At 35.1% G+C, this 72,089-nt stretch overlaps 1 long non-coding RNA gene across 1 annotated transcript; it reads left to right on the plus strand.

Moving 5' to 3' along the window:
• The first annotated feature begins 9,035 nt into the window (after positions 1-9,035).
• LOC119700756 lies at positions 9,036-42,162 on the plus strand. Its single transcript, XR_005256873.1, has 4 exons — positions 9,036-9,193; positions 14,625-14,675; positions 40,861-40,959; positions 41,869-42,162. It is a non-coding gene; the product is annotated as an uncharacterized LOC119700756 (long non-coding RNA).
• The last annotated feature ends 29,927 nt before the right edge of the window (positions 42,163-72,089 follow it).

Below are 72,089 nucleotides of genomic sequence, written 5' to 3' on the forward strand. Positions count from 1 at the left end.
ATTCTAATCAAGGGATAGCAGAACCTCACCATTCTGTCAGCTGCAAATAAGAATTTTTCCAGGGAAAATGACCATTGAAGACATATCTTAGAAAGATGATGTTGAGGCAGAGCTCTCAAAATGGTGGTAAAGGAGCTTTATGAATTTATTAGCAAATAGAACTAAGCTTATCATGGCTCTTGGCATGGCTACAAGAATTTTTGAGCAATGAGAGCCATTTGTACCGTACTGATTGCGGCATTACGGAGCAGGGTGTGAGGCTTGCTCATGCCAGCTGAAACTCCTATTGTGGAGTCACTTGAAGAGAGCAAAACACTAATTTGGTTCACTTTCCAGCGTTGCATTTAATAATTTCTGCAAATATGGTTTTTTCTACTATAAATAACTTTCACTTTCTTTCTCCCTATACTGCCAGCTGTTTACAGTACAAAAAGAAGCTTGCGGGTGCAGGGGGTGTGTGGATTTTGTTTTATACAAATGTGGTCTTGCTTTCTTCAGAGAAAATTCAGTAAAAATTACATCACATAACTTAGTGGCAGCATGCAGAAACTTGCTAGAACTGCAAGAGTACTGAAAGACCACAGAGTAATGCATGTTGCTAAGAAATTTCATCAATCTTTTTTGAGAGAGTTCAGTAACAAAGAACAGAAACTAGCTTAGCATGAAGAACATATAAATAATACTAAAATTATTTCCCTAACTTTTTGCATGCTTTGCTTATTATAGCTATTGCAGAGATTCAACAAAATGGTTATTTGATTTGTTTTAATTCCAAAGAAGTGAAACCTGGTGTAACTAGAACATGAAAATTAGTAAACACAACAGATTTCAATACAATTTTGCTATTAACCAGTCACAAAGTTTTTCTTCCTCTCAGAAGAGACAACATTCAAATTGTTGAGTGAGCACAGCAGAGAGTATGAAAAATACTTTCTTTTCATTGATCTATTGTTTATCATTACAATGACAACACAAGGAAAACTGAGAAAGGTCTCCACCAGTTCCATAAAAAAGAGATCAAAAAAACTATGGAAAGGAAAATCTGAAAATTACATCAGAAATCCCATTACAGTTTAAAAAGAAAAGTTGTAAATATAAGTGTTGATTTATGTGACTTTTCAGATTGTCCTGGCTGTAACCAACTCTTCCTCTGTCATTCCCCAGCATGTTTATGGTAGATGGAAAGCAAAGAAGGCACTTTTTACAAGCTGCTAGTTATAAACTTAGTTACAATTTCGGGTTTGAAAAATTTTGCTCGAAATGTTGAAAAATTGGGAGAATTTTCTCATCATGAATTCCTAACAGCTGAGGATAACAGTACCCTTGGCTGTACAGGTGTAAATACGCAACTCATGGGAAGCCACTCGAAGTGCTGCATTGGTCATGAATCACTTTGTTGTTGCTTGTACAAAGCAAAGCTTTGCAGAGTCCCCAGGCAGGTGCAAAGGAGAGCTACTTTATTATAAAGACCAGGCCTTTTTAAGCAGTTAGTCCATTGTCAGTTACATTCCATTTAAGTATTACAAATATAGTTCAACCAACCACCATAAACCACAGTGCAAGCATGCAATGATTACATAGCTTGTTTTTCTACCTCCAATTCAGCTGAGTCACTTTGCCATAGTCCTTTAAAGCTTAGTCAAAGTAGCAGGCCTGAGCCGGATTTTACAAGGGTAACAAGCCCTTATTTTATAAGGTTTTACTTGTATGCAACAGTTGCTGTTATAGATTTTGAATACTCAAGAAGGGCCTGATCTTCCTTCAACTCGGCCCCTCAGAGAGACCAATTTGTAAATAAGACTGCAGGCAGAAGTGACTAGTGAGCTGTGCTGAGGCAAGTATACTTGTCTGCCACATTTGAAGTGCAGATGCAGGAAAACAAAACTTTTTCACAATCTGTTTCTTTGCCTAGGCTTTGAGGTATCATATATCATCCTCTGATGTTGCGGAAAGCACAAAACTATTAGGACATTTTCATTTCACCAAATGGTGAGCTGAAAGATAGCAAAAGGAACATGAAGCCCCCGTCAAACCTACCCTATCCTGTGGTAATTAGTCTGGGAGATGTGGTGCAGAAATGTAATTTTTCCAGTGAAAAATGTAGAAGCAGTGGCCTGCGGCAGCCATCCTGGCCTTAACAAGAGCCCTGTGTAGAAGAGTAACTTGTCACACTTATCTTAACTTTGATAAAAACTCTCTGTTCACTTGGGAAAGGTGCATACCAGAGGAATGACTGCAGCCATAAACACCACGAGTGAATGTTTTCCCTTTGCCTACCAGAAATCTGGGGGGGTGGCGTGTTAGAGTGAATGGCTGATAAGGGCAGTTTGGTGGTGTCGCTCTTTTGTCTTTCCTTCTGCGCATTCCCAAGACTTCCTTTAAATTTTCCCATAGTAAAAACATAAATACTGGAGTGTGTGTAATAAAGATAGATCCTCCTGGAAGAAGCAGTGGTCTCTGTTTTTTCCCAAGTGGCTGCAAAAACTATGCAAAAATCTGCAGTTTCGTAAGTATTTTCAAATTTTCATAAATGAAGCGCAGCTAAGAACTCATGTATTTTGCCTGAAAAGGAATCAGTTTCTAAACACCCAAATATATTCTGCCCAAATACCTTTGATCCTTCTATATCACTATTCTGCACAAATAAACTGCTATTTGTTAAGGTCTACCATGTAAAATATTGTGACCTCATAAAAGTCAAATATGATGCTCTTCGACAAACTTTCCAAAGGAAGCAATAGTGTGATAAACAGATATCTCTTGAATAAGACAACACAACTTGAAAAAATAGAATCTAAACATGTTTAGAATATTTTCATAATTTAAGAGCTTCTTCCCCTGATGACTTTAACACTGCGATAGTTGCAAAATCAGAGGGTGATGGTGAAAGGTAATTAGTCCTGTTTTTGTTTTTTTTTTTCTTTTGAACACATTTTCCGTAATGGTAAGCATAAGCTTCAATGGTACATTTTTCAAGGTCTGTAGGGGCCATCTAATTCCTCTGTGACTATCTACTCATTCACTGACCATACTGTTAGTGTTCAACACTGGCTACAGTCACAGAAAGCTTCTTGTTACAGTCTTAGGGCATTAGGACTAAACAAACCAAACACTTTAAATCCCTGCAATACTAATTTAACTGATGCTCTCAGAAGATTTAATGTCACTCTGAGCTACAGAAACCCACTATTGACAAGTGAGAGACAATCTCACTCACACAGCCTTGATACAGCTAATTATTCTGCTGTCTTATCATAGGATATTGGCACAGAAACTCATCACAGCTACTATTATGTGCAGAAAAATATAAGACAAATAAAATCAATGTTATGTAACAAGCAAAGATAAGAAATGTCACAAACATAGCCCTTCACAAATGATTATGTATTCAGCTCAAGGGATTCACAGTAACCTGTAAAACCTGAAACAAATTTCATAATTTTGAAAATATTAATACAAGGATGATTACTGAAGTGGGGAAAAACAGGGAATGCAAGGAAATAGTGTAAAAGTACATATTATTATTCATAAAGGGTAAATTGAAAAGTGTATTTACATTTCAAGCTAATAAATAAATTACATAACTTTGGAAAACAACTGTAAAATCAATGTGCAAACAACAAAATAAACACAAGTAGTTCATTAAGTCAATAAGACAGGGATCATCTGTAGAATGAACGATTGCAGTAGGCAAATTTTAAGCAGAAACTGAGCAATCAAAACCCAAACTTTCAGGTGACTTGTCACATTCACAAGCCTGTGTAAGCGCCAAAAAAAGTATGTACATGGAGATTGTTACTGTCTGTCTAAGCCAAAGAGTAGGAAACTAGGAAAGAAGGTTATTCTGGACTAGTCAGAGGCAACCATTTCCAGCTAGGAGAATTACAAAATATCCAGTATGTAAAAAAATGTGTTTGACCCTGAATTCAAGTGGTTAAAATTCTAAGACAATGGTGCTAAACTGCTTGGCTTGAAGTAAATAAATTAACTTCAAGGAGGAGTGAAAGTTGGATCAATTGTTCTAATTTACATCAATTAACTACTGTTTGGACAAGAAAGTGTTATTTTACATTATACAGTGGTGTGTCACTGCTCTGGAAACAAAGGTCTTGAATGACTACTGCGACTCAAATTCCAGCTAGTTTCTTGAGAGCCTGTACAATTCTAGACCATAATGATAATTTAAGAGGACATGCATTAGAGATTAAAGGTTCAGAAAGTTAAAATTATTCTTCAGTAGCAATTTTGTTACAGAGAAGAGTTTTCACCCTCTTCCCCTCACCATCCTTTCTGGATCAGTATCAGAAGAAACTCGAAATTGAAATCTTGGTGTCTTGTGCCACAGATCTGCTTGTTCCTGAAGCATCCACCTTTCTTGCAATAAGAGCAGCAATAAATAAGAAAATAAACTGTCAGATTTTTTCTCACATTTTATATATGGTTAATTTGTATGCAAGTTTTATGCAGTCTGAGCCCCTTGCCGTATATATTTTTATGAAAAATGCAAAATACTGCAAGTACCACAATTTTATATTATTCACAACTCTATATTAACCATATTAACAATGTATCTGTGAATCATAGCATATGAGTGAAAAGTCCAGGCAATGTCCAGACAGAAGGATAGATATCAGAGCCTTCAGATTGAATGCATTTTAATAGCTACTACTAATTAAATTCTATGTCTTCTGCAACTCCATTATAATCACTTTCTGAGTGGAGATAGGTTGCTGAAGAGTGTGATGATTCTGTATCCCTTGCTTTTTAACAATTTTATTTTTGTGGTCTAGTAGTGCTTGATGTGTAGAGTTAATACTAATACAAATAAATACATATTTTCATCTCAAATAACTGAAGATAATGTTAAGAGACAATGCCCTGGTGAGTAAAGGAGTGTGATGAGTACCTTCCAGGAGGATAGCTACATCCAGTAAAAGGGCAAATGGAGATAAAGCGGTGGTAAGCATGCCAGCAGCTTACCATTGCTGCTGCCCCTACTACTGCACAGAAAGAGTTGACTTCAGCCTTGTGGAGGGGCTGAAAGGGGAGAAAGTGTCAGGAGGGAAATGCACACAGAAAAAAGGGTTTCTGTGTAATCCATCACATGTTTGAAATTACTTGTAGTTTTTCTGCAATGGAGTAAACTGAAGCTTGGTTATAGAACTCAATACCAGAAGCATCAGTCTTCAAAATGCAGTAAATTCCTTCATAAGTGTCATCAAGAAAGGTCAGGAACATGCTGATGTTATAGGAAAGCCTGGATTATTTGCTTCTGATCTTGAACAGATGTAAATAGAAGCAGCTACAGCAAAGTTATTCTATAATTAGATTTCATGCTGGTTTGAAAGTTGCCGGTTATAGATCTTCTAATAGCAGATAATGCCACAGTTTTAAGCTGTTCATTTGGATTTTCTGCTACTTTAATGAAAAAAATTATTATTATTTCAAGTTATGTGGGCTGTGTCACATCATCATTTTTGTGCCAGGCAACTGGAATATCTCTTCTGGCTCAATCTTTTGTAATGATGAGACTTTTCTTAAAGATTCTTGTTTGCAAGACAAACATCTTCTGTCTGTACTGTCTGATTTGAAAGTTTCTATCCAAACCTGTGGCAATTCTAAGAGTAAGGAATCTGTCCCTATCACCTTTTTTAACTGGTGGTAAGGCACTTCAGACTAACAAAGACAAGTAGATGTCTGGATTGCTCCCTCACATGACTGGGGCTGATAGTTTGGCCAACTAGTGAAATGTCAAATTAATATTCTATTTAAGCTAGGTTTCAAAAAGACTAACCTAGAATTTTTGCTTTCTAAAAGCCATTCAGACAATGGAGTCTGCCTGAAATATAAAGCTATAATTTCAGTTCTAAATTAAGAAAACATGTATAGAGTATCAGTTGTCCCCAAGTCTCAATATACAGAATACTGGTTTGTAGCTTGTAGGTCTATTGATCAACAAGAATCTTGAGCCTGAGATCTGCAGGGAAAAATATTGTCACCTGCTTTTTCATCCTGTGATTTTCAAGGACTTTGAAAGCAATTGTAAAATCCACAATTATTCCATCACCTCTCATTCTGAAAAGACTGAAATGCTGGAACAGGAGGGACACATAATTTGGAAATATACTCACTTCAGTCAGAAGTAGAAAAAGTTCCACGAGGCCATTGGAGACTTCAAATGCTATAGAAATTGTGCTAGGTTTCACTGAGATTTACCAAATTATTTTAAATTTTTAATTTCTATATAACAATATGGAAAATCAAATAAAATCTAAATGGAAAATTAGGGAAAAGGCAAAATGAATTCTAGATCAGATACCTCTTTACTCTCTAAGAACAAAAAGTTCTTTTTTTTTCTTTTCTTTCTTCTTCCTTCTTACTTGCATGGAGACTATGCAGTGAAACCACATTCCTCAACTTCTTCCTGTACCGCCCTTCACACAAAAACATCTTTTTCACCTTCATCAAAGGGCAGAACTTGTCCTAAACAAGAACAAAGAACAAGGGAGAAGTTTTATCAGATAAAATTGGATGCAGATATTATTCCTGCAGTTTCTGCCAATGGGTAGTTGGCTCCAGCACCACCCTCCTGAATGAAGGTAGGTACCTTCCTTCACTTTGTCAAATAATGAAACAAATATGATTGTAAAAATTCTATGATTTGCTTATGGTTTTTTTGTATAAACGTATCCTAATTCCCTGACTAGTTGTTCCTGCATTGCAGCCTGTTGCCCTTCCTTCTCACAAGTTCTTAATTCATTTCCTATAACATTAAGAAATACTTTGTAATTTAAACCATGGAAATTGCATATGTTGATTCCCATGAGGTAACTTAGTCCCTTATATAATTTTCCTTCTCATACATAATTTAACTTACATGTTATTTGAAAATATTTTGGGACACCCTTGATTGCACAGTGTTTACTGAGCAATATTCACATATTTTTCAGGTATCTGGCACCCTAGTCCTTTCAGAAGCAGAAGAAACTATTTGAGTGTACACTTTGCTGAAGAGCTGAGAGCAGGTTTTCTCTGAAAAACTTGATTAATAAGATGCCTGTTTGATTCTCTGTAGGACACAAGTTCTTGGTAGCTGTCAGAAGCAGGATAATACAGCTTGGATATTAGAACTCTTACACTTCTAATCATTATGGCAATAGGAATCATATATCTTCTGTCTTGCAAAGCGTAACTCTGACACGTATTGATGTTTCAAGCTTAATGTCCTGTATTGTTTAAAGCCAAATCTCTACTGACACTCTGAGGGTACCAAATTTGTAGCTTGTAGTATACAGGGAATGTTTAAAATACTTTTGAAAGTCCTTGGCTAACAAATATTACTTATTGTATTAGAGTCATAGACCTGACTGACTCACAGACACCCTTTTATTTGCCTTATATATTTCTCATCCTTCTCATATTGAAATCCATTTTGAAGTGAAAGATGTTTATCTGTCTTAAAAGTTATTGAGGCTGCCATAAGCGTGGGTAAGATGTGCAGTACTATTTTTTAGCCCAAAGTTACCAAAAGCCCAATACTCAGAGGCAGCTCAGGTTGTGATTTTCGTCCATCTTTCCCTTTTTCAGCTTGATTTAGGTATAAGTTTGTTGCTGCACTAGGTGCACCAGCACTGATGTGTACAAGTCATTCTCTGCACTGATATACTCCTAGCTGTCTTTTTGGCGACATTAGGAATTCATCAAGAATGACAGCCCAGGTTCAGGCACAAGAAATCTGTTTTCATTCATCATGTGGTTGAACTAGCTACTCTTTGATTACTCTCAACACTTTCAAAAGGCCATCTAACTTTTAAAAAATTAATTCATCTTTTTACGTACTTGGGAAACATCCTGAGTTGGAGTCAGGATCTGCATGGGCCCCAAACACAAGTTTCAGAACTTACTGTCCCTTTACTCAGTGACACAGCTTACAAAAAAACCGCAGCACTAAAGGACTCATGAGTCAGTTCCTGGATTCCTGCAGTTTATAACCCAATGTTAAGGTAAAAAAGGGAATATTGATTTCCCTTCAGGCTAATATACTGGAGTACAGGTAAAAGAAGTTCAGTAATGTCTGTGTATCAAGTCAGCCACCCTTGCTAAGGGAACAGCAGCCTCCAGCACAGAAACAAATAAACAAGTAGCTTCTGCTTAGTGAAAGAAGCATCATAAACATAAACATCCAGAAATTATGTCATGTCAGATAGTTCATCCATTCCTTCTATGTATGCAATTACACATGTTTAACCATTAAGATGGGCAGATGTCTCTTTAGTCCAGATGGTACTATCGTGCCACCTAAGTTGCTGACATGTACCTAATTTTCTTCCAGCTGGTGTCTTAGTGCAAATAGACTTGAACAATTTCAAGGACTTGCACTGACATATTGGAATAAAGGAAAACCAAGAAAACAGACAAAAAAACAAAACAATTTGAATTCATAGAAGTATTTCCATGGCTTAAAATGCCTCTAATGGCTATATTTTTCATTACAAATACAAAATGTTGAAACATATGACGTATGTCAACAAACCTGAATGAGTTTTACATGAAAATATACATGAAAGTGTTCTGTAAGACTGTTAGGGAATGCAAGATCTTCAAGAAAAGCTCATCTGCTAATGCCAAGGTGCCATATAAGAGTGTGTGAGAAATAAAACTTCAGTGTCTGGGGAACTTCATTCTGTAAAATCTACCAAGTGCAAATCTTTGTTTAGACTTTGGGCAATATTTATTTTAAAATACATTCTATGCTGCAGTTTTTAATATATTAAAAAGTTCATTTCTCAGAAGAACTACACACCTCCTATAAAATGCACTTTAAGAAATTTCAGTTTTTAAGATTCTTTTGTTATTTGAGTTAAATCAGTGTCTTAGTTTGAACTGGGAAAGAGTTAATTTTCTTCTCAGTAGCTGGGTACAGTTTTGGATTCAGTGTGAGAATGATGTTGGTAACACACTGATGTTTGGTTGTTACCAAGCAGTGCTTACCCCAAGTCAGGGACTTTTCAGTGTCCCAGGCTCTGCCAGTGAGGAAGTGCACAGGAAGCTGTGAGGGAGCATGGCCAGGACAGCTGACCTGAACTGGCCAAAGGGATATTCCATACCATGAAATGTCATGCTGAGGACGTGGGGAGGGTCCCAGGAGCTGCCAGTGACAGCTCAGGATGGGCTGGGCATTGGTCAGCAGCTGGTAAGTAATTTTACTGAGCATTGATTTTCTTCCTTGGGATTTATTCCTGTCTCTCTCTCCCCTTTTCATTACTGTTATTATTACTATTATTATTGTTACTATTATTATTATATATTACTTTATTTCAGTTATAAAACTGTTCTTATTTCAACCCACAGGTTTTAACTTTTTCTCTGACTCTCCATCCCACTAGGAAGGGGAAGAGTAAATGAACAACTGTTGTATTTAGTTTCCCACTGGGGTTAAACTCATAAAATACAGGAGAATTAATTTACCTTATGAAAAAATAGAATATGGTTTTCTGAGTCTATTAAAGTATTTTTTCAGTAGAAGCAAGCATTAGTAAGCATTCAGCATGAACCACACTCTATGATACAGATATTGTCTTACTTCCCTATAGTGCTTTATTTTAAAGGATTTTTTCAATAAATCTCATGTTCTATATTGGAACCATACACACACCTCCATACAGGTGCATATAGGTGCATAAGTGCATCTGCTCACTCAGAGGTGATAGTCTATTTGTGTAGGTCTGAAAGAAAATCTTGTTATTTATTTTAATAAATCTTTAGCAAAATCATCATTGTGAAAAATCTCTTTTACTATTTCCAGGTCAGGCTTCATTAGCACAACACAAGTAACTGCCTTTAGATTGCCATTGTTTACATGCCATTGAAATTAGAAGTAAGATGATAGATTTATCTCACAGTCAAGTCTCTAAAACTTCTGCAGAAAAATTATACCTTGGAGAAGATTTTGAAAGACACTTTTCCCTCAGTTTGTTATAACATGCAGAAGCTCACACTATTCAGTGTTATTCACTGAAAGTTCATACACTTAGGGAAGCAGACTGCTTGGTTCAGGCAGATTAATCAGATTTGTTACCCAGAATAGAATTATCCATAAATAATTCTTATAATAAGAGAAGAAATGATAATCCACAGCTGGTGCAGAGGCGTGCTCACAGTGGGCCCAGTCACTGCATGGGGCTGCCAGACCCAGTGTGATCACAGTGATAAAGCAGAACAGGACACACTGCTCTGCCTCTTGTTGGTAAGGGGAACACATCACCAGTGTGGGTCTAAGGGGAATCTAAGAATTAATTGTTATTGCTATTTTTGCTTTAACAATTTAGAAGTCCAAATTGTGTAATACTAACATTCCTAGTCCAAACTAAAACTCCTAGTCCACAGAATAGATGTGTTAATAATACAGGTAAATTTATTACACAAAACCACCGTTCTACTGACACCTATATTGGCCTTCCAGATGAGCCCCTGAATCCTAAGAACAAATATTTAATTTTCCAGGAAAAGAGAATGTGGCATAGGGGCCATTGCCATTGTGCTTACTTTGGAGTAAGCACTATCATGTCATGACTCTCATGACATGCATTAGATCAATGATACAATTTTTCTCAAAGCTGGGCATAAGTGTTATTATTTTCCTTAATTTTTTTTAATGCATTGCTTTCTTTTCATTGCTTCACAGTTGAAGCTTGAAAGATGCCCCCCAGCATCCCCCAGCCCCTGTTACCCCAGGGGTCTGTTGTTTTTTGCCCAGTGGTTCCCTGGGATTCTTAGGGCTTTGCCATAGACAGTTCCCATTGCTGAAGCTAAAAAAGGTCAGGCAGCAGTTACTGACTGCTAAACCAAGCTACAGCCAGTTTGGTCCAAGACAAGTGCAGCCTCGTGCTAAGGCTCTGCACTGCCTTTGCACAGTAATGGAACAAATTTAACATACTCTCCAGCCCACCGACTGTTCTCTTTTCACAGAAAAAGAATTCTACTCAATAATTTCAGTACTGATGTTACTGGCCATGGAGATCTTGAGCAATTTAAGGATGATTACAGGGCTCTGGGGGTTAAGGCAGCGAGCACAGGGAGTCAGACTGTGGTCTCCCCAACCCTGCCAGTCACTGGGAAAAAGATGGCCATGGGCACGTCCTGCAATTTAACACCTATATGTATAGCTTTTGTTTCAGACAGAGCCCTGAATTTCAGGACTACAAGACCCTCCAGAAACAAAGACAACCAATGTACTCTTTACACTGACCTTGAATATCAAGTTCTGCCCTCATGCCTCTCAGACCTTTAGTGTCAGGATGTGGGGGAAGGAAGTACTAACAGCAGCAGAGGAATATCAAAGGTAGCAACCACTCGAGTCAGTTTGACATACTGAAGTTGACACTGGGACGCATGCACCTGTGATTGCTAAGGGATGTTTTAATGAGAGGCCACTCCCTGTTATCTTCTCACAGGTCACAGTGATCAGGAAGTTCCCTATTGCAGTGGGAAAAAAAAAAAAGTCATTTACATCTTAAAGAACCCAAGAGGGAAGATCCAGGGAACAAAAAGCCGATTAAGCCTCATTTAGAAAAAGCAACATACGTGCAGGAAGACAGAAGAACACTCATGGATTTACCAAGAAAATAAAAGAATCATTTGCTTTTGTGAGGGTCAAAAATAATTAAAAATGAGAAAGGAGAGCACACCCCATCATGGGGAGGTGTCTACAATGGTCGAGGCTTGATGAGTCAAATGACCCCCTCACTAGGAATGTGGAGATTGATGCAAAGAAATGTTTGATACACTTTGCTGCTTGATGCACTTAGAAAAACAGAGCACACAGCTGGGCACATTCAGACCCCATTTTAAAAGGCAGTTTGCCTAGACAGTGATTTGTGCAATATAGAACACCTCATTTTTGACAGTAATGTTGCTGTCGTGGGATTGTTACCTGCAGAAACACAGTAAATATTTCTAAATCCCAAATAAGCCTAGTTTTTGAGTTGTGAGTCTCACTTTAGGAAGCCTTAGATGGGCAGCAGAATGGCAGGCTTAGATGTCCCAAGACACAGCCTGTTTACAATCATTTAATTCCTTGCTACATCCCAGTGTTGGTGTCACAGTCTACCGAACACAGAAGAAATATGAGCGAGATTCAACATCCTAGTGTTTTCAACAGCAGATTATCATGTCCTATTTGTTTTCTCATTAGCAAATTAAAGGGAGAGATAATAAAAGTGATATTAGCCACACTGACTGAGCTGCTCAGTTCTTGTTCCTTCCTAGAAAGAAATATGTGGATCTTGGTGAATGAGATTGCAGAGGAGGATTGATTGCAGTTTATGAGGGATAAGGTTGTCTGAAGGGAACACATCTATTTGTGTGTCCCCAGCTCCCTGCTGCTGATGTTGCTTTTGTTTTTCTATGAATGCTTAAACTTAAATGTTGCAGAAAGGTTTCTTCCATAATGTCATTAGTGAAGTCAAAGCAAGTCTGTGTTCTTATGACTCCCAGTCCTGTGCTTTAAACAAACTTAGATCTACTGTATCACTTTATAATCTGATTTATAAACATTTTTATAGCTCTGAAAATGCCTAGCCCTAAGAATGATTTCTAAAAAGACAAATTGCATAATGATAGGGTACACATATAAATATTGTGTCCCTTGTTTAAATTTCACAAAACAAATACATTAAAGCAAGTTCTGGCAGGCAACCTAAGGCTTTGAACTATCTGAATTGTTTCAGTGTGGCTCTTTTTATAAGGAACACTTATTTCCCCAGATGATTGGAGAACATAGAAGAAGAATGTTAAGTATTTAACTTGCTAAGTTTAAAATAGCTCTAATCAGTGAGCTATTTATTACTTCAAATATTTTCTGGAAGGAAAAAGAATAAGGCTAAAACTTACTGCTGCACTTAATGGAACTGAAAATAAATTATGGTGTGATAAGACCTTGCTATATGCACAATTTTGAAGGTGTCTGAGAAGGCATTCCTCTGTTTTCTCACTAAGGCTGCATTTTAATCAAACCGAGCCTGTAGTTCTCTTTAAATAATATATATGCAAATACGTAGAAATGTCACTGTTCAGATATTACGTACATGGATTAAACTTTCTATTTGCATCTAATTTTAGCCACTTTGCAAATAATCTTTCAGACTGCAAGATTCTAGGGGCAGTGTGGGTTTTGCATTCGGAGAGAACTACAGAACATTAATTAGTAAATTGCTGTCTTTTACTCTGTATCAACCCTTTTCCCTGTGTGGGATTTCAATGGCAAAAAATTATAATGCCCTGTACTGAATGAGGCCAGTATTTTTGTTTATTATTATTCATGTTATTATTACCAAGGTATCAACAATGGTCATAGCCAAAAAAAAGGTAATTAATGCATACTTCTGAAATTTTATGGGAAGAAAATAAGTACATTATAAAGACAGAAAATTAATTTTTACTGAATAATTAAAAAATAAATTTATATGACAAGTTGGTTTTTTTAAATTTTTTTTAAATTTCTTTTCTGCATGTTTGTGTTATCAGTGTCACTGAACAAAGTCAAGCTGTCGGCACAACAATAAAGCACGTGGAAGTCTAACTGGGATTTTTTACACCAAGTGCAAAATTGAATCTTTCAGCTAACTTACTCTGGTCATATCATGAAGTGGACTTGACCAGGAATTACTTTCTGAAGACACACAATACTAATCTTAATAATAAGAGAGAGAAAAGTACTGTTTGCTTGGAAGAATATTGTAGCAAAGTTGTTGAGAGATTGTGAATTGCTAAATCATGAATTGAAATTTCTGATTTTATTTCTTCATTCTCTGCAAAGAGAAGCGAGTCATGTAGAGCCCTGCCTGGTATCAAGGCAATGGACCTACAGCTGATATGCTTCTACAAATTTGTTACATGACATCCCTGTTAAAATCTTAAATGGCAAGCATTTTGGTGTGTAAGTGGAGTTCAGCATTAAAGAAGCAACTCTTGATAATCCAGAGAATTTACAGCTGAGAAATTGATGAAAAATTATATTACAGATGTTATATCATTCAAGAGTGAGAAATTGTTTTAAAAAAATCATAATTTTGTTCTCTGTGGACACTGAAAGCCCTCATTTCAAGCATTTTCACATTTATTGGAAATAGAAACATCTTTCTCCTCTATCTACCAGGCAGCTAAGACATTTTGGACATAGAAGTTTATGGAAAAGATTGTTAATGCGCAGCGCATCTACTTTATGGAAGCTATTCTATCATTGTACAAATCTATAGGTAAATACTACAAAGGAAAAACACATGCTCATTGAAACTGCATATATGTACATAAGGTATAATTCTTGTAGCAGTTTCATTCCTTCCAAAATTCGGATTCTAGGTCCAAATTCGAAAGGTAATTTTCAAAATTAAATTTCATATTTAAATTAATATATTCAAGAAGCCATTGAAAAGTCATGCTGAAATAGTTTTTGAATTTTCTAAAATCTTTGAAAATTAGGAATTGCCTATGAAAGAACACTAATACTCTGGGCTCAACATTTTTGCTTTTAAGAGGGGAAAAATAATTTTTAAAAAGGACATTGATTTGACATCTGCAAAGCACAAAGAAGCAAATTAACCATTTTTTGGAATATTTTCTTTCAGAAACAGAGCAATGAATTGAAAGAGCAAGTTGCTCATCTTCATTTTTTAGTGGTATGTTTCTTTTATTCTTCTATATTATGCTGTTTCGTTTTCTGTATTTATTTATTTACTTACTATCATGCAGAATGCAATTTTTTGGCTCTAATACATCTCTTGCATATTGTCTTTATTAATTGGTTTACCTCCTGCTTCTGCAACAACCAGCCTTATTAGACAACCAAGCAGTGGAATGTCCTCTGGCCCATGAATTAAAGACTCTCTTTTCAGACTTTCAAACTGGGCACCAGGTACCAGGTATACCTCTTCCTCTAGTGGTATCTTGGCTAGGACAGTCTGTATGTATTGAGTTACAGAATATCACACACCCACAAAAAATTTATAAGCTAATAAGTAGCCAAATGATGATCAGGGTGTATATTTTCTATTCAGAAGCATTTCACACTGTTCTAATTGCTCGTATACAGGATATTAGCTATTATGTATCAATAGAGATCAACATTTCCATGAAGCTGATGACAGAATTAATATTCCCTATTGTCCTTGTAAGGACAACCCTTTACTAAGTTGTCATGCAGTCAATTTACTGCCTATACAAGGATAAAGAATAAAAGCTGTAACTAGCACATTATTCACCTAGTTTAAAATGACAGATAAACTGTATAGTGAAGTATCTTTTCCTCTTAGTGGATTATAAGAAATCTTGAAATTTTAAACTCAGATTTTCCAAACATCTATGACAATATCATGTGAATCTTCTAATCAGAGTTTCACATAATAAAGTCCCAGCTTGGAAAACCTGCCACTGAGTCTCTATGCGCTGCTATTTCTCCCAGGAATACTCTGTCAAGTTCACCTCTCTTTTCATATGGTCCCAGCCAGCTCTCCACATCAAGCCCAAAACCAACAGGGGCAGTGGGAGCCACAGGCTCTTAACTCCTGTCCTGCCAGCCAGGGCAGCCCTCCCCTTGCTTCAGTTCAGACCTACAGCAGCCTGATCATCAGGACTAGGTGCTGCAAAAACCAGCTTGGGCAGGACTTATTCAGAATAATACACAAAGCAGTGCACATGCCCAGCCTTTTGGAAGGCATTAAATGCTAATCTAAAGAAGCTGAATTCATGCCTTAGCACAGCTCTCAACGTGCACGTCTGGGTCTGTCACGCACTTAGGAGGAGTGACTGCATAAGGATATGACAAATCATCCACAGACAGTGTGTTTGCTCTTATCTGTGCAGACAGAGGGGAGAGGTTTTCAAAGTGTTTCTGCTGCATTACATTTCTTAAGAAATGCACATGCTGCTATGTTTTTTACAGCAATTGATATTTTACATTCAGCCTAGAGACATGCTTGCTAGCTCACTTAAACTCCAGGTCTTTCCAAACATGCAGGGAATGGACCACCCTGCAGTTAACTCTCATATATTTGTTCTGAAACCAGCTGTGACAAGCTTTAGATCCTGAATGTACATTTACCCTGACAGCTGTCCTAAGGTGTTCAAGTGTGTAGATATGCTCTAATATCTGTTTCTTACAGCACATCATGTGGTAACTAGTAGTCAGCAAATCCTTCTCTTCCTTAGTCCAGATCCTGGTTATTGTAATTCACTTAGAGTTTAAACTGTTACATATTCTGAGTGTAATATACACCAGATGTACCTCACAGGTGAATCTATTTTATTTGAGATAAACCAAATACATCAAAGTCCCATGTCACAACATTTACTTCACCTCAGCAAATAAAATATCCAGGACATAAAAGCCTTAAGCTTTAATTTTTTTGATGTATATAGGCGAATCACTTCTAAGAGAAGTGGGCTTTTTTGGGGGGGGCTTTTTGATGATCTCAAAATTTTTACTAGGACAATTAGTTTTTAACACTGCAATTTTTCACTCGTAGGAAAATAACTTGCACTTCTTTCTGCAAGCATCTGTTTGTTTCCAAGATTATACTTTTGTTTATTCAGCAATCATGCTCTACGGAAAACTCCTGACTGAAATTAAAACCATCCAGAACTTCACAATATCTATTGGATATTTGCTCCCATGTGTTCTTTCTGTGAGCAGTAAGCATGAAAAACATGCCTAACCTCTCCTTTGGAGTCAAATGTAAGTAAAGAGGAACTAAACAGAAAGGAAAACACCATAAGGACAATTTGTAGAGCTAGAAAATGACAAAACCTGAATTTATTCATCTGTGTTTCAAAGGAAGAGGCAAGGCTTCTGGACTACTTACTTGGTAAACTCCATGATTTTGGGTAGCATTAAATACATTCCCCTTCTATGGTAAAAAGAGAAAGATAAAAGGTTGGATGGGGTTTCGAGCTACATTGTTTAGTGGCTGGTATCCCTGTCCATGGCAGGGAGGGGTTAGAACTAGATATCTTTATCTTTACCCTTCAAATCCAAACTATTCTAAGATTCTCTGATATCAGAGACAAAGTTGACCCTCAATAGTCACTATATTACATTCAAATAATTAAAATCTAATACTTTATATAATGGATACTCTATAAATTCAAGTATAACATTCAGCTATTTTACCATATAAATTAGCTCTATTTTATAATCCCTTATGAGACAGAACTTCTCATAAGTTCCAATTAGAACTTCTAATTAAAAGCACCTCATTCATATTTCACTTACAACAACAAAAGTACTGTAAAATAAGCTTCATGTCACTTTCTTGTTAATGTGATCCAGGTACTGCCAGACAAGAAAAAGATGCAGAACATGAAAACAGCAGTATTAAAGTATTAAAGAAAGAATTTCATCCTAAACTCATAGCACTTTTATTCTGCTTTGATTCTCTTTTGGCTTGTGGAGAAAAATATGGGAATATATGTAAAGCCACAAACACAAGATTTTTAAAATTATTTCTTCCAAATTGTTGGCACTGACAAGAAGATAAAAGAACATAGATAACTATATCAGTAGAATTCATATAACACAGGTATACATTGTCACTTTTCTTCTATTCTTAAATAAGGGGTAGTATACAGCTCCACTTTTCCCAGGAGCAGTATAAGTAATAGAAGTTATCTGTTATTGCTTTGTTCCCAAAGAAGATTACTCCACTTATGCGCCCACCTATATCAACGCAGAGATGTACAATATGCTGCATTTTTCAACTCTTCTCAATTTACTACCTGCACATCTATACGGGAAAAACAGTAATTCATGGGAGTTTGTTCCATTTTTGAAAAATAATATAAACCTGGAGGTGTCCTGCATTTCCTCTGTATTGTTTATGATGAGAATGAGGAAGGTGATAAAAACCCTGAAAAATTTGTGATCATTCATCCATACCTGAAGCAGAAAATGAGCATGATTCAGAGAATTTAAACTGCATATTTTACTTCTATTTTCATGGATGATACATTTTGCACGCTCCTGCTTCCTGTTTGGTATGGATCTTACAGTCTTATAAATTGCTTTCAACTACATGGTAAGGTCCCGGTATTAGATACAATATATGGAATAGAATACATCCTCCTCTGTTTCTGACACAGAACAGAATTATACTTCATTTCATGTCTCATTTTAATGAATTCTTCATGAATTCTCTGTTATTTCATTTTTAGAACAGTATAGTAACTTCTTTCTTTAATTCAATTAAGTTCCTTTGAATAATTTATTCATATATGTGTAAGTAGATATAGTTCTGAGACTTACTAAAGTCACTAACTATTTAGCCCATTTTCATTGTATCCTTTTTAAAAATATTTTTCATTTCTGCTTTGCAGCCACAGGGCAACATTTCATGATATGACATTTCTTCTTTCATTTAATTTATTCTTCATTTTGTCACATTTTCCCACATCACAGAGTTCATTTTGAGAAAGTACCAATTTCACTATAGGATTTAATTTCTCTCTGATGAAAGGCAGGCAAGTAATCACAGAATCACAGACTATTCTGGAAAGGACCCACAAGGATCATTTAGTCCAACACATGTGGAAATGGTCCATACTGGGATCAAACCCACGACCTTGACATTAGTGCAGCAATGGAGTTGGACTGCACGTATAAAATAGTACATAATAGCACCCTTTCATTAAAATCTTATTAAATTATTCTAGACTATATAGAATATCACTTAATGCCATCAATTTATGTAAAAACAGAAAAGCTATGAACTAGTTAATTTTCTGTTTCTGTGAAAATAAAATGATTTGATATTCTAGTTATTAAAACAAAAATACTTTTCTTAGCTGTTTATGTTAAAAAACAAGTTCAACCTTGAGTAATTTCCAATTGATAAAAGAAGTACATGATGTTCCTTTTCAAATGTACAGAAGCATATTAAATAATAATTGTTCTAGTCCAAACAATCTACATGGTTGTCAGGACAATTGTAAACCAGAATAACAATAGCCATTATTTATCAATGTTAAATGTTTCCTATAAATTTTCATACATTTATGAGACAAAGACTTCTTCACTTAGACAGTGAGAATATGATAATAAAGCATACATGTTATTTCTAGAAAGATATGTAGAAAAAGATTTAGGCACCTTTCTGTATGACTAATAATACAGCACATAGATACCACCAGTCAAGTGAAATTGCAAAGAATCATGTACATGTAGTAGAAATTATGAAAGAAAAGAAGGGAGAATATCTATAATTATTTTCTAATCACTGTGTTTGTGTTGTGAAAGTCGCAAGCATATTATATTTCTGTATTTCTTAAGGAGTTAAAGACCAGTTGGCGTTAAAGTGCCTGAAGTCATTAAGGGCTTCCATCATTTATTATTCTTCAGGAAATGCCCGCAGTTGTCATCATTACTATTTAAATTATACAATAACTGATATTATTAAAAGCTCTTGTACATACAGCTCTAGACCTGCCCAGAATTCTCTAAATCTCTTATCTCCTGTGCAATTTACTCAATAATCAGAGTGCAGCTAGCCAGTATAATGAAGCAGTTCCTTCACCAAGCTCTTGGGATGGGATGGCTTAACATCAGTAAGGAAAATTGCTGGTGTGAAACCTTCTATTGGGGTAGGTTATGACAATTCTATTGTTTATTTGTCAGGATTATTCAGCCTTTTTACAATAGTTAATAATCCACACTGTAGCTGCAAATATGAAATAATTCAGCAGAGATTCAAAACATTTAAAATAGAAAGAATAGGAAACACTGCAATTAGTGATAAAAATCCCATTTTTCTCTTGTCAAAAACATCAAAACAATTAGATATTCACGTGTCTTTCTGAACAATAGTGACAAGCAAAAAGAAAGGGAAAAGGTTATTTATTAATTTTCAGCTTAAATAGAAAAATATAAAACAATGATAAAAATAGAAAATTACAGAAATACTCTACAGTAGAAATACTGGTAGCACTAGAAAAATGTGTTGGAGAAGTTAGTATTTGTCCCTTTGCACTTTAGACAGCCCTCATGGAAGTTACTTACAAAGGTAAAGGAAAACTCCAATCTATAGAAATAGAATTTGATCCTATACAAATCAGCCAAAAATATGGCATTTGCTAAAAGAGTGCTTTCTTTTCTAGTATAGTTTTATTTGTCCCATTTAATTCCATGACCACTGTACAATTCCTATTAAAATCTAGAGGCTGGTTCAGACAACAGGTATTTAGTGCAGCAGGAATATTCCATAAAGATAGGACTAAGACATTTTTTCTGCAAAAGTAAATTCTTGTTGCTCCAACATTAATTTTTAGGTTATAAATGTAGTTGAAAATCACTGGCATTTTAAAATTTATTTTAATAGCTGCAAAATCAAGCCTTAAATCCGTAAGGTTGATAGCTGCTCTGTAACCAATGCAGAGGCGTCCACCTTTTTATTTCCATTGCTGCTTTCCATAATTCAGGAGGGAAAAAAACCAAAGAAAACTCTCAGAAATATTATTCCCATCTTCCCTGAAACTTTATAAAACTGTATAATAACATGTCTTAAAATTAATGATGTTTGAAGGGAAAAATTGAAAGAAGTTATGAAGCTTGATCAACCAGGATATTTAAGACATTTTTACTTGGGGCATAACATATTTTACTTAAAGAACAGTCCTATTGCACCACAGTAATAGCAACTGAATCTTTTCAATAGATCCCTGATCTGTGTTTCCAAGTTATTGCAATCCAACTTGTTCTACCTGGCTGACATGAAAAGGTATTTCCCTGGAGGTATCAGCAGAGCTGCCAGTGCTGCAGCCCCAGCGGCAGGTGGAAGTTGAATCCCAGGTCCACAATCCATGTTCCAAGTTCATTTGTCCCAGCTCTTTTATTGCCTGGATGCATCAGGCTGAAGGAAAAAAATTAGGCATGCCCAGCTAGGACACCACCCAAAAGGAGTTCGTTTGGCCTACATTTACCCTGAGAAGGGTAAGGGTGCTGGAGAGGTAGCTTTTCCACCTTTCTACTCCTTTCTATTTCTGAGAAGCAGAGGTTTTTCTTTGGTTTTTCAGCAGAGGCATATGGCACCTCCCCTGATACAGCTTGGTGGCAAATCACAATTCAGGCATAAGAGATGGTCTCAGAGGCTTGTGCTGTGCTATAATTTCATAATATCAATGGACTTTTCCTCTATAGTCTACCTCAACAAGTGTCACTGTGGTCTTATTTCTGTGCTTTCTGGAGGAAGTCCAAAGCATTCATTTTAAAATATTGCTTTGTTTTGCTCTAAAGCATTGGGCAGTTACGCACAAATGGATATTCTAGAGAGTTAAGTGATAACAGATGTATAAACCACTACTTAGCTTCTGTCTAAGTTTCTGAAGAATTAAAAGGCTATATTCAGATGAATTTGCATCATTTTCCTTTGTATATTTCAATCTCTAGAAATACCAAATTTTGAGACACATCTTAGATGACATTAACCAGTGCAGAAAAAAAATCTACATGAAGAATTTTACATGTTGGACCACACATAGTAATCATTTGCCTTTACACTGTGAGGATAGAGTATCTAATGTGTATTATGTGCATACCTCCCTGAAAAATTCTTGAGTACCCATATCAAATGGTAATACTTTAAAAAGTAGAACCTCTCGGTGTGTTGGCTGCTGTATTGTCTTATCTTTTTGAAGAGTCTCTCTGGTGAATATCTAAAACTTGCTGTGCATAGATACAGTGAAATGTCACTAGGCAATGTCACTAGGTATTTTGATTGAGTATTTTAAGTTCTGTTAAACTCTGCATATTGTACCTTCATGCTTTTCTAATTTTAAAACCATTCTTTTGATAGATTTTCCTATTCCTATAATGGCATAGCATTTACATGACTCTCAAAATCAAGCTTTGTTCTTTGTTTAGCTCCCTGTTAAGAAAGCAGTATTGAATTTTTTTTTTCCTAAGACCAAGACAGGTTTCAGGTTTGAATGACTATAAACTTCTTCCTTTTTTAATCTTCTCTTTCATGCTTTTGTTTGTTTGAGGTATTAAGAAAATCCAATTCAAGATTTCTTGTAAAAGGAAATAGCAGCTTTCTTGTTCTTAAAAGCTTTATCAAAGCCTGAACCATTTCTTGTTTCCTGACCAGATAAACAAGAGAAATTTATATACTTTTTCCTGGTACAGACTTAATGTAGATAAGCATATCAATAACACTCTAAACAAAATTTTTAGTATCTTCTGTGACTGATACATGTTTTTCAAACTGGTCCATCATCCTCTCTTTTCATTACTTAATTTTGGAATGAAAACAGGAGGCATTGAAATATTGGAGCTCCTTCCCCTCTTTCAGTTCTTTCTCAGCCTTTGATTATTTCAACTTGAATTTTAACACTTGCTCCTTCCTCTTTTTGATAGATCACTTCTACATCACAAAAACAACCATAATGGCCCTCTATCTTAATTTTAGTTTTCCCCTGCCTTTTCTAAAACAAAGAAAATACAAGTAAACAAAAAAAGAAAAAAAACCTGCAAAAAAACCCAAGCTGAATAAACTACTGAGTTCCAAAGATAAGCTTGCACCTCCACAAATTTGTAAATTTAACATTTAAAAAATCAGTTCTTTAAAGTAATAAATGTTTACTGGGGTTTTTTATTATTTATTTGCACCTGCAACTTTTCAAGCACAATTACTCCTGGATACAAACATCACAGCCTAACAACTAGGCTTCAAACTCAGGAGGCTTGTCAGGACTTGTTTGAAATGCTGGCACATAATATCTTCTCCTTTCATAATGGTTGCTTTGCAGCAGATAAAATTGTTAATTCATTACTTTGTAAAGAAATTCAAAGTACTCAGAATGTAAGAAGTGCCCTAAAAAATAAATTCTCTTCTGATCTTTTCTATTTCTTTTCTATTCTGTTTTAGCCTATCCACTTGATATTGATCTGTCTGAAAAGATCATAATTTCAAAGGATTTCAAGTTTTGCACCATATTGTGCAAAACGTAATGTTTGTGGAAACTGTAGTGTCACAATTCAGTCATTCTGGAAGTGTATTAAATCATTATATAATTTTTTTTCCTTTGGCAGATGCTTTATTTTCTATAACATCAGATGTTTTAAAAATGTACTCTGGGTGGGGGAAAAATAATTTCTTGTACTTCAAATGCATACAGTTCTGTGATATTGATATAAGGCAATATGAACTGATGCTTCTGCCAAACAAATATTTTAGTCATAATGCTTCTGGTTATGCTCTTTTGCTTTGCCTTGAAAGGAAGACATCAAACATACCTACTGTTCAGAATGTAATGTGCTTTGCACTCTGGAGACATTATTTTAGTTTTAGCACAGAAATAGCTAAAAAGAGTTTAAAAATTTCAAACTATTTTGGTAAATACTAAAGCATATATACATATTCCACCACAAAATACAAAAAAAATTATCAAGCAAGCTGCAAAAATCCAGCAGGAGGCATTCTGAAAAATTAAAATGTAAAAACTATCCCTTTGTCAACCTAAGTTGCTATGTTGCTTAATAAAAGCAGGTAACTATTTTAGCTGGTCATGAAAGACGTAAATTTTTATTGTGAAGACTACAAGTGCTTATGGACTTCTTTTTAAAAATTGAAAAGGTACAGCTGACACCAATAATTGCAAGAACCTGAAGAGAATATTTTATATTGCTGCTGTATTGTACAGGTTGAAAGTAATGAAGACATCAATCTTGCAAATGTGGATCTGTTTCCCAAGGCCACTGTCACCAGCATTAGTCTAAATTTATTACAGCACTCACTGGTGCGTCAGTTACTCTTTTTTATCAACCTGAGTTCTTCCCTTCTAAGGGAATGGAGCTGATCTGCAGCAATCAAGAGAAGTGTTATTTTATGCAATCAAAACCACAGGATTATTTGACACAGTCTTGTGATGAACAACACCTTTTAATAAGTCAATTACTTTATATGGAAATAAACACTGCAAGTGAAACTCACACAAGGAACTTCAACATTCTGTTCTAGTGAGTTTCTTAGAGGGTGGGATGGTTGTGAGTATACTTTTAGCTCGGAATTTTTTATTGCCTATCAATTTTCAATATAATAGTGGAGAAACACAGACATGCTCTAGAGCTTCACGCCAAGTCAAATCACTCTAAATCAAAGCATGATCATTTTCTTTGTCTCAAAAGGCCATAACCTGAGAATAATGATTCTGTAGATCCTTCTGTACCTGTCCTTAGTTTGAGCTTCCAAGTAATTGGAAAAAAAGCAAGATTCATATATTAGTAGTGCAGCCATCACAGTCAGAACAATATTCCAATAGCAGTAGAGCTATAAAAGATGACCTGTGCTAGGAAAAAACCCACCATAATTCTATAAAATTGCAACAAAAACATTACCTAAAAAGCAGTATAAAAAGGGAAAGGAAGTCAAGTTAACAGCAATAAGATAATGAAAGTGTTTAGTCTTTCAGATTAGAAAATTTAGGATTTTTCAGCTGAAGCTGCATATGGGACCTTGAACACCAGACCACAAGCTGCTACTATATGTCCTGAAGGAGTGATATCTTCAGGTTTTACAGCATGGATATTATTATTCTTTCTCTGTAGCCAGTGAAAGTGATTATCTTCCACTGATTGTTGATAACTTTGTTAAAATTCCACCTGAAGGAACAAAAGAATAGTTTCTTGATTGTCAAAAAGATAAAATCATTAGTAAAATATCCAAAGGAATAAAAGAGAACAGAGTAATAAGTCAAAAGCAATGTATCTGTCTCTTGATCTCTGTACATGGACTCCTTCCATGTAGTCTTCCATTTGTTTCATACAGGCCTTGAGAAAGGAGGTCAGACTTCTGTAAATGATACTAATGCTGTCCTCCTAATATTTTAGCATATTGATACAGTTTTAGACCATTCTTCAATAGATTGTTTAAGTAATTATTTAGAAGCTATATAATAATGATTCTGTTATTCACTTTTATGCCTTGCACATGCAGTACCTGTTTGTTCCTTATATGTAGAGAAAGTAGACAGAAGTCCTTTTAAATTTAAAATGCAAAGCCATCCTTCTTCTCAGGTAAGTAGCCTGAAGAAAATCTCCAGGGTCTGGTTAACTGATCTGAAAAATCTGTTTTTTGGCAAAATCATACTTCTGTCATACAAATGGTTTGCTCATTTAGTAAAAAATTCACTAGACATTGGAAGAAGGGAGCTGACCAACATAGCTGGTGTTTTTTTCTGATTGTCCTATATCTAAACCCCATTATTATTATCTTCATATTAACTATTATCATAGGATCATAGAATATGCTGGGTTGGAAGGGCCCAATAGAAATAATTGAGTTCAATTCCTGGCTCTGTACAGGACAGCTCCCGGAGTCACACCATGCGCCTGGAAGCACTGTCCAAATGCTTCTTGAGCTCTGTCAGGCTTGGTGCCATGACCACTTCCCTGGGGTCATGAACCTGTTCCGGTGCTCAGTCACCCTCTGGGTGAAGAACCTTTTCCTAATATCCAACCTAAACCTTCCCTGAGAAAGCTTCATGCTGTTACCTTGGGTCCTGTGAGCACCAAGTGACCTCAGCTGCTCCTCATATGGATTCTCCTCTACACTCCATTTTTGAAAAGTAAAGTTTAAGCAAAGACTAAGAAAAACAAATACGTTTTATGTCTATAATCAGTGGACCTTATATAGAAAATAGGAAAATGAGAATAATAGCAATGAATTATGTGCTTGTTAATCTTTACATGGTGGTAGACCTTGAGAGAACACAGATGAAATAAGCTGCTGTGTGTTGATCTACTCTTTCAAGTATCTGCGGTTTGCAGTTTGACTTAGACCAGTGGTTCATTCCAAACCACTTAGTTTTCTAAAAGAGCCTAAAGAGGTGGGCCATGTCTCAGAACATTATTATTATGTTCTTCTTCTCCACCATATCCATCAGTAGTGTTATCTCTCTGGAAACATCTAGCTAGGTAGTGTTAGAGATGTGAGTGTTATTCCAGACGGACAGGAGAACCAATAGTAGGTTTAGATCATTCCTTTTATTTACAGAAAATGTACCAAGTCTTGTTTCTTTGGACATGGAATTTGGAAAACCAAAGTATAGTCCTTTTGCTTACAGTTTCATTTGCTCTGTTTTGTATGGGTGTTACTAGAGGCCTTGGCTGGGCCATGATCCCAGCGCTTTTCCAGGCTGCAGCTCGTGATTGATTGACATCTTTTTCTCAGTTTCTCTGCTCTTTCCCGCTTCATTCACACAGTCAAATCTTTACACACAAAAATTTAATAACAGCAGTCATTTCCCAGCTTGCTTTTGTGTTTTGGAAAGGAACTCATGCTTGACATTAAGAAAGAAACCACTATAATTTCTTTATAAAGTAAAAATTTTCTACAAATTCTTTAAATTAACTGAGTGATTACATCTTGTAAGTCAAATGACTTCTAAAGTAAGCCACTAGACTAGATCTTAGCATTGTAATTTTCATTTTTGCTTTGGTTTGCCTGCTTAAATTTTTTTGAAATGTTTAAAAGATCAAGCTAAAATCCCTATATAGTCTTGCTTATAAAAAAAAAAAGAAGTTTGTACCATATTTGTTACACAAGCTTTTCAGGGATAAAGGAACATCTCATTTTTTATGCTAAAGTAAAAAGAGCTTTTTTATTAATTTTAGGAAGACAGATAATGAACCTCAGCATTCCTTACTATATGTGATTTTATTTTTCACCAAAAGTCTTGGTTTTCATCAACAATAAAAGTAAAAAAAAAAACCAGTAATGCCATCAGATTGCATGTCTATATATGGAAGTGATATGAAAAGTTTTTTTATTTATCAAGCAATACTAAAATTGCATGGAAGTTTTCTTAAAAGATTTTATATATAAAATTTTAAAACTCAGTTCAGCCTCTAATTCTTACAAAAGGCACCAATGATTTCCATGCTCTGATCCTACACTGTCACCCAAACATGTCAGTTTTCACTGGACTGTAATTCATTAAAAAAAAAAAAAAAAAAAAACAAAACCAAAAAACAAACCCAGACTGTAAGTATTTGATCATGAGATCCATCCAGGATGTGTTTTACTCAGTTTTTGGATTTTGAATGGCTCCAGCTGGCATGAGGAAGTCCTTCTCTTCAAGGGACAGTGCTAAGATCATAAAATATTTTCCTTATATTTTATTTGACAACTAAGACAACCTCTTTACTTTCTGGCCCAAAAATATGGGCCATGAAGTCTGCCTTTGGTGAAGAATATTTACAATCTTCGTTATATCACATCTGTTAATGGTAAAACAAAATGGCTGATGTAATTCTTGTTTACATCTATGTCACCAGATTGACAAGCACATTTAAATTTTTTAAATGGTTTGATTTGAAATGGCTATAGCCCTTTGCTAAAACTGAGCAATGTAAAAACAATTTCTTCTTGATTTTGCCTTAGAATTCAAAAAACTCAAGGAACGCTATTATTGTTATAAGAATTTTCTTAGGGAATGAAAATTTAAAACAAAATCAATGCCAAATATGGTTACAAGTATGTCAAAAGTCTTACTTATCTAATTTATAATTGAGTACCCTCTAAAAGCTTTGTTCTATCATGAATTATTTTTACAGCAAGGTTTCATTGTAGCTTTTGATAGATTATGACCTTCTAAATACAGTGAAAGCATCATAAACAATGTGTCATATGAACACATTGAAAATAACTGAGAAAGATCACCTACTTTATTGTTCAACCCCTGAGGCATATAGAAATCTTACAGATTAAAGAAAAAAAGGTGAGAGTATGGAAATGAATAGATATCCATCTACAGGAATGTAATTTTTCATAGCAGTTATGACAAATCAGTCCTGCACAGAATTCTGAATGAATTCTGTGAAATATTTATGTGGGGATTTGTGACTAAGAAAACAAATTATTAATCTTAATGAAATACCTAAATTTTTGAATGAGAACCAAAAGGAAAGCACCGTTCATTTTACAAATCTCTATCAAAATCTTCAACTTAGACAGCAAGAATGCTGAGTATTGTCTGCTTGAGGACCACACCAGCAATTTCAAGACCACACAGAGCTGGATAAAATGCCAAAGAATTTTGGATGAACCAAGACATAGCGTGTATCTAGATAAGCAGGAAGAAATTCAGTGATATTTGCCAATTGCTTGGATAGGAACAGAACTGGGAGGTGATGTTGCAGGCTAAGTTCAGCCTTTTCACTTCAGCAAGGATTCATATGCTAAAATACACAGGTGTTCCATGTGGCAGATGAAGAAAGATAATTTGCTTGCTACAAGCCTGTGCTCCATCCAAATCATAGATTACCGTTAAAATTTTTTTCAAGCTATACTTAGACAGATTAACTGGTTTATAGGTAATTTCTTTAACTGCTTTGTTTTGAACTCATTTGCTTGCCAGTTTGTGGGACAAATATTAGCCAAGCTGAGTACAGGCAAAAGAATCTGGTTTAAAAAATTGTAAACTGTAATGTGACGGTATCAATGCAACTTTTCATGAGGTTATAAAACATATTTTTCAGTCTTCACTGAGTATCCCTTGGTAAAATGTTTGATTTTATAATATGATTCTTTCCTGAGAACACCTGTACTTATTCAAGATGTATTGCTGCTCAAACTAATAACTTGAAAAACTTTTAGAGGGTTTGGAATCTTAATGATTATGAGGATACTAGTACTCCTCCTCTAACTCTTTTCTGGAATTTTGTTTTATTCTTGGTGAAGATTTCTGACCACTGCTTTTGTTTTCAGCCAGCCACTCAAGAGGATTTTTCACAACTATTAACATATATAATTAATAGGCTGCAGAAATGGTCTGACATTCTTACAAAGTTCAAAATACAAAAATATCCATGAGATTCTGAAAAAGGAAACACAAAGTCCTGCACCAGGGGAGGAAGAGGCACAGTTGTCAACACAGGATGGGGACAAACCAACTAAAAAGCGGTACTGCAAAGAAGGGCCCGACATTCCGGCAGATGAGTTGAGCCTGGCCAGCAATGTGCCCTTGTGGCAAGGAAGTGCAATGGCATCCTGGGTAGCATTAGGAACAGCATCTCCAGCTCTGGGTCAAGGGAGGTGATCCTTACCCTCTCCTCAACACTGGTGAGACACATCTAGAGTTCTGAGTCCTCTTCTAGGCTTTCCAGTACAGAAAGGGAACAGATTTACTGGAATTAGGGACCTGTCATATGAGGAATGCCTGAAAGAGCTGGAAATGTTCAGCTGGGAGAACAAAAGGCTTTGGGGAGTCTTAACCTTGTTTATTTGATGGGCATCAATAAAGAAAGCAAACTTTTCTCAGTGGCACCCAGTGAGATGACAAGAGGAAATGGGGCCCAAAGTAGAGTATAGGAAATTTTATCTAAATATAAGGAAGAATTATTTTATTTTTAGCTGTGGGTACAGCTGAGCACTTGAACAGGTTGCCCAGAGAAGTGGTGGAGTCTCTGTCCTTGGAGCTGTTAAAAATGCAATGACACACAGTCATGAGCAACCTGCTGTAGTTAATCATAGTTTGAGGACAGTTTTCAACTAGATGGTCTCAAGAGGTACTGTCCAACCTTGAATGTGAGTCTGTGATTCAGGGAAGCAGAGTGACTTTTGGGAGTATTGTAAATTATTGCGTTCTGCTGTCTTAAGTAGTTAAGGCTTATATGAACACTTGATTCCAAATCACAGAATGGGCTTTATTAATTAAAATTATTAATTAAATTGTTAAACAGCAGAACTATGTAAAATTTTCTTAATCACCCAGGCATACCACATAGCTGTTTAATGCCCAATATTAAGAACTGGTTGAAACACTTGGATACTATTTTCCATATCATTGAAGTCACCTGTTTCTCAGAAACAAGTTTTGAAAAAGATTTTCTGGGGAATCTTCACCTCTGACGGTTAGAAAAAAGAGAAAGCAGTGACAAAACAGCAAGAGAGATGATTAGACTTGCTAAAAATTTAACAGAAAAAAAAATCCGAAACTGAAACATACAGAAAGAAAGACAACATAGTTAGTGGTCTGTGGAGAGAATGACCAACAGGAACAGTCTGGTTTGGTATGATCTTTGGATGAAAAAATGTTCTCATGCAAGCAAAAACTCTTGCCTCAACATGCAAACTTCTTACCCACCAAAAAAAAAAAAAAAGTGTCTCTCCTTTGTTATATGTCAGTTTTCATAAAATTCCAGGAAATATGTTTGAATTCCAGTACAGAAATAAAAAAATTCAGCATTGCAGCATTCACAATCTTCCCAACTTCATCAGTTTTGATTTGCCCATAATTCATGTTTGAGAGAACATAAAAATGGGCTTAAAATAATACAACTTCTATGCAATCTTTATTTATAAACTTTCTTGTAAAGAAGGTTTAGGCCAACACCTCTAAGTCTTGAATATGAACAAGTATATGCATGATTCCTAGGTCAGAACAGTATGCAAAAAGCAGTTTGAGGGCATATACCCTTATTTACATAATTACATATGAGTTAAACTGAGATAACCATTCTGTAATTACACATACAGAAGAAATGTTTGCTACAGAAAAGCAAAAACCCATGTTGTGTACTCAGTAAGGAGATTGTTATGACAATACTTTAAAGGAATAATAGCTATAATGTCAGGCTCTTACATACCATCTTTTGTCACCAGATACCAAAGTGACTTACAAGAAGGTTTTTTGTTCCATGAGGTACTGCTGATGTTAAGTAAAAAATGCAAGGGGATCTCTGAACCTTAATCAGATGCATGCAAATCTAGACAGCAGACCAGTGATAAGACTGGTTTTGAATACTAGCAGCTACATGAGGTTTACCGTGCTGCACAAACTTACTGGGTATCCAGCACCTCTACTGCCCTGCTCGAGGAAGGATGTGCTGTACAGTAGGTAAGTGGGCGCTCCAAATGCAGTGCTCCATGCACCACCACACCACACAATTAATGCTGCTCTTGCGCTCCTATGAACAACAAAAGATCTCAATTCTTTCATAGCAAGCTGAATGTAGGGGAGAAAACTGAAAATGGTATTGTGTCCACTAAATGAAACACAAGAGGAAGAGATTTTTGCTTCTGAGGCCGTGAAACAACTCAATTTAGGATTTGGAGCTCACTAGAAATTATCAGAGGTGACGAACCAACATTTTTAAAATATGTTTCACCGCTGTACAAGTTACTTATTAGGAGGAAAAGAGTTTATTTAAATTTGCAGGACCAGATTTAAAGTAAATATTTCTGGATCCTAATGGTATCAATTTTTTATATTTTAAAAGAGAAATTTGTTGCCACAGTAACTTTTTGTGTGCAAAAGTATAAATGATTTCAAAATGAAAGTTTTATTGTTGGTTGCTAAATGCAGTGATCTAGACAGAAGCAATTGTTTGAGACAGGCATGCTCTGCCCTAGCTATTGCCAGGAAACAATAATGCAAAAAAAAAAAGAAGACAGTATATTTTAGAATTTCCCTGTCTCTTACACTCCAGTCCTATAACTGACCACTCTCTAAAGCAGAATTACTGATCTGATCCAGCACAGATGTTTTTATGTTATGTTGAAAACAAAAAGGAGATTACCTGTATTTTTTTTCTTATCTTCTCACTGTCAGACTTCTAACTGAGGGAGTTTACCACAGGGCTTGCAGCCAATGTTCTGGATATAGCAGGCTATAACATTTACTCTGTTTATGCAACCAAAGCTTGTTTAGCCTACACTTCACAAACTGAATTTTAAATTTCTACAAAGTTAAGAAGACAATATACACTATCTAATTAGAAGAGAGGGTTTTTTTAATTATTCATTCCTGCCAACTCTGTTCTGTTCCTTCAACTACAAAAATTCTCCCTCCTGGAGAACTGGAATTCCCCTCAGTTAGAAAGGTACTTTCAAGAATACCATAAGCAAAAAAAAAAAAAAAAAAAAAATTACTTGCTTTTGAGGTGTGTGGTAGCAAATGCCAGATGTAAAGCAATGCATTGTCTAGTACGTGACTGATTAATGAATTGTGTCCCTATATTTTATTAAAGTAATCAAGCAGAAACCTTGAAACTGAATCTTTGCATTTCAAAATATCATAACAAACAGTCTTTGAACTTAAGAGAAACAAGAAATGCTAGTGTGGTTTTGTATCCATACCCATGATTGTCTGGGGATATGAGCAAGGCAAGGTTTGGAGGCAAAGGTAACTCTTAGAAGATGAACTATTGCAGTCAGAGAAAAATAAAACAAGACTTCTTTCCCACAAAAAAAAGCAAAAAAAATTTAAAAATTAATCAATTTTAAAAAATTAAAATATATGTTTTTAAATTATAAACTATAAATTAAAAATTTAAAATAAAATCATAATGATATTAAAAATAAATATTATAAAAATAAGTAAATAATTTAAATAATAAAAATAAATTTTAAAATATATAAATTGTGATTATTTAGGATATATTACTGAAGGTCTAATTTGCAAGGAAATCCAGGATTTTTTGAATTTCAGCATTTATAAACTAACTGTTCTATTATGAGGCTTCCTGATGAGAGAAGGGTGAAGATTTCTAAATGGAGAAAAAAATATAGTCTGGTATAATATTAAGATCCATGTTTTTTGTAGTATAACTTCAGGAAATCTTTTGAGAATTTCTAAAATGTAAGAATTTTTTTTTAATTACAGAAGAGTCTTTCTGTGAGGAGTTTCCTGCTTGAGAAATTACTCATTATAGGATCTAGGATCACAGGATAAGCCATTTCAAAAGGGAGCTCAGAAGGTCTCTAATCCAGCCTCTTGCTTCAAATGGGGTCAGCTACAAGATCAGAATGCTCAGGACTTTATTCTGCCAGGCCTCAAAAACCTGCAAAGAAGGTGATTGCATAACGTCTCTGGGCAACTTCTTCATCTGACTCTCTCATAACAAAACAGGTGTTCCTTATATCCACTGTGATTCTCATTATAGTGTTTACTGTCTCCTGTCCTCCCACCCTAGAAAACTGTGAAGAACTTGATTCCATGCTCTGGATAATCTCCACATAGATGTGGGCATGGGCATGCTGCTGTTCTGTCAGGCTCCCTTCCAAGATCTTATCTTCTGCAGGCTGGACAAGCCTTGAGACCAGTGGGGGATTTGTCTTAGTTTTTTTTTGTTTTTTTTTATGAATCATGGTACCACTGGGTGGTACTTTTGTTTGAAAATTATTTGATGGCTTACCTATGCTGCTATTTAAAATACAGCCAGAGTATGGGACAAGATGTCAAAGGCTGTCTGAAATTTGGGAATAACAAATAAGTTGTACCACAGTCATTCCTTGGTTTACCAGCTGACAATATGACCTGGTTTCACTAACCCTAACATTTATCTAATTTTTATCTACATGTATCTGGCTCTCATGGTCCAAATGTTCTTTCAGAAACAGTGGATCTACGGACTCCTGTAATACATACTAATTTAGAATAGTATCCTGTAATTGTTTCACTCACTTTCACATCTAGAACTCTTTAAATGCCCCAGAAAAAGGAAGATTTGTAAATCAGCATATCTTCATATGATTTACCTATGATATAGCATGTATAGAATTATCAATGGTGCACAGAAGGTTAACGGAGTTATTCAAGCAAAGGTGTTGGAGGAAAGTGTAATGCAACAAATAGTGTCAAAAGGAAACAACAGAAATCTAGTGTTGGCACTACAATGCCTTACCTCATTACATGGAGCATGTTTTTAGAAAACAGTTCTGTCCAGAAGACAAATTAGTTTCTTGTCCCAAAAATGAGCTAGAAGGCAAAACAGACAGGAAGGAGAGAGAAAGAACCTAATGTTGCCCCAATTTTAGTAGATTCAAAGTATATTTTTATCTTGATCACTATTATTCCCATAAAAGCAATTACAATATATTCTGTTGCAATTTTATGGCACACTGCCAAGCTCCAGCATTTTCATTGCAATGGCAAATTGCCAAATACCTAGAAACAGTATTCTGAAAACTGAGGAAAGGAGATGATGAGATATTTCTATTTCATCTGTTTAGAAACATGCAAACTGGCTGCATTTTGTCTTTTGAAGTTCAAAAAGTACCTTTAGACCTTTAGAAAAAAAATTAATTTCCATTTTAGAGATATTATCTAAGTACCATCATTACCATTTTAAAAATAAAATTAAAAAATCAGATGATTCTGCAAGAGTTGTTCTCACTATTCCTTCCTCTAACCTTTTTCTTACTCAAGTTGTGAAAAGACTTCCTTTCCTAAAGTGGCAAATTAATGGTAACAACTTTGACACTTTACAGTATCCTATGCGTGTACTACTTCTTGCTGGAGTTCACACCTGTATTATCTCATTTATCACAAAACACGAGTACAACTTTTTTTCTTAATGCCAAAAGCCAAAGCAGAAACAACAGGAAGGTAATGAGTGGCAAAAATAGATTAATTTTTATCTATGTGTTTGGAAGCTGTTGTTATAAGCATTCACATGGTTGTTTTGGAATTTATATCAGAAGTCGTTTTGAAATTTCAACCAGTATCTGTATTCTAAATTAGAAAAAAAAAAACCTATTCTACAAATACACTGGTTAATAACTGGTCACATTCTTCTTCACGTAATATTAATCTCCTGAAGAAATAAAAAAATTATGGCACATCCTCTAATAATAAACTAAATCCTATTTGTTTGAGAAAAAATTACCATTGTTTTTCATTCTGAGGACTCATCTGAGTTTCTTAAAACAATTTGTGATTTCATCAAATATATCTGCATTCAAATGACAATCTGTGGCTTCTATGCATATTCTATATGAATACCATGTATAAAGTTGATACCTGAAGTTTATATGAGCAAGAACCTGAATCAAATTTATTTTCTTTTTTTTTTTAGAAAAAACAAAATGAAGGAAAAATACAGTCAACTGAAAAAAAAAAAAAAAACAAAACACACTAAAGATCCCTAACTTTTTAAAAATTACATAATTTTGTTCCTCTTCTCAAGCTGCTCAAATTGCATTTCAGGGTTCTCCAGCATAGAAAACACATGGACTCATTGGAGCAAGTCCAAAGGAGGGCCCCAAAGATGATCCAGGGAGCTGGAGCATCTCTCCTATGAGAGCAGCTCAAGAAAGATAGAGCAAAAAGGCTGCGAGGAAACCTTATTGTGGCCTTTGGGTGCCTAAGGGGGTCATACAAGTAAGATGGGAACAAATATTTTAGCAGGGCCTGTTGCAGTAGGACAAGGGGCAACAGTTTTAAACTAAAAAAAGATCAGTTTAGATAAGATATAAGGACAAAGAATTTTTTACTATGAGGTTGATAAAACACTTGAACACATTGCCCAGAGAGGTGGAAGATTTCAAGGTCAGGTTGGATGGGAGTCTGAACAATTTGATTTAGTGGAAGATGTCCCTGCTTGTCTGGTAGGATTTGGACTAGATAACCTTTAAAGTTCCTTTCCAACCCAAATTATTCCATGATTCCACAATTCTATGATTTTTATCTCTTCCCTCCCCACTTCCAAAGCTTCTACCTCTGTCCCCCTCTGCTTTACCCTGCCTTCAGCTGGAGTTGGGACAGGCATTTCTCTCTTTTTATGTGCTTTCTCTACTAGCATTCTTCTTCTTCCAGTATTAGCCAGGAGCACCCCTTAGGATCCTATGGCTGAGAGCCAATGCTCCTACCTCATAATTAATTTCTGATTTTGACCCTTTAAAGGAAGAACCTTAGAGACAGTAGGCTGGGCTGGACCAGAGTAGGATCTCCGCACCGTGCATTCTCTCACTCACTCCTCCACCAGTGGAATCAAGGAGAGAATCAAAAGATTAAAAGCTAGAAAACTCGTGGGTTGAGATAAAACCAGCTTAATAGGGAAAGCAAAAGCCACACATGCAAGCAAAGTAAAACAAGGAATACATTCACTGCTTCCCATGGGCAGGCAGGTGTTCCACCATCTCCAGGCAAACATCGTGAGTATCGGTGACTTGGGAAGACAGCACCAAATGCCTTCACTCCTAATGCTCCCTCTTCCTCCTGCTTTATTTACTGAGCATGATGTCATCTGGTCTGGAATATCCCTTTGGGCAGTTGGAGTCAGCTGTGTGTCTTCTCAACTTCCCATGCACCCAAGGCCTCCTTGCCAGTGTGGCAGTGCGGAAAAGCAGAAAAGCAGAAAAGCAGTGTGCAAGCACTGCTCGGCAATAAAAGAAAAAGATCTCTGTATCATCAACCCTATGTTAATCACAAATTGAAAACACAGCCCTCTACCAGCCACTGTGAAGAAAATTAACTCTACCCCAGACAAAACCACCACAACGGTGTAAAATTAAATGGAATATAAGGATTCTTTTCAGAAAGCTGCGAAACCAGCAGGAAAACCTGTAGCACTCTCACAATCCTTCCTCTAATTTGCAAATTAGAACAAACAGAAAAAACACAGAACAAAACAAGCAGTTCTCTTTCTAGTGTCTGTTGGTTTTTTCACATTATAGTGCCTACAAATGCAGCATTTAAATCTCACTCCAGAATAACAGAATTGCCAGATGTAGTGCTACAGGTACTACACAGGGAGAACATCTGCACTAAGCAGAAACAGTGTTTTTCTAACTTTATATTTTTGAATCTATTAGCTGATTGTCACTGGGTTTTATCATTTTTGAAAATAAATTTATATTAACACAGCTAGAACCAAAATTATTTGTAGATAGCTAGATTTAAGCTTTGGCCTCAGCATAAGTGAAGCATTTATTTAATATCTGTTCCAACTAGCTAATTATTGCCAACAAAACAGAAACTAAAGGAATGTAATTTCCCCAGCTGGAATCATTATTACAGCTTGTTTTCCTTGTAAGTTCTTGATAATCAAATCAGTATTAGTAGTACTAAGCCATCATGATACACTAAAATATTAATGTATAAAAATATGCTTCCATTTATTTACAATAAATTAAACCTTTCCATTTGAGATCATGAAAAATTTTAATTTGGGAATTATTATGTTTTATTGTGTGTTATTAATTTAATAATATTTATCTTATTATAGATATTAAGTATAATATTTTAGATATTAAGTATCTATTTAGTGCTGTAAAAAAACCCAAAACAATTTATAAGTCCATTTATTTCTCTTAAGAGTTCACTTGCTCTCCTTGTTTGGTATCATTCAACTTTTATACCTGAAAGAAAGGAATATCTGGAATGGGCTTACTATGAATGAGAGGATAATATTGTACTCCATGAGTTCATTAGGAGTTCAGATTAATGTAAGGGACATTATCTTTTAGGGAAATGGTAAATTTCTTAAAAATCTTGGAGATTATACTTAATTTTATAACTCAGTAGAGACATCCTCCATTAAAATAAACATTGTTTTAATAAAATATTTCAAAGTGAAAAGGAGTCTAATAATGCACTGAAAAGTATGTAAAATTCAATTATAACAAGTTTTGAAATTCTTAAGGGTTTGACTCTCCCACTCAAGTGAAATTCCATGTTGCAGAAAGAACCTTGGAAGTCCTGTTGGACAAGGTGAATTTGAGCCAGCAATGCACCCTTGTAGCAAAGAAGGGCAGCTGCATCCCAGAGGTGTCCTTAGGAAGACCATTACCACCAGGTGGAGGGAGGTGATTCTTCCCCTCCACTTAACATTGATGAGGGACATCTGGAGGCCCATTCTGGGCTCCACACAGAAGAAAGACATGCATTTACCAGAAGAGCCGTGAAGATGTTTAAGGGATAGGAGCATCTGTCATATGAAGAGAGGCTGAGAGACATGAGGCTGCTCAGCCTGGAGAAGAGAAGGCTCCAGGGGAAGCTTAATAATATCTGACAGGTGGCAGTAAGGAAGGCAAGGGACAGTGTCTTCTCAGTGGTACTCAGTAAAAGAGCAAGAAGTAATAGCAAAACCGGAATTAAACAAAAAAATCATTTATACATTAAGAAAAAACACTTTTTCATAATGAATTTTAGATTCTTAGTACCATGTTTGCAGATGTGGAACAGGAGATATGGGATATTTTCCCCTTCCATTGTGGTGTAGAGAGAAGTAGGATCCTCAGAAGTAGGATTTTAAACACTTTAAACCTGTTGAAGACACAATTTTTCAATTTGTTGGATGCATCTCTAACCATTAGACAAATAAAAAGAGTCTTCTGTGAATTGGACATAGAAACTTGTCAAAAAATAAAAATGGCCTTCAGTGAGACATAGACAATTTTTGTCTCAGCCACAATGAAGTCATTAACAGCAGTCATTTAGGATCATAAATATTTTTGCTTATTATAACAAAGTGCCCAGAGGTTTTCAGGAACAAAAATTGTAGGTTTTTTTGCTGTATCATTGTGCAGAATATTGAATTCTTGAACACTGAGTCAAAACTTGAGAGATTTTTTTACTTTAGCCCAACTATTTGATCTAATAATTTCAAGGGTTTTTTTTTTTTTTTTTCTCTTTAAGAAACGTTTTCTCTTCAGAGGTTTTTTTAGCTGGTTTAAAACTAGGGTCTTTAATACACATCCCAACTACTTTATACCATCTTGCTGATTGATTTGTCAAATTTCATATCTGTTCTGTGCTTTTATTTGTTGTTTTGGCAACTACTTTCCACAATCTATATAGCAGCTAATTTTATCTTTGAAACATTCAACTTAATTTTAGTTTGATTTGGCTTTCATCCAGCTACAGTTGTCAGGGATAATACAAATCCCAACACAGTAATGCTAAAGGATTTAGATTTGTCCCACAAATATTCTATCGTCTTAAGTGGATTTGTTTCATTTATCCTCTCTACCTCCTCTTCTTTCTCAGCTTTGGATCAGACTTGGAGAATGGAGGAAGGATAAACATATATGAGTAACTGTGGTCCCTGAACCTCAACAACCTCGTTTTGCTATCAGTTGCTCATCAGGGTTTTTTTTGTATGAGCTTGATTTATTGTTAAAGAGGATCTTGCACCTGGTTCAAGTTTTTCTCACTAAAACAGGAGGACTGTGAACAACACTCAGTCTCTGCAAGACACGAAACACCAGAATTCCGTTTATGTAGATGGTTTCTCCTGCTGTTATTTGCAATTAGGTCTTAAAATTTTTAATGAAAATGTGCCTTTTTTAATGTTGTTTCTGCCTTGACAAATTACTGGTAAAATTCAGAAGCCTTCACGTCTCAATCTAAAAGGGTAACAGGAGTTACTGGTAGAAGGGTACTGGCACGCTTGGTATTGAAAATCAGAAAGGAAGCAAAGGTTGGTTTGAAAGAAAAAAAAAAACACATTTCAATATATGAAACCGCTGTACCCAGTTTTTTAGAATATAAGCCATTTTTATTTCAAACCATTTTGTATTTTATTACATGTCAAAATTTTATTGAACTACTATAAATTTTTCAAATTGCTGGCAACTGAATAACTTGCTTCCCATATTTGTAAGCAAATTCTTGTCCCATTTTGTAACCAAAAATTGTATGTGAAAATATTTTCTATGTAATGAAAAGAAATTGCCTTTACCATAGATGCCAGTCATTTCTGAAAAACTAATATTCATCTTCACTTAATGCCTTGCTTTACCATCTTTTCTATGCTTGAAAAAAAATGCACACTATAAATTAGTTAATATTCTGATAATTTATTGCTGTACACTTTGCATTGCAGGTTGCATTCTGCAGAAAATGTATTTCATTTTTATTTAATTCCTGGCATTCAACTTGTTTGTGGGTCTAATTCTTTCCAATATACTTAGAGACAAATACTGAATAAAACAAGTCTTGTCTGCCTGCATTTACTGTGTTTTTTGTTAGTTCCATGTCTCATAATGAAGTCACTGCATGCCTAAGCACGACATGAACTGCCCCCATTGCTAAGTAAAAAATATGTTAAATGTGTCTAACATCTAGAGAATTAAACTGTCCCACTTTACTTAGAAGGAGAAAAGATTGCTAATGTAGTAAATTTAATGCACACAAAATCATTTAAGTGAGTTCTTCATTTCAGGTGAGAATTATTTTTGATTATCTAAAGATGCTCTTAATTTATAATATTCTATTTGATAATTTTTAGACATATTAAATGCTGTATAAAATATTTATCAACATAGTAATGTCTAATTTCTAATGAACTACTAATTCCTGAATATTTTAAAAATACATTACCTTTTACATTGAAGGTTTCTTCTTTTGTTCCCAATAGAATGTCCTGACAATTTCAAATTATCCTTTGCTTGACAAAAATAATTTCAAATATGTTTCAAGTATTCTACCAGGCTTTTTTTTCCAGATTACTGACTGAAATGCTCTCCTGGCTTTTGCAGTGTGAGTTTTAAACCTTATTTTGGTATCTTTTGAGCATATTACACACAGAAATGAAAATATATAATGGTTATTCTTTAAACTCAAGAGTTTGATATGTTTCACCATACTATATTTCCCAAAGAAGTGTTTCTTCCAAAAAAAGCCTATGAAAATTCCCTATGCTAGCACTTAGGACAAAAAATGCCTGAAGTTTTTATTAGAGAGATTTACTCATCCCTGAAACTTCTGGCAGCAAAATCCCTAGTAGGCCTGATACCTGAAATATCTCAAGGGTGAATCAAAATCAACTTGTGTTTCTGGGTTTGGTTTCTTTGTTTGCAGGGTCACAGAAATATAGAATGGTTTGGATTGGAAGGGACCTTAAAGATCATGTAGTTCCAACCCTCCTTCCACTCCATCAGGTTGCTGAGGGCCCCATCCAACTGGTTTTGAACACTTCCAGGGATGGTGCATCCACAGCTTCTATGGGAGCACTTTCCAGTGTCTCACCACCCTTACTGTAAAGAATTTCTTCCTAATATCTGATCTATACCTACTCTTTTTCAGTTTAAAGCCATTGTCCTATCATTAAATGCCCTTGTAAAAAGTCCCTCTCCAACTCTCTTTCAGGTGCCCTTTAGGTATTGGAAGGCTGACATAAGATGTCCTTGAAGCCTCCTCTTCTCCAGGCTGAACAGCCCCAGCTCTTAGCCTGTCATCTTAAGAGAGGTGCTTCATCCCTCCCATCATCTTGGTAGCTTCCTTGGGATTCACTCCTAAAGTTCCTTATTCTTCCTGTGCTGGGGCTCCAAGAGCTGGATTCTGCACTGCAGGTGGGATCTTACCAGAGCAGAGCACAGCAGAGCACAGCAGAGCAGAGAAGAATGGCAGAATCCCCTCCCTGGTCCTGCTGCCCACACTGCTTTGGATGCAGCCCAGGACACGACTGGCTTTCTGGGCTGGGGGTGCACACTGCTGGGTCATGTCATTATCCAAGTGTCCCTTACAATGAGAAGTGGATCTGTCCCTCCGCAGATGTAGCAGATTATCTATGAATTATTCAGTATCAAAATACATGTGACAATTGTCTTCTGTTATATACATAATTCATAAGACATCTGTTCTATGTTTTCACATTTAAGAGGTACAAAGTGCACAACAGCAAATGGTGTGAAATGGACACATAGGAATGTTTTATTTCATATCACTTTTTCTCTCAGACTCTTCAATAAGGGCTAAGGAGAAAGCCATGTACCAATTTATTCTATGTGCATATCTCTTCATTGTTTTGATACAAAATTAGTTTCTAGTAATTCTCTTTTTGATCATAATCTCAACAGAATTAATCAAGAATGGATACCATGGGTCCCTTAGCAGAAAACAAAATGCAAAATATCTGTCAACCATAATAGATATAAATCCCTTATGCGTATAAAGCAAGTTAAAGCAAGTAGTTTTTCTTACATGTGGGTTTGCAAGCATATATATTGCAGGCATATATATATATATATATATATATATATATATATATATTTGTATATGTGTATATATATGTATAGATACTTTGATATCACAATGAAAATAAGGAGCAATTCCACTGAACACTCTTTTTTTTTCTTTTTTTTCTTTTTTTTCCAGCTAGTGCTTAGGAATACCATACCTACAAGTCTTCAGAACCAAACAAAGCCACTTGGCATTCAGAACTTTCTAGTTCAGGGTGTAATTAAATTGCACAATAAACAAAAAGAACATTAAATGGTCTCTGATATCATAACTACTATTCAATGAGAAATATTCACATTCTGGGAAAGCTCATTTTTCAAATACTGCCTCTGTCTTGAATAGGATATTGAATTGAAACCTCATTACATTGGACCATAACTCTATCCAATTGTAGCACTTTGTTTCCATGATTTCAGAGCACTTCATTTAACTTTGCTTCTGAAACTTAAAGGCTTTCTAGAAAAAAAAAATGCAAGTTATGAAAAAAAATTATTTAAGAAAACTTTGTACTGAAACACAGAAGAAAATAACAAAAATTTTGCAGATTTTGGTGGAGTTAAAAAGGAAATAAAAAAAAACATTTATATCATCTCCAAAAAGAAAGGCTATTTCAAGTAATCATAATTTTTTATCCAAAAAATGCATATTTTCTAAGACAAATTTATTGAAAATTTATTACTTACTCCTAGAACTCAGTCTTTAAACACATAATACTGAGAACATGAAAACAAACATAAAAACAGTCAAAGGTATATTTCTTGATACAAATCTAATGCTTATCATTACACATAACTAAGAAAATTAATCTCAGTGCATATGAAAATAGAGTTTGCTGTCTTCTGGATTTAGACTAAACTTAACACAAAATATTCTGAAAGGTTTGAAAGATACTCATGATCATTAACATGGAGATTAACATCTTACTGTCATCCTGGAAACAGACACCATCTTTGAAATCTTCAGTCACACTATTTGTCACTTGCTGCAGGTCACTGGGCAGCCTGTGTACTCAACTTACAGTCTTGTCCTTTAAAGAGCTGTTAGACTCAAGCAATCTGAGATTGGCAACTTATCACTTCCTATCAATTTGAACACCTAGAGATTCAGAGAAACTTCAGAAAATAGGTGTAGAAGTTAATCCCATTACAATTGAGAGTTCTGAGCACTTTAAAGCTAAGGTTCTTCCTTGGACTACGGGATGGAAAAAATTAGAGATGGTAAAAGAAGATCTTGTTTTTCAAGAACCTGAATTAATGTTCCATAAATACAGAGGACCATGCAGATAAGAAAAGTTAGTCCATGACCTTAACACGGAAAAGGAAATCTGAAGTACTTCAGCCAATGGACACAAAGCCTTTCATGTTCTTAATCAAATCTTATGGTAAAATACACCTGCTGTTAAGTGCTAGAAGCAATATTCTAATAAATCTCCAGTATGGGCCTGGCAATGCAGACTCTTGGCTGACCTCAGCTGCTGCCCCTTGGCTGGCCCTGCTTCCTGCTGGGGGCAGGGAATCACACTCCAGCCTGTGAGGTTCCTTCTGTGCTGAATGTGCCCCCCGGCAGCAGCCGGCCAATCCCTGTGGCACCGGACTGAAAGACTCATGGAGTTAGGATCAAGGATGGCAAAGACCTATGTGCTAGTCTGTTGTGCAGAGCAGATCTTGGCTTTGAGCAAGAAAGATCAGAGACCCCACTCTAAGGCTCCTATATTGCAAGCCCCTATCCACTGCCATGCTTTCTTCAAAACGAATATTCCAATCTGTTTCACTGATGTGTAGAGAACACTTAGAACAATTCAAGCAGTAAAAACAGAAGTGATTTCTTGGGTAGTTATATTTAGCATAGGAAAAACAGAAGTTTTGGCACAATATCTCCCATATCCTGAAAGCCTTAAAACTTCCAAAAGGAGCTGAAGTGTCTTTAGACATAGATTCATGAAACTAAGTTTAAATACTTCTTTTCTTTTGAGGGAAGTTTCTGCTGCTCAAAGCAGGCCCACTTCTGATTCTGTCAGGCATTATTTTGATTTTGAATGCCAGCAGGCATTTATGAGGAACACAAATGCTGATAAAAAGTTTCCAAGAAGAGGAAATTTATCTTAGGACCTACCACAAGGTGATCCATGTAACCAAAGAGTGACATTTAATTAGACTAAGATCATAAGTGGTATAAGAATGAAAAAACCTAAGTGAAACTAAAGGCAGTCAAAGCTTTCTAAAAGGAGTTCGAAACAGTTAAAGGAGGAAAATTTGAATTGTGTTGGGATAGTTCCAGGAGAAATGAGATCCTTCCATAGAAACAAGACCCATCTGACCTTTTTTGTGAAGTCAATAAGTTTCAATGAGAAGCCTGTTACCCTGCACTAGATTATTCATACAGCAGCAACAATCAGAATTATTGAACTTCAATATAAAAAATCTGTTATTCTTGAAGTACTAAAGAAAATTCTTTCCCCAATTAAATTCATTGCAGTACTGCAGTCCTGGGAAGGTCATCACCTCAAAAAAACCCCAAAGTCTTTAATGAGAATCCTGAACATGCATTTGCTCTAGAATAATTTAATGTTTTACAACTGCATCTACAGTGTATTCTTAAAGATTTAGGAATCTTGGCACTATAATGTAAATTCTTATCTTTTAAGATTCTGCTGAATTATTTAAGATTAATTTACAAATAGAACTTCTTTCTGAATAACCAAGAAAGCAATGAGTAAGGGCTTAACAATTGATTTATTTTAAAATGCTTGCATGTTTTCCAAAAGTCTTTCCAAGACCAGTGAGTTCTCTGTACAAATGAGGATGTTTAAGATGCAGAATTATGTTAAATTCAGTTACACCATGAGTTAGAAGGATCTGAGAGAGAACAGTCTGACAAATAGGAAAAAAAAGCAGAAAACCAAACTAATTACTGTATTTCTAGGAGTCTTAAACAGAATTATAAAAGCTAGAAAATTTAAATAAAGCAATTGACAGCTGGTAGCTTTTTTTTAAACTACTCACTGCACCACTAAATTGACATCACCTATTGTTATATGATCAGTGGTATATTATTACAGATCTACTCATCAATTTGGTATATTTTGAACATTTAGCAACAGACAGGTTGTTAATTTAAAAATCCCCCAGGATGCTGGGGGGCTTCTTATCACAGCATAGCAACGAGTTATCCAGAGTTGCCTCCATGCTACACTGATAGTTCTTTCATTTATGCTTATAAATAAAGTGTGGTTTCTTGATCATTGAAAACTGTTGAGTACTTTAAGATTCGTGACAAGTTCTGAATACCTAACAGCTTCCACACCTTTTCTGATTTTGTTCCTCTCATTGCTGCTACACACATGCTGCTCTAATTGCATACCTTCCTCAACTGATCAGAGGGCACCTTTTGAAATTCACTTGCCTTTTAACAGCAATCATTTGAAAGGCTGAAATCATATTTAAAAGAAAATGCAATAACACAAATGTTTATGAAAATTTGAAAATATTGCACCAAACTGACATTACATTCAGATACATTTGGCTCCAGTTGTGAAGACAGAAAAGATGAGACAGAAAAGCAAAACAATCTCTCATGTCGTTATCACTTGTTCTTGTCCCCTGACCTGGCTTAGAGCCACTCTAGTTCAGTGAGCAAGCCTTTACTCTGTGTCCCCATTCTCCTTTTCCCTTACATGAAAGGAAAGGAGATAAGGAGAATGGAACTAGGAACCTGAGCTTTAGGGATGATAGGAAGGAGTTTAAGCTGAAAGTTTATTATTTTTCTTAGAGCGTAAAATAATGCCAGAAAAAAGTATTGAGTCCTTGCCCTGAAAAAAAGTAGCCCTTTTTTTGCATAACCAATGGAAAAAACACAACACAATATATCTATCACTGGGATAATTGGCTCACTATGTACAAATAAAAATGTGTCATTTCCAGAAGCCTCTAAATATTCCTGATCTTAACAAATAATATCCTGTTTTGGATTGCTATTTTACAGAAGAGGGAAAGGAGACAGTATCCCATTTCCCATGTTGAGAGGTCTCTTAAATTTGTAAAGGATGCCATGCGTTTCTTCACCTTTCAGAATGCCTTACAGGTAGAGGTTATGGGGGATGCAAGAATAGATATTATTTATGTCAGTCCTTCTTTTAAGCGCTAATAAAAGCAAACATTGCCTCCTTCCAAAACAAAATAAAAACTAAAATACTCCTTATTTAACTTTTCAGCAAACATTTTATGAGATAAATGTTAGACCATAAATTTCAAGTCTAATTTTACCTCCTTTCTTCTCCTCATTATAGTAAAAGTTAGTGTAACAGATGTGGGAGAAGGGGAAAAAATGTCATTAAGGCCTATTTGGTTTAGTATTTGGTTTAGGTCAACTAAAAGCTATAATGATTACTAAATTTTGTTAGATCATTGACGAGCTCAGCTTCTGTAGCTACTTTTAATTTGCACTGTTTGGTTTTCAGCCATAGAACTGCAGCACTGTACTAGAAGAAGATGTACTCTCCCCACATCTTTTACCTGGAGATGAAGACAGACATTTGTAATGCACTGTCTACTTTTAGTAGAATTTTTCAGTAGTATATTTTTATGGCATTTCACAGTAAGCCAGGTGCCCTTCTCCTTCAACACTTAACAGTTCTGATTTGAATACCCCTGCTTAAAGGCTTTCTATGTAAAAGGTAACACTTTCATAGAACTTGAGAATAAGGACCAACATAAAGACACAATAAAATGGAAGTCTAACAAAAATCTGACTTTGATAAGCACTCACTATCATATTTTCATCTCTGGGATGAGAAGACTAATATCAGGTGCAGTATATAGCTCCTCATTACAGACTTTGGTCTAAACTATCTCATAAAGAAATTAATGCACACATTTCAAGAGTCCATCAACTTCACTCTAATGGGGGTTTTGTCTTGAACCGGGTGAGGCAAGCCCAGCAGTAGCTGCAAACATCAATGAGTAAGGGAAAAAAATGCCAAATAAACAGAGCTTCAAATGAAAAATATTATGAGTTTCTAATAAGCTTACACAGATTCCAAATTGCAGTTTATTTTGACAAAGCTAAAAATAATTGCCTGCCTAATTGTCTTCATGTGAAACAGCCTTTGCAAGGTGTTCTGATAGTATTGTGAACAGACATGTGAGCATTTAGAAAGACATATTTAAATATTTATTCATTGGATTGCAACACTATCATCTGTTAATGTAATGTCATAAAATTATAAACAGAACATAAGAAACATATTTATTAGTATAATAGCACAGGAGAAAGTAATAACTTTTCCACCATCCTCCAGTAGCTAATGTTCAATCCATTTGCAAGAAGCAAAGCTGCATTTCTTCCTTTTTAATGCTATCACACCTAACTTGAAAGGGGGAAAATGCTAATCAATGACTACCTGATCTGCAAATCAGGCTCTGCCAAGAGATATTTTTTCACTAGTGACTAAAATAGACTATGAAAGAATCTGCTAGTTTAATCCTTGTTCTGCCCCTACATTATGCTGTCACCTATTTTGGCCCTTGTATACTCCATGAAAAATGACTGAATTACTATAAAGCAGCTGTAAAATATCCCATAGGTATCTTTGAATACAAAGCCAAAAGTACTTAAAATGCTGTTCTCAAAACAAAGACTGTCTCAAAACTTAGTGCAAAGACCATGTTGAGGTATGAAATGGAGTGACAGGGGTAGAAAGAATGCTTAAAAAGAAGTCTGAATACCAATCTTGTATTTTTTTCTAGTAGAATTACAGTTTTTCATGCCAGAAGCAAGGCATAAATAAAATATTAAGTCATTTGTAATTTGTATAACAAAATAGTGCAGGCCATTCCAATTAGAGATAGGTTTACACAGCAGTCAAAAGCACAGGCTTGACCAGTAATTGTTTATGAGTTCTTCTGGTTGGTTTCATCTGGGGACAATCTTACAAGTCACGAAAAGTGGGATTGTTTAATTCATCATCAAATTAAAAGGCCTTTCAAAATTTGTATTACTCTTAAGTTATGGACATTAGCAAAAAATGTTTCTAAGCTTGCCTTATATTATTATTTCTCCAATTATTAGTCCACAAACAAAGAATCACAGTTCACTTTTTTCCGTCCAGTATGGATATGCTGCAAGAAAAATAGAAGCTGCAATAAGCATGTAAATTATGGAAAGCCTCAGAGTCCAAGTGCACACATAGCAGACTGACTCTGTTCCACATATTCAGAAAAAGCCCCCACTTGTGTTACCTTCTGATTTTTGTGAGTAAGAATGGAAGGAATAGACTTGTACGCATCATAAATTCAGCCCCACAATAGTATTTCATTAAACAGTATTTCCTCACCTTTCTTGTGCCCTATCCCACTGTAAAAAGAATATAGTAACAGAAAAGAAGTGCAAAAAAATTAGCACAGAGTACATGGCATGACCCATTATACACAATAGAACATACTTAGTTTTTTTTAAAAAAAAACCAAAAAAACTGAGGCAAGTGTCTATAAAAATCTAGTTCAGTGAAAATTGTGTACACAGTGGTTGTGGATTAGGCTGCCCTAATTTACAGTTCTTTGGTGAAGTTTCAGAAAATATTTTTGCCTTTCTCTCTTTGTCATTTGTATTTACAAAAAAAAAGATACTATAAAAGATCCTTGCTGTAGAATCAGGACCACAAAAAGACAGAGGTAGAATTCAGAAGTTGTCTACAAGCAATGTCTGAGAAATACAGCACATAATGAATGGCAAGTCAACTTGACATGGCTCCAATTGTGCAGGAAAGTATTCAGCTGAGATCAGGAACAACCCAGTTTATTTTCTGGATTTTAACACTACTGTAATATATTATTCCTGTTACAAAATCTTCCAATGGCAAAGGAAGCAGTGATAACAATGGCAATTTTTTATTCCAGGTGAGCTGTAGCAACTGCCTTTCTGTAGACTAATATTTTTTTTCCACAAGACCTCATTAATGAAAAGGCTTTGCTTTAAACTGCTGACATTTTTACTAAAGTCTATTGTGATCAAATGTCAGAAAGAGCTGAAACTCAAAAGAGTCATTACAGTAAGATTGTTACCAAGTGATTTACAGGCAGCCACTTGTAGCCTAGTTATTAGTCCATTCTGTTGTACTCTTTTTTATCAAGTCAGAGAAATATATTCCAATTTCAATTCAAAAGTAGAGCTTACTGCATTAAACAATATGAAAAAAATAAGAAAAGTATGGATTAAACATATAGTATAAACAATAAGTGTGGTATAAACAATAAGAAAAGTATGGTTTAAATATTAGGAAAGAAATTCATTCATGAAGAAGGAGGGGAATGAAAAATTTGTAGAATTTCAATAGCCTTGTTTGTAAAAGACAGGATGATGTAGCTGTATGTAATGCGCCCAAGTGCCAAATTAGTCTGTAGGAATGTTATTGTGTAATATAAAACCTGAAGCTGATGGATGTGATATAAAAAGCTGTTGTCTTTTTAGTTTTTAAAAAATTTCTTTCAAAGAAATCTGTACCACTGAAGTTATTTTAAGTACATTTGACGGCAGTGATGGTCTCATCACCTCAAGAACTCACCATTTTTCTGAGCAAAATTATTTCAAATAAACAAAGTGGAAAGACCTTTTATTTGGAATTTACTTTAAGTGATCTCTGAAGCCTATACAGGTTGTGAAGGAAGGCACAATAAAACCTTTTCTTAGTAGCTGCTTAAAAAGTCCCTAGGGTTTCTGCTACAACATTGTCTAACCTTTAGCTAAAGGCCCCTTCTATTGATTGATTTCTTTGGCTGGTCCCATCCCTGGGTGGTTTCACTAGATGGCATAGGCTTTATTTTGCAGCAGTTGTGCATGATGGAAATGAGTAAAGTTGAAAGCAAAAATACTGAGCTGTGTATCCTCATTGGAAATAATTAAAAATTAATTTATCTACAATTACTTTACTTTCTTCGATCACATTTTACAGACCATTGAAGAACATTTCAGTCAAATAAGTTTCTTCACTTTTTTTAAAAATCACAATATAATTTTTATTCTATACCTTGCGGAGCTCTTAGGTCTGGACATAAATTATTTCAGTATATGTTTTAGTTTTAAAAAGTTAGACTTTTGCTTTCTGGCCCATCGCTGAATCCTCTGATGACAGTGCACTCAGCTCATACTTGAAAAAAGAACAAGTGACACGTTAGTGTTTCTGGCAGAACTACTAAGGGTAATGTCTCTGCTCCACAGGGCTTGTGCATCTGCTCCCAGTGTGACTTGAGAACATTCTGTGAAAGGCTGTTGAGCTTTGTGAGGGAAGCCAGCTTCAGGAACACGACACGTGATCAAAATGCCAAATTCATCAAGATTCCTGACAATGCTCACAGAAGGAAAAGCTGTACTGCAGAACACACCGATGTGTTCAGCTCATGTGCAGGTGTACACATTTGTGAATGCGCACAAAGCACGTTGGAGTATTTGCATCAAAAGCCTGCACACGGTTCAGATGTTTGTATTAATATAAACATTAGAACTACAGTAAGAAATTGAGGATTTCTCTGATATACATCCCACCATTTTTCTCAGCTGTTCTACAGATGTTTTTGTATTTTTGAGGTGGAACCCCCAAAACATTTAATTGATGTGAGACAGCACAGTGCCTCAAAGATGGCACATTCAACATAGGAGTTCCAGCTTTCCACCTGTATCTCTTGACCATTCCTGCAAAGGTAAGTATAGAACAGGGAGAGCAGTTTCCCTTGCATTAGACCATCACATACAGATATTTTGTAGGATTATAGTGCAGTTCAAGTTCAAGTGTAGTTACTACACCTCAGAAGATTCTCAGGTAGGATCTCATATTTATGACATTTTAATAAACATAGGATGACAGGGAGCAGCCAGTAATCTGGGGTAAGGTCCAAGGAATCACAAAGAGAATAACAGTCAGAAGTTCCAATGAAAAAAGCCAGGTTCTATGGAGATGTCCAAGAAGCCTATCCTTATCATGAGACACCATACCATGACACATGGGTTGACAGATCACAACAATCCTGTGGCAAGTAAATGGCTTTTTTCTGGGTCTGTGATGAAGTGGAGAAAAACAAATGAAATTATAATCAATTACTGAAAGGCTGCATTAAAACTTATGTGAAGTAAAAGTATCCTCAAAGGTCTCATTAGGCTTTCTTTGAATGAGGACTGTGAAATCAGTGATACATTATTGACAGAAATAAGGGAAACATACAACAGAAATGCAAAGACAATTAATTTTATTAATAAAATCATTCTCTTCCCATATGTGGAATATTTCAAGAAAGATACTCCCTCGGTGTTTCTTTTAAAATTATATATATATAACATTCACATACCTACAAATTTAGGCCTTATATATTGTATTGTAAGATGAATACAAATCCTCTTGTATCTGTGTATATTATGTACATGACTAGAAATAAGACAAGGGAAACTGATAGAGTGCTGAGTCTGTCTCAAGTGTCCATGGGGCACAAATGAATAAGTTCTTAATATTCTCAATAGTTCTGGACAAACAATTTTTTTTTAATCTGTAAAATTATTTTGCAAGTATTTCAAAAGCAGAGTCTCAATATGTGTTGTACTTGTGCTGTAACTGGAAAGAGAACAGAATCCACAGGCATTCCTCATCACCACAAGCCTCTGAATGCTGACATTTCTATCCTTTCATTTAGCACAAGATAAACATTTGCAATGTATGTGAAAATAAAATATAACAGAAGAAAAAGTTTGGGAGATACAGCAGGTGTAAAAGTATGCCAAGGTCCCTCCAGTCTTCCATCATTTTCTCCTCTTTTATCTGGAAAGCTTTCATCTGTCCTCTTTCCCTGTCTTGGGTGTTTAATCTGGTTGCACATAGCCTGTCTGGTCCAATTAATTCTTGATATCCACTGTTTTTTTCTTACTTCATTTCTTTCTTCAGAATTAAGTGTTCCCTATAGGTACCAAGAGAGATCAGCAAGCTCAGGAAGAAAAGACTGTTTCAAGCAACTCACAGCAGGGAGTCAAGAGCCAGGTCTTCATGCTTATGTGGCCTTACAGAATAGAGTATGTCTGAATACAGTTGGTGATGAGAAAGGATACAAGGATACAAAACAAGACAGGTCAGGAGTGCAAATCCTTGCGATCTGAAAAGTCTCCCTTTATAGCCCACTTTGACCACTCTGATATGCATTGCAAGGGCTTTAAGCTTTCAGTCATGTTAAAACCTGACACTTTCTTGGAGATTGCAAACTTATTGTATCCACTTAAAAAGTTTGGAACTTGGGCACAAAAAACAGAGTCTCATAATCTAATCTAGTAGGAATCAGGAAAACTATCTAAAAGTCTGCAACATGATGATATTGAGCTGGGTTGGTGACATCTGGAGGTGGGAACAAAAAAAATAACAAAGTAGATGAATATCATATGAGGTTGTTCTTTTACTTACTTAATTCAAGACATCAGTGAATGAGAAACCCAAAGTGAATTTTGAATTAGATAGGATTATCTCCTACTTATTGCAAGATAAAACAGTCATGCTCTTTTATAGCTTAGCTGATCAAAGAAAAACATGAGAAACAGCAGCAGTAGTAGTAGAGCGTATGTTTGTAGAAGAGTAACACAACACGTACTGTGATGAGAAAAAAGGAAAAACATCCTAAAAGTATTCTTCCTAGACTTAACTAAAGCCTCAAATATAAGTCAGCAAAATCAGATACAACAATTGTTAAAGAAAACCTGTATCATGACAAATAGTGGTAAAGCTGTTGCTACCCCATCCCTGAAGGAAGGCTATTTTATATGAAAGAGAAATTGTGCCTATCCCAGATCGTGGAAGTGACTCAAGCAGGAATTTTATTTAACAAATTTGTATCATCTTGTATGCAATGATATCAAAATTGTGGTATATATTGTAGGAATTCTAAATAAAAATTAATCCTATTTTAAACATTGTTTTAAAACCTCGATATTTGCCTTCTCCCAGGTTTAAAATATTTTCAACATTTTAAAATGTTTTTTAATGTGCAGCTAGCTCAATTCCATGATTTTTGAATAAAAATAAAGAATATTTATTATAAAAGTATCTATATATTGTAGTTACCTACAGTAGAATCAATCCAAGCTATGCCATATTGAATCAATTCATACCACCAAATTAAGAAATCGATAACTCTATCTGTGATTAAAATTGATTACAAAACCTAATCATCTTACCTGAAAAGTGAAAAAAAGAGGAAGGTACTGCCTTCCATCTGTAGATTTTTAATTCCCTAATTGTAGGCTTTCTAATTTAATTATCAAATGGTACAAGGAAAAAACATACTTGATATCTTTGATAATTAATTCTTCATAATTTATTGCTACAAGGCAGAACCATCACCACATTTAAACACTTCTTTTGTCATCATAAGACAAGTAATCAAACAGCACAGTTAGAAATTATTTGCTTCTCCAATCAAATCTCCAGCATCATATCACGGCCTGTGCTGTCAGGGTGTTCAGCCTCGCTGTAGGTCTAGATTTTGACCTCACAGTTGAAAGATGGCAGAATCTGACCACAAGAAGGGCCACCCAGCACCCTCTTCTTGCAGTCAATCCAATTCAAGAATCTGGTTCTCATCTTCTCCAGCTGATAGTCAGAGGCCCAGGGTAAACCTGCAGCCCATCACTTCATTGAAATTCTGGTGAAAAACTAATCATTGAAATCTGATGTTCTTCCAAGCCGACCTGCAGATTCAGAAATAATAAACAACTTTCACAACTGAAAACAAAAGAATATTCAAATTACGAGCACATGCAGGCACCTTTGTATGTCAAACAGGTCTTACAGAGTTCTCATACTTCACAAAAAATGTTAAGTTCAACTCTCATGTTCTATAAACACTGGAGTGTATGTGATAGCATTTACACACAGCAGGGATAAAATAAACAGAAGAAACCTTTTTACTCCCACACAAAAGGAGGAAGAGCACTCTGTATATTTTGCCATTCTCTAACATCAAGATGTGGCCAACACCTTTACCAATTGCTCCATCAAGGAAATCTGACCCTGATAGAGCATTATCTGTAAGGGTAAAATAACCCTTTGCCCTTTTCCCTCTGTCACAGTCTCATACATATCACATCAGCTGCTCCCACAGGAGGATGTGCCACGAGGTCAAGCCTCTGCTGAGCTGAATGGGGATTGTCAGCAACTATTTGTGACCGTCCCAAACCAAAAAAACAGCCAGTATTCCCCTGATCCCAGCCCTCAGTTAGATGAAGGCCACTGTGTCTGTGCCATTTCTGTGTGCCAACTCTTGTTTCTCCAGATAGACAGTTAGGAAATGATAATATGTACACCACAAAGAAAGCAAATATAACCTATGCACAACTATGTATAATCCAGCTATACCTATACAAAAAACTACCAACTTCAGGTTCCTATTACAGTAATCAACACAAAGCATAGGAGCTGAAAGCATGGTGAAATTAGGCACAGCAGACAAGTCCAGTGGACTGATAAAACATTATAGTAATGGGTTTTATGTAAGGGGCGGCATGTATGGGTGATGCATATACAAGACCTATAAACTGAAAATGTTTGGTGTTAGAACTTTTGGGACCTGTACTAAAATCAGAATATATTCTTCAAAACAGTGGTGAGAAAATATAGGCTGTCATAACTACTTTTTAAATAAAATTTAGTTTTGCATGGATGTCAACCTAATACTTTACAAAATAAAACAATGAAGATATATACACTTTCTCTAATAGAATAATTGCCATTCTTATTCCTAAATAAATGTAATGAAGGCACCTCTTTTGAAAAATTATGCTTTCATGTTATTTTGATGTATCTTAACTGAGGTTTTTCCCATTCAAAGGGTTTAGGAGAAGCACAGCTTTTTCAACAAATAATGCCATTTAGAGTTTCCTGAGGGTAGTATTTTTTTTTAACATCAGTTGCTCCCCAGCCACTCCAGCTATTCCTACCCAAAGGTCATGCCCAGAAATGGGGGGGAATGACCCCAGTTGCTTCCAGCAACCCCATTCTGCTCACCCCAGCCAGATACTGCATTTCAAAAAAAGAAAAGGCAATTTTCAAGATGGGAAGTCATTAGACTAGACAGAAAATTGCCCAATACCATCAGAAGCATAGCATAGCACTGAAGGAGAAGATGCATAAGTGGGAAAACATGTAAATAACTTGATGTAAAGATAGTGTAGAGTGAACTGAATACCTCCACTGCTAAGACTGGAACTGGTGCAAGTGAAGAAATCTTGCTGATAGATATGTGACAGGAAATTATAGTCAATTTAACTGTACAATTATTCAATAATTTTCTATTTAAAGAGCATCCATTCTTTTGATTTCTGAGTGATCCCTGCCCTTCTTCTAGATTACTACTGGCAGTAGTCAGGTTGTACTTCCTTTCTAAAAACAAGTGGAAATACTTGGGAGTAATTTTGTTTTGTTTTTAATTGCAAAATTCTATGGTATTTTCTTAGATTTTCTCTGGAGCTCATTCTCTGTACCCCCACTTTTTCATCAAAGGCTTCATTTCATATTCATGATTCTTGAAACAAGCTAATACACCCGCAGCGTTGTGTTCTGGAGTTGGGTCTTCAGATTAAATTCATGTGAATATTTTGCTCCTCCATTCAACCTTGTCTTTGTACAAATAGAAGGAATCAGTTACTTAATATTACTATCAGACGCATTAGAAGAAGGCATTAGAGCTAAACAACTTTTTTTTTTTTCTCAGAAGAGAACTCCTGAGTTATTTAGTTCATGTTAAATTATTACAAAATTTATCATATGTGACCTGGCAACTTTAAATGATACAACAATGAAAATCACTGGCATTTTCTAATGTTTAATCAATTTGTCAAATGACAGAACATAAAATTGAATTATGAGTACTGCAACAAGAGAAAATATACAAAATTCTCCTCCAATGAGCAATGAACAAGAGATAAGTGGAGGTTCTTAACGCTTCCCTCTGAACTAGATGGCAAATGGATTTCTGCAGAGCTCTATTCCTCATGCATCTGTATCCTCATATCTATTCCATGTTTTCATTAAGAGACTGAGTGATGAATTCCTGAAATTTGGATTATGTTGAATGGAATGGAATTTATTCATATTTCATATGGAATATGAAATATGTTGAAACACAAAACTGAACTTGACAAACTGGAGATATGCCCTGAAAAATAATTGGATGTTATTTAACCTAGAGAAGTAGAAGTTAGTAAGGGACAGCCATCTACATAAATATGTAGTGTGAAATAATGGGGTGGGAAAAAACACTCTGAGAGATTTATATAGTAGTTATCTTAAGATAGTAGTTATCTTAATAAGCAGCAGAACATAAGCCAATGGAGAAATGCTTCTGCAATCAGCCAACTAAACCTTGCTTTCTCATATATAAATGAAAAATAAGTATAATAACCTTTTGATTTAGACAGCACTAGTAAGGACAAAGTGGAAGACATTTGTGTCCAGCTTGAGGAAATGTATTTCAAGAAATTTTACAGCAAGTCCAGAGGAGAGTCATAACTATGAGAGGTTTTTAAAGCATTATTTGATACAGAATATTGAATGAAGAGATAGAAGAGTTAAATTTGAAGGAGAGAAACTGAGATACAAATGTAAAACAAACAAAATAAATATTCACCTAAATAAAAATTTCAGGAAAGGGTAAGGAATTAACCTAATATCATATTCATGTGAATATGAAAAACAGCAATTGGCTTAAATTATAAAGAACAAGATATTAACAAAAACACCTTAATAACAGCAGTAAGGTAAAGCCTGGGTCATACCTTTTGAGAAAGCTATGGTATTTTCAGTGCTGGAGGTGTTTAAGACTAGACTGCCCAGATGCCTCTCCGACTCTACCAGCATGTAATTGGCCCTGCCCTGCAGAAGATGAATGGACACTGACTGAATAACCTCTTGAATTCCCTTCCAGCAATATTATGATCTAACCACCTGTAATTCTCACTGCATTTAAATCAGTGCCAGAGCATTTAATAACCTCCCTTCTTTTTTCCCCATTATGACCTCTTACAAGAAAAGCTAATAATAGCTTACTCTTTAAAAGTTTAAAAGGCAATGAAACAATTGCAACCTTCCCTCACAAACCACTACAGACAGAAATGATGAGCAGATTTCTGCGTGCCTGTGCTCAGACTCCAATGTAAAATGTAAAAGGGTGTGTCTTTTGCTTGGCAGTGTTTTAAGTAGTGTTGAATGTTCAGCATTTAAGTAGTAAGAAGACCCTTCACACTTCCTCTAACGGAATTAGTGAGCAAAAAACACTTTGATGACAGAAGGACATGATACAAGTAGGCACACACAACCCCCTCCCACTCAAAAAAAAAAAACCAAAACAGCACAGCAACACAAAACAAAAAATCCCACCAGCCTCCCTTCTCTGAAAAAAAAAAAAAAACAAACACCAAGAAACAAAAAATATTTTTATGACTCACCAAATAAACAGAAATGTAGCATTACTCAGAGCTTTAACTGCAACCTCCTGATTGAATTCCATCTTAGGAGTTTGGGTTCTACTAAGAAGGAAAAACTCAACATTTTTTTCTGGTTGCTATCTGAAAGCTAATTCTGATATTAAGGAAATATTCCATCAAGATACTTGTGTGTGTGTGTCTGTGTGTATTTACATGCAAACATAATTACAGATACCAAGTTTTTACCTAAGGAAATAAAGACACCACTAAAGCAACTAAGTTTTCCTGAAATTACTAGCCCAGAAAACATTGAGAAGTTCTGAAGACTTTCCTCTGTGAAGGAAAACCCATACTCACTGTGATACATTAGGGCAGAATTCCCCATTTTCCTGTTTACTTCACCATGATTTTGTGTGCCCTCCATTGGGAAAAGCATCACATCTAATGTAACAAATACTGCAGCAGACATGTTTGTGGTTTATGGGAAACATTTCCAGATCACCTATCTTGTATATAAGACTGGAAAATGAATGGTAGTTTGGTAGGAGCTGGGCTACAAAGATGAAGTCTGAAATGTGGTTCTGTAACTTTAAACCAATGAATATTACTGCAAGCAGATAATTTTCATTTACCTAATACCTTTCCCCTATAGATTAGTAACTATTTCACAAAAGAAGGACACTTCATAAATTTCAGTAGGTGAGAAAGCTGAGAAGATCAGTAAATAGACTAACAGATCAGAGAAGAAAAGTAAATAGCCAAAAGTCATGCTGTGGGCCCAAGACTAAGCTAGAAAAAAACCACAGCTCTTCTGAGTCTCTCTGCTTTAGCTGTTTGACTATACTGAATGCAGTAGGCACCACTTAATCACACAGGCATTTTAAAATTTTCTGCTTAAATGAAGATCCTTGTTGAGTAAGAAAAACCTTTGGTAGAAAAGAACGTCCTGTGGAGCTCCAGTCACTTCTTATATGCTATGCTTTCCAGTTAACATTACAGGACGATTAATAAAGGTTTTCAGAAAACTGAAGTGCTTAACTAATTATGAATTGCATTCACAATTCAGCTAGGAGTAATTAACATCCTGGGAATTCTTCCTACTCTCTTGGAATACAAGCATCAAAAAAATGGCAATATTCCTGCCCTGATTATTCATACTGCTTGGCAAAAATAACAGAAAGCATTTTCCTAACCTGCAAAGACAGGATGCTCAAGGTAGCTAAACAGAGAAGACACTTGAACTTAAACCACATTAAATAACAAAAATGGAGGACAAAAGCAAAACTCTGTTGTGAAGATGTTTGTTGCCAACTAACTTATCCAAAAGGATTTGTTCTCATCTGAGATTCAGAAGCAGGAAGAGGACCAAGAAAATTTTATTTTTGAAAAACAAAATGAAAAATTAAGAGCTTCTTTTCAGAAATATTATATCCAATTTTTAAAATTTGCTTCATAGATTGACTTGCAAAGACTAGATCTGTGTTCATACCAACCCATAAGGCCATAGGGTAAATGGATAAACTGCCAGATTTCAGAACCAGATATTGAAACTCCTGCTTTTTGCAAATTTTATGTTCCTATGAAAACAATTTAATTCATTTAAAAGAATGTTGTGTAACAGAAGGCAAAACTTGGTATAAATTTATTAATATTGGACTCACATTAAGGACCTACAGGTCTGGTTCTGTGAAATCTGGAACCCATTTGTATAGGAAGTCTGCTGCAAAAAGGATTCCATCCTTCTTTTATATGTTATTATGGTTCCCTACCTCCAGTTCACCAAAAATTTTTGGTTAGCTTATTCATGACTGATACAAAGAAAAATTATATATAACTTATTTTTAGGAATTGTACTATACCAATAAAGGGATTATTAAAAGCAAACCGTAGAAATCAAAAGACTTTCCTTTGAATTAAGTCTCACAGGGAATAATAAATCACTTTCTTTTATGTATTCTCGTTTTAGAATTCCATAAACATAATTTTTGAATGCAAGAAATTAGGTATTTAGGTGGCCCTATGGATTTCAATTCCCCAATGTTTGACAAGGTGATTGGTCAGACATTGGACTCAATGATATTAGAGGTCTTTTCCAACCTAAATGATTCCAAGATTTTATAAAGAGTAGAAGGGTTTTTAGGTTTTTGTCTTTTTTTTTCCCTTGAATTGTAATTTATCAGTTGCCAGGTTTAAGGAAAGGTTTCAGAGGAATATTATGTTCATCCTTACTTTCTCATTATATTTATAGGTAGGACTGGATTCAGATTCCATCAGTTTAAGGAGGCATAAATCATTCTTCCCAACTCAACTTGGGAAAAATCAGTAACAGTACAGACTTAATTTCATAAGTTAATTTTGAAAAGCTATTACTTTTTAACTATTTTTCCATTTAGATAATCTCATTATTTGTTTAATCACTTCTCAAAACCAAAGAAATGTTTCAGACTAAAGAAAAAGCTTTGCTGTCTATTAATCATGAGACTTCTTTATGAAAATAAGGGCTTATATTACACATGAAAATAATTTTTTAGTCAAAATATTTTCTAAACAACTTAAAGATTATCATTTGAATTACTGTGAAATAGTACAAGTGTGAATACTTACTTGGATTTCATATGGAAGAACAAAGGGGAACAATGTTGTTTATTGTCAGGCATTTCACTTGAAACAGAATGCAAAAGCCACCAAAGGGATGTAGTTTCTGCTGCCACAATTTACTTTAAACAAAAAAATAATTATAGTTATTGAAACTAGAGAGTGGAAATTTCTGAAGAAATTGTTTGATCCATTATGCTAATCAGTCATCCCTCTCTGCATCATTATAGTTTAGCTTTTGTAGCTATTAATAGAAGAAACTGCTGGAACCAAACAGAAAGGTATACAACTGTATTATTATAGCAACTAATTTATAAAATTTAGCTCATGAATAAAACATCCAAAAAATGTTTTCATAATTAGTTTTTCTTTTCATGAATAATGAAAAACAATCACAAGCACATTTGTTTGTTTTTTCTATTTTAAGGTGTATTATTGAAGCCCTAAATTGAATGTTAGAATCTCTTTGGGGAAAATAGGTAAGAATGTTCCATCTTCATCACTTTTTCAATAAGCAAATGAGCAAATGTTGAATTTGGAGAATAACACCAAAACAATATCTTTGACTCTTTCAATTTACTTTCAGTCATGCTTAGTGTACTTCTGTATTCATCTCCCATTGACTTTGTGAATGTTCATTTTTCACAGGAACTATTATCAGAAAAACAAAAAGACAAAACACAAAGACAGATTCTCATCTGTTCTGTGCTCTTTTACACCTCTTGAGCAGTGTACTAGTGAGAGAAAATAGCAGCAATTGGCTAAATGTAGCTGCTTTTAATGCCTTTGCCGAATTACAGCGCAGTGCATTACAGGAGAGGAAGGCAGACATCCAGTGGGTGCTCTTCTCTCACTATTTATTAGTGGTTTATGATCTATTGCAAACTGAAGCTACCTGGCACAGCTTAGAGTGGCTCGGAGGCCGTTCATTTTTATTGTGGGTATGGAGTGATTGCAATCATTCACATGAAGCAGCGACTTGCCCCTGGATCCCAAAAGCTCCAGCCTCTTAGTCCAAAAAAAATCAGGCTTAAGTTCATGTTTCACTCTTCACTTTCATTTCATTCACATTAGTGGTAGTGTATATGTTCACAGTAAAACCAAAGACAAGGTTTCCTCCAAAGATGGTATCTATTGAAATCACTAAATAAGCCAGGCAAGAATGTGAGCATGCATTTTGCAGTTCAGACCAAGCAGAAGCATGTTGTTGTTTTATGTCAACAATTAGTGCAGGTGGTGGACACTGTTCTCAGTCTTAGACATACAGGTATGGAACCAGTTTACAAGGGTTCTTGCACAAGTTACAGCTAGTCCTCTATAAAAATAAAATGAAAATAAAAATAATTGTAAAAAGCTGTTGAACTGTCTTCTCTTACTTAAAAAGTTGGGGTTTTTTTTGTTTTGCGTTAGAAAAATTTTCTGACTCATGATCAGTTTGGTACAGCATTGTTAATGCCTTTACAAAATGCAAGACAAAAGACACTGGAGAGAATAAGAGAAATTTAAAAAAAGATATATTTGACAACCATGTGTAGCATAGAACAGTTTTTAATTTCAAAACCCCTTACAGAGCCCTAACACAAAGGCATTTGATGACTCAGACATGGTTTGCAGCTCTTTTCAACTCATTCTGTGCATGCTCACACAATTACACACATGAATGTGATAAAATACAATTTAATCTAAAATCATCACTCAGTCATTAAATCATTCAGTGGTTTAATATATTCAGGAATGATGCTGTGGGCTAAACTGGTGTAGCCAAGACTCAAAGCATTAAAGCTATTATAAAATTCCATGGCTTTTTTCCCCTTAAACTACTACACCTTCTTGAGAGACTCGGGGAGCTTGTGATTGTTTTCTGCATGTCTAAAGCCTAATTCTGACCAATCCTAATTATTTCATGCAGATCAGGTGCTCAGTATAAGAAATTGTTCAAAGTCAAGTCATAAAAGAAAGTTTTGTAAGAATAAATGTTGTTAGTAAAGATGATTGAGTACTCTGTGGACACTTGGCAAATGGAAAATCATAAGAACAGTTTTATTTTAGAATAAACATTTGATGAATAAATGAGAGGAATATCACCATTATTCTAAAAGATTATATAGCACTTAAAATATGGTCATTACTTTCTAAGGAAACAAATCCTCTCTTTTTCCCTTAAGTCTTGAATTCTTTACTGTAACTGCCAAAGCAGGTAATGGGATATGTTCTGCACAGAGACATAAACCATAAAAATGTGTTCTACCTTTAATTAACATTAAATACCTCTGTCTTATTGGGGTTGGAGTACTGTATCCCTTTTTTTCTTTTCTTCAACATTTAACATTAACATTCAAAGTCATCAACATTTAACTTTAAAATAGCTGAGGGAATGGATGACTGTTTCTGATAATGTAGACAGATAAAACCTCAGGAGGATGGTAAGTCGGGATTTAAAGAAACCTGACCATATACTCTCAGAATTCAGAATTTTAACTGTTTAAAAATTTCTGTAAGTTTTTAATTCTTTCCAGAATTTGAATGATTGATTTTAGAATTATAAAAGCTTATGAAAGTTGTATGCTGTACAAATAATTTGGGGCACAACAGGAGAAAATATGAAAAGGTAATGTTTCAAATGAGAATCAAACATTCAATTATTCCATAAAATTTAACTATTGCCTATAGAAGCATGTGCTGATAATTAGAATTCCATTTTAATTCATCATGTGAGTTTCAATAGAAAATGTGACAAAAAGTGAAAATAACTGTTAGTTTAAATTATATTGTTACTTGACAGTAATTAAAGTAGGGCATTTAGCTAGTGCACATGTGTAGAAATTGCTACATTTCTAATCTTACTGATTTCATGACTTTCCTGTGAAATATAAAGAAGCTGATATCACTTCTCCAGAAAAACAGAGGAAGAAGTCCACAAGCTTACTGAAACCACATTTAACTACTTTACAAGCTGATTAGTGTTATAATATCATTCCCCAAATTACTGCTATTTTGCAATATAGTACATGAATCCATACAATCTCACAATGATTTGTTTTGTTTCAAAACACATCATTTTCAGGAATTGTTCATAAGGTCAAGACTTCTTCCAAAATCATACCAATTATTAAATTTTAATTCTTTTTCTGAGCAGAAATAATGATTCTATAGGATAGGAAATGTCTTAATCTGCCTTACAACAATCCTGCCATAAAAATAAATCTTTCAAACCCAAATTCTTTTACTATAAAGGGCTTTAATCTAAATTCCTTGTTTTCTTTTTCCAATTATATTCCTCACCAACTTGCTTTAAACATGAATAATGCAATAATGTAAAAACATACCCCCTGGTCAGAAACTTACATCATTTCCAGCATAGACATTTATAGGCAATTATAATACCGATGTAATTACATACAGAATCATGTGAACTCTGACAACCCACTGAATGGTATTCCCCTGTAGGTTACACATTAAGCAAATCAAAGTGTTTATTAGAACAAAAAGTTTCTTCTGGTAGCTGAATCCACCTTCCACTGTCTGTGAGCACTCCTCCTAAAAATCCAAACTACTGAGGCATGCTACAAAAGCTTTTTGTGTAAGCATCCTAACAAGTCCCAAGCACAAGAGCATGGGAAAACTAACACTTACAGAGTCCAGAGTCACATTCTTCTTTCTCAGTCACACAACTGAAAGCATTCTCCAATTAAACTGATCAGGGCAGCTGCCAAGGTAAAACATGACTTAGGAATCCTGAAAATTATTTATGTCCAGTTGTCAAAAGGTTTCTCATTTTAGGCTCCCCTGTCATTTTGGTAAAGGTTCTTACCAAGGGCCATTGGTCATTTTCAGCGCAAGAAAGTGAATAGTGTTCTTGATCAAAAATGAAAAATAAATCAGAAAATATTGTAAAAATAATGAAAATTCACTGTTCAAAATACCATCTTTCCTTATAAATTCCATTTGAAAAGATATGATTATAACCAAAAAAAATTGCTAAACACATCAAGGTTCCATACAGAGTTATATTTACTATAATGATGACAATGAATAAGCAAATAAATACAGGGGTTTTTGTCAGTATTTAGAGCTTCCAAATCAAAATGGCAAGGTAGAGCCCATCTGTGTTCTGTATCTAGTGCCAAATTCAGCCAAATTAGAAATCAAGGTGTAAAATTATCTAATTGACAGAGAGGACTGATTAAAAAGGTAGAAAAAGAGCAGAAAAAAAGACACTAAAAAGCAGACATGGCAATTGTCAGGTTTTCTGTATTTAATCTTACATTTCATTCACAACATTTTATTAATATTTTGATATTTCCTGTCACCTCTTATGACCCATGCACTTGTAGATCACACTCATTCGCAGGCAGGCAGAACGCCTTTTGAATTTATACAGTTAATCGTTTCATTGCATACTGCTTCAAATCTTGAAAATCACTTTGGTATTTAGTCAGTCATGCCACTGTATGTGGCAAATGACCTGTGATTACAGCTACTCTCACTGGGGATGAAACAGGCAGTGATAGTGAGAAAAATTTGTGCAAGTTATGACTTAGAGTAACTTGTATCTACTGATAGTGGATTTGGGGGAAAAAAAAAAAAAAAAAAACAACAGAAAAAAACAACCCGTAAGATGTACCCTGGACAAATGGCACCACTGGATCTTACTTATGCTTCTACAGACATTACAAACCAATTGCAGTTTTTAGACAGGGAAACTAATATGTGCAGGTAGAAAAGCCCCTCCTGATATATTGTAGGGCTACTGAAAATGCAGGTAAACCAGTGCAAAAGGGCAGCATCTAACAGCTGGGATCTAACAATGTTCAGCTGTTTTGGTTCTGTACAAAGCACAGGCCATAGAAATGTGTTCCTAAGCTGAATTCAAACATTCAACTTCAACAGTGACCAATGAAGTGACTGAACCTTGAGAACATTTGTTCATCACGATAAAGTAAAAAGCATCTTTTATGAATATAATTGTCTATACAAGTGAATTCTTGTACAAAACTTTGGTTTAATAAACTGGCAAGATTTTGACATGTTTTTTTTTTCATTATTGATGAGACAGTCTAAGTTACTTGTGTATTCAATCTATCAACTTTTGTTTAAACTTTATGAAGATATATTACATGAATATCTCAATACAAAATTAAGTTGGGGAAATGCTCTAATATATTTCAAAATTTCACACTTAATTAGGCTTTTTGAGAAATTATAGCCCTTTTTAATTCTCAGGGGGTAAGAGATGATATTTTTCAGTAACAGACAGGAAGTCAGATGAACTAAGACCTGATTTCTTATGGAAACAAGAATAAAAGATCACTGGATTTTGACTTCCAATTTCAAATTCTTTTCTCTGGATATAAATCACTGAAAGCATTAAAGATACTAAAATAAAATAGTATTCTTCAACAGTATTTTGAACAAATTGCTGTATCAACTGCCTGTAGATCAGGTGTCAAATGTGTGATTTCTTTTCAATCCATGCTGATAATTAGCTTACTACTTTACTGCTTCTTTTTCATCCTTATTAGCAAAAAGGTCTGAATGGCCCTCTCATACAGACAAGTTCACCCTTCATAAGTTATCTTTAAACATTTCCATGTGCAGCCCCTACTCATTAGCATAGGTTTGTCTCTTTCTATTCATGTAAATAAAACTATCTAGCTCTCTAGATCAGCCCCAAAAGCATTGCCTTTACTTCAGTTTCCCGCTGATCAAAGAATACATGATGAATGGGATAAGCAGAGACCTTGAAAATAGAATATTTACTGAGATCTTGTTTGTCTACAAAAAAAAATTTAAATGTTCAGCATTAAAGGTAAGGCCACTGGAGATTTGCCTACACAGCACTGAATAAATATAAGGCATGTTTGGGTTTGTTCCCTTGTGCCCTAAACTCTTTCCTCCCACCCCCTAAAGTAGTTCCCTACAGCAAATTGGCTCCATCAACATGTTTCTCTCTCTTTTGACTTACGTGGCAGCGCTCCAATATTTACTTGGTCATTCTCCTGTGAAGTACAACATCTTTTGGTACTAAAGACTCTGAAGATTATAATTGATTTCAAACAACACTACCACACATACACTGAGTTTGCAAGGATCTTCCAAGACAGTTTGAGACTTAGTGGGGAAGCCTTGATTTGTTCAAGGCAGCACTGAAGAATGAAGTTCATTATGTCACAGTCTATTTGAACTTCAATTAAACTTGAATCTACAGACATCCTTGGCTTGGGACTAGTACATAGCGGAACAATTGCTATCTTTTCCCATCAGGAGGGAAGTAATCATTGCAGTAACTCATTTGTGCTGGTGACTTCTCCAAATTTCAATATGAATATGAATCTAATTAGGGGCCTAACACAGATATTCTCCTGTGCTAACATTGCTCTGACATTGTTATTAAAAAAAAAAAAAAAGTTAAAATGAGTGATGCAAGAACTTCAGAAGCCTTGGGGTTTGGAAAAGCTTCAAAAACCAGCAAAGACATAGGCAGTTAAAGAAAGAAACAAAGAGAATCCCACAATATCCTATGATCTTCCCTCCCATCCCAGATGCTTACCACCAGAGAGCTTCTTATCTCTATCATCCTCCACATGGGGACAATCCAAAGCTGTTTCTTTGTAGAACGAGAGAAGTTGCAACACAGATGCTTTTTGTGCTTCTGTTGTCTGCCTAACCTCTCCTCATTCTCTCAGTTGCTGCTTCTTGCTGTATAGCACTTTTGGGTTGACCTATAGGTCAACCCAAAGGATCTTTAAGAACCTTTATCATCCTCGCTGTAAAATAAAATGGAATGTTCTACACCTTCTTCTAGCTCCATTAATTTCATCCTAAATGACTGTTTCAGTATTTGTCAGCCAGCCTCCGCCAATTTAACCTTCCCTTTTGCTGATCAAACAAGAGATGGCTACTAAATGTCAATTCTCTCTGCCCATGTTTGAGAGACATGAAGTAAAACCAGAGAAACAGAGCAGAGGTTTAAGTTGAATTTTAATTTTAAGGCTTTTTTTAAAATTCGACAGCAAGAATGCCTTTTTTCCTTTTTGTGTGTCTGTGTGTGTGTGCAAAAGCAAAGCAGATTCTTAGATACTGTGGCACAAATGGACTTCCTGTATCCAGGAGTTCTCTTAAATAAATCATGTATATGTGTGTATATATATATACACAGCAAATCCACTCTGTTTGGCTGTAGTGTGGCATGTTCTGTCAAATATCTTTGTTTGGGTGTAGGAACACACAAAATATGTCCATGAAATCTATTCTGCAGGAGAGAGTCTGAGATGATGTATATAGCTGTAACCAAAGTCAGTCGCTTTTCAAAATTGTAATTGTATACAAGAGGGCTGTTGCACTGAGTATATCATTAAAAACAGACTAAAATAGTAGCAGAACAGCTACCATGAAAAATTCATGCTTCAAAATTAACCTATCCATTTTAACAATATGTAATCATGCGTAAGAGAAGGTTTCTTTTAGGAATGTAGAATGACTCAATGTTAAATTATATGATGGCTGAAAACATTTAGGACTGTTCAGAATCTAAAACATTAAAACAAGGTCTGAAAAAAATCAGCTCTGGAACTCTCTCTATATATATAGAGTTATATATATATATTTGCTTACTGAGAATGCTTATATGGGAAGCTCTTGTTCTACTCTTAGTAGCAGGAAATAAGAAAAGATATTCTCAGCTTTTGAATTTCAGCTTGAAAATTCCACTATGAGAAAGTCATGGGAAAAAATCCCAAAGGACATGGTTAGTGCGCTAGCTTTGCTTTAAGCAGCCTGCCCAGTGTTTTCCTTACTTTGATGGTTAACTAAACACTAGAGATTTATTGCTGGCTATTTTAAGAGTCCTTCAGTTTTTGAGAGCTGCAGAACCAATTGATTTTGCAAGAGTAACAGCATATCAGTACAAAAAAAAGAGAATGACATCAAGCAATTGTCACTGTTGTGCAAAAATGATAATAAAAAATTGTCTATGCTTTCTCTTCTTATATTAAGAGGAAGGAAGGAAGGAAGGAAGGAAGGAAGGAAGGAAGGAAGGAAGGAAGGAAGGAAGGAAGGAAGGAAGGAAGGAAGGAAGGAAGGAAGGAAGGAAGGAAGGAAGGAAGGAAGGAAGGAAGGAAGGAAATAGGGGAAGGAAAGAAGAAGTAGAAAAAGAAAAAAGTAAAAACAGCAATAGAGTCTGTATGGTACCCACACCTAAATATAACAAGAATGAGAATTGTTGAACTTATTTGCACTGAGAGGGTGATAATTTCAGCCACAATGTACAAAGTAATAGCTTTATCCCAAGAATATAAGAACTGAAGTTTAGCACAAATACAGCATGTACAAAAAAAATATTAATGACAGAAAGTTTAGCTACTGCTATGACATTTAGAAAATATTTTTAATTACTGCGTGTATGTGATAAAAATAGAATGATCTACCAAGAAAAGTGATGAACTTATCAGGGAAGTGAATCTCTCTTAAAGAACGTGTTGACTTCCCAGAACAAGGAACTGGCAGATTTCTGAGCACCAACTCTTTCATTTCTCAGTGCAGCCATGATTTCCAAAAAAAACCCACAGATTCTCCTTTCTCAGAGATGTAGCTAAAGTATATCAGAAAATTTTGTGTTGACTTCAGCAGTTACTGGATGAAAACCAATGAGGTACTGACAAGGCCCCAGATAAATTCTGTTATATATTTGTTCTGAGCTTGCCCCTGTACCACTGACTACAACCAGAATGAATCTGCTTGCCAACAGAACAATTTTGTTTAAAGCAGAAAAAGACCACAGTAATAAAAGTGCCAGAGATATAAAAAGAACTGGATTTCACCAATCATGAATTTAAAGAAGATCCTCTGTTCCTTTTAAGTGGATAGTTTTCTATTAGATGAAAAAAATTATTATAACAAATAATTTATATTATTTTTTTACCTTCTCAAAAATTCTAAAAAACTTAACTACTGAGTATTTTCTCTTTATGAAACCTTGAGTCGTGTCTCCTTTACAACTCCATTATGAGACTAAGGCTTTCAGAGTTAAATTAATTTTGAATGGAAGGCAAAAATTTCATGTGTCACCTTGTTTCCATGGTTTGTCCTTTCTAATAGAGTACCATCTGTGTTTGATTTATCTACATATATAAAATTCATCCTTCTAAGCAGTGAATTAAACTTTAGAGTAATATACTACTTTCAAGTTATTTATCATCTCTCTAAGTATAAATTTCAAAAACAATAAGAAAAACCATACGCTTTAAGTATTTTACTGAGTCTGGGAAATGTATTTTATATACAAAATATAATAAAATGAAATCATTTTTTTCCCCACACATTCTGAAATAGTCATGCTAATATTTGTCTATTTTATGCATGTTTCTTCTAGGAAAAAAAATGTTTCTGGAGTATTCTTAGAAACAGAATATAAAAAGAATACAATCACAGCTAGGGTAATTTTTAAAAAAATATAAGAATATACATACTTGTGGTTTTTTCCAGTATTTATTTGGCTCTGTAAATCATCAAGCAGGATGAATTTAGCGGAAAGACTTTTTTTTCTTAGGTAAATAACTACATTATTTTCTCCTGGATTACAGAAGAATTTTGGTTCCATACAGAGCAATACCAACTGTTACTGGCATGTCCTCTTTAATTTTTAAAACAAAGCATCATCTCCTTTTCTTCTTGAAGACAAGAGAGAAAAAAAGAGTACATATCTCACATTAAAAATTAATACCAAGTTTGACAACTGTTACGTGTTCAAATTAACTAAGATAATTTCTGTTATATTCTGCTGTGCATTTTTGCAGAAGTATTTTATTTGTGTGGTCTTTCATGGCTGTGGGAAATATGAAACAAAGCTATAAAAAAAAAAAAAAAGAAGAGGAGGAGGAATCTTCTTAGGATATTTAACCACAAACATATTATACTTTCCTACAAAAAAAAAAAGAATAGTGAAGCAGTGCATCTTGAATGGATCTACTCTTTCAAACATGAATATAAGTAATGAAACATACTCCAATCTTTTTTATATATATATGTATATACATATACATATATATATGTGTATATGTATACATATATATATATATATAGTCACAAATAATGAATTCTCCAGTATGGTCCATAGAGACAATTCTCTGAAAAAAGATTTACCAACCAGCCTGAGTAAAAGAAAAATGAGATTGCTCTTATATCAAAACTTTATAACAAGACAAACAATCTGCACACCAAAACCAACCTTCCAATAACTTTGACCAAAATCAAAATCTTAAAGGGATTCTTAGAGTCAAAAATAAATTATTTTCTCCGTCTATTTATTTTTAGATGTGATTAGACAAGGGAAGTTGGGCACACTATGGAAAACTTTCTGTCTTCACATTATCAGACTCTGAAGAATAAAAAGTATCTGACAGGATTCAGTGACTGTGTGTGCATTCACAGTCATTAGACTTACCTTGACTTTGTGACATTTAGATGGCAAGAAAGTTGCTTGCAAGAATGCCTGAGAAGTTCATTCCTTTTATTAGAGCCTCTATTTTTTGCTGCTTCCTCTCTGCACAGTAAATGGTGCTCAGCTTGAAAAAAAAATTTGAGATCTCATTATGCATACAAAAATCTGATCAGGGTAAAATAGAGTGTGTGGCTGTGTGTATAGTTACATCTGCACATGTGTTAGTTCACATATTACTGACAAGCAAAGTAGAAAGCTTTCCATGTTTCAGGCAACTCCTTTGTTAAGGGTCTTTCCTTTCTTCATCTTTTGAGGTCTTTCCTGTATTTGACACTCACCACTGCCAAATCCTTCGCTAGAACTTCTGTTCAGAGTTAACTTCTCCATCTGGCACTAGACTCCAGCAAAAGCTGTGATTGATTCCCCAACACTAATGCCTTTAATTGTTCCAAAACTCAAGTCTGGAGAGGATAACTTGTGGACAGGTCTATATGGCCAAATACCTTACGTGAGCATAAGCCATCAAAAGCTATGTTCTAGACTATGTCAATTTATTTAGAATTAGGAGAGACTTAATTAAAATGAGGAACTTCAGTTTGCAAATATTTGATGTCATACTTATTTCCATGGTCCTGTCAATAAAAGTTTCTATAAATGAAGAGAGCAACAACCAGAGCCAGGCACAAGCTGCACTCCCAGAGCACAATAGAAGAATTGTCAAACTTTTGTGCTTCAGGTTTTTCTAGGCCAACCACAATGCTTTCCTGGAAACTGGTGAACCAAAGACTTTATTTTCCCTTTTCTCTTTTTTTTTTTTTCCAGCTTCCCATCTACTCACAGCTATTGTAAAAAACCCTAAAAATGTCAACATATTAATGAAAGACAATTCAGTCAAAGTTTTCATGGCTTTTTTCCTTTCATACTGTTTGATTTGTTTCAGACTTTAAGAATATTAGTGACGATTATTTCAGATATATATTTTTACATTAAGAATGATTCACAATACAGATAGCCCTTACTATTAGCATTGCTCATAGATTCTTAATAACTGGAGTAACTGCTTGCCCTAAAACTCCACCCATTCCCTCCTTGGCTTGGCTTGGAATGCAATTAAGTGTATTTCAGGCATCACGACACTGCTTTCAGATTGAATTGTTGCATCAATCATCACACAATAGGACCAGTTACTGCTGCAAATTCAGGATGTAGAACTAATAGTGACATAAATGGGAGCAAAGTGGAACTGGGGTTCATTAATTAGAAAGGAGAAAAGCAGAAATAAATTTGTATCTAAATCAAGAAACCTCTAAATGAGTAAAAATGTCAATCATGTCACTATTTCTAAGAATAAAACATCACTTATTTGTTATTAAAACATTTTAAATAAAAGATATATTAGAAAAGGTGTTTGATTTGCAAAATAAAAGAGAATGTTTTATTTTAGATGAAAAACAAGAACTTCAGCGACCTTCATCTTCACCAAGAAAATAAAAAATTAATCTTTTCTTGACACAAATGAACCATCTGGTACGTTTTTTTTCTTCATTTTAGCCACAGAATCACAGAAAAAAATAATCAGTTTGTCACATAGCTCCATGTAGAAGATTCCCTACCACTGTTTGTAAGTTTTTCAAAAGCTTAGTTCTTACCCATTTTTGTAAAACATTTTGGGATCCTCAGCTCAAAGGCATTGCATAATTGCAAAGCATTACTGTGTTTATGCTGTTACCCTCAGGATATAAAACATAAGAAATTTTTGTGGCCTATGATTTCACTCTATATACTGGTCTGCCTTAGCTATTTCTATTGTTGTTCGTAGCTGTAGGAACTGGAGCACAGTTGTATTTTTTACAGATGAAAACTGCTAAATATTTTACTTTGACGG

Source organism: Motacilla alba, chromosome 4, assembly GCF_015832195.1.
Source record: "Motacilla alba alba isolate MOTALB_02 chromosome 4, Motacilla_alba_V1.0_pri, whole genome shotgun sequence".
NCBI classification, from domain to species: domain Eukaryota; kingdom Metazoa; phylum Chordata; class Aves; order Passeriformes; family Motacillidae; genus Motacilla; species Motacilla alba.